The sequence below is a fragment of the Prosopis cineraria genome, unplaced genomic scaffold (assembly GCF_029017545.1).
Source record: "Prosopis cineraria cultivar Desert tree isolate PC_DT_omini unplaced genomic scaffold, ASM2901754v1 PC5, whole genome shotgun sequence".
In the NCBI taxonomy this organism is placed as follows: domain Eukaryota; kingdom Viridiplantae; phylum Streptophyta; class Magnoliopsida; order Fabales; family Fabaceae; genus Prosopis; species Prosopis cineraria.
The window spans coordinates 12,240,483-12,312,571 of record NW_026555336.1 but is presented as its reverse complement, the minus strand read 5'-3'; the positions used below and the strand labels follow the sequence as shown (position 1 = coordinate 12,312,571).

At 33.9% G+C, this 72,089-nt stretch overlaps 1 protein-coding gene across 1 annotated transcript; it reads left to right on the top strand.

Moving 5' to 3' along the window:
* Positions 1-30,296: 30,296 nt before the first annotated feature.
* On the top strand, positions 30,297-33,350 carry LOC129311512 (F-box protein PP2-A12-like). The gene is made up of 3 exons (XM_054953842.1): positions 30,297-30,857; positions 31,376-31,494; positions 32,607-33,350. Exons 1-3 carry the CDS (start codon positions 30,318-30,320, stop codon positions 33,034-33,036), a joined length of 1,089 nt encoding a protein of 362 aa, XP_054809817.1. The 5' UTR covers positions 30,297-30,317; the 3' UTR covers positions 33,037-33,350.
* The last annotated feature ends 38,739 nt before the right edge of the window (positions 33,351-72,089 follow it).

Here is a 72,089-nt window from a genome sequence, read left to right as displayed (position 1 = left end):
CTTTAGTGAATGTTAGCCCATATGTGAAATTATGATGAAATGATTAATTTGAGCTAAGATTGAGTTGTGATTATGTTATAAATGTGGATATATGTGATTTTGTGGTGAGAAAAAGGCTAAGTGGGTTAAATGATGGCAAATTGTGAAATGTTGTGAAATGTGAAAATGGGTTGTTGATTGCCATATTTTGATATATGTCTATATATGTGAGATAATGTGGTTAATTAGGTGTATTAAGTCCTTTTAGACTTAGTACAAGGCCTTATGTAGTCTAATTAGAGAAAGGGATCGATCTAAGCGCTTGGGTATGTAAAATTTTTAGAAAAAGTGACTTTTTGCACCTGGGTGTTCAAATTTTGATTGGACCATTAGATAGTGTTCACATTAGCTAGCTTATTAGATAAGCTTTGCATGGGCGATTGAATTACTCCGATCGAACATCGCATGTAAAAACAGCGTACACTAAAAGTTCATCATTTTTGTTACCAAATAACAGTAGAAAATTTAGACTGGCTTGCCACAACGCATGGTGTCTCATGCTACAGTACATGGCACAAAAACTTAGACGTATGGTTCTATGTCACATGCCATAGTGCATGCATAGCATGCCACAGGGCATGGCCTATTTTTTCAACCTAATTATGTAATTTGTGAGGTATGTAATGTTAGTTTTGAATGCATGTGATTTGCTTCTACCGTGTATTACTCAAATGTGTTGTGGTTTCAATAGTTTTGTAAAACAAGTCTTGGGCCCAAGCTTTTCAAATAAATTCTTTGATTACTAATTATTTTGGTTAGTGTGGTGATTGGGTTAACTTTCTCCTATATCAAGTGGATATAGGAGTAGGTTACACTTAGCTATTCAATCCCTTCCATTAAACCAATCTAAGTTCATTATTGCTCAATTATCACTTTTAATCACTTTAACAATCAAGTCTTTACTTACACAAAACTTCTACCCCTAATTTCTATTAAATAAGGCTAAATTGAGCTTATAGACTCAAAACTCTATCATTCAACTACAAACCAATTATAAAGCTCTAATTTAATTTCAGAGAACCTTTTTATTACTATAGGGTAGGAAACAAACCCCTTAAATTTTTTTGATTCAATTTTTCTATAATTCATACGAAGAGAAATTGTTGTAGAATTGGAGGTAAGGGTTATATGAAACTTAGCCGATAAGTTACTAGTTGAAAGTGCCTTTCAATACCCTAAAATGCTTGCCCTAGCTGATCCTTTTATCTTCTCTACTCTCTCTTGCATTTTCTTTATTTTTCTCTTTGCCATCATTAGCGATCCATGAATTTGAAGTTATTTTCTGGTCTATGAGCAGCACAGGCAGCATTAGCCGTGGTGTATGGCACAATCAAGAGAATCCTCACTGTACACACACACTTTGCCTCGAAATGTAGTTCTTTTATCCATATCTACTTATTTAACATCCCAAAGACTCAAATTATCAAGTAATCATCCAAATCTCTAATCCCTTACTAATTACTTATTCACCCTTAATCAATAACTTATTACAAGATTAGAAAATGAGGATATTACACTGGAGGCTTCTTATGAAGAGTACAGTCAACTACAACTTACTTTATGGCATAGAGTAATGTGCCTTACTCTGATGCATTAAATGTAGGATGTTGCACAAAAAAGGTTTGAAAAATGTATTTTTACCATATAAAGGACTTTAAGATACTTTAGATAATTTTAAAGCATACTCATGCAATTTTTTTCCAAATTTAGTTATGATTATTCAAATTTCAACAAAAATTCTAGACTTACAAAATGTACATCAACTTGATGATTAATTTATGAATTTTAATTTATAGGCTTCAATTTGTTTCTTGAACGATACTGCTTCGAATTGCATAAAAAAAGTGTTAAAAGTGAGGATGTAATATGTTTAGTTTGTGCTTCACTTCTATGGCTAAGAAATATTTTTCTTTCATTGTACCTATCATATTCTACCTCCTTTCTAGTTTTTCATTTATGTTCCCATTTCATGAAGCATGTTGTGTACTTTCCTGCATTATCTTTTAGTAGTATATGTCTATGTGTTAATTGTTTATGTTAGGCATGTGAAAAGCTCTCAAAATTACAATTTTAAAAGGAGAAACAAAAATTGGGTCTTTGAAAACTAGGTTTTTTGGAAAAATGGAGGCCACAAACATGTAAAGCATAAAAAATAAAGAAAACAAGACCAATAACATGCAAAATAGATGTAGGACGAAGATACAGTTCCTGAAATTTTTGAGTCTGATAAACCCAATCCATGGCTCCAACAATGATCTAGTGAGTAAAAGACATGTTATCTATTTAAACAAAGATTTTAGGCCAAAAAGAATTCAGGGCCTAGTTTAAAAAAATATTTTTTTCTTAGCCTAAAAGGAGTTATAGACCTTTTTTAATTAAAAAAGAGGGTTTGGATAAGGTCAATGGACTTAGCCACAGAGATTATCGAGTCAAGTTTGGCTAAACTTGACCCAATCAAAAAGATAAAAACAAATTAAGAAAATAAAAATATTGACACATGGCAAAACCTCTGTTCATCGCAAAAGATGTGTCTGTTCTAATGTTTATTTTCCTATTTTTAGGTCTTTTCAATTTATTTTCTATAAAAGAAATTAATTTCCATGCTTCCCAATTAATTTAAAACTCTGATTCAAAGAATATTTGTCATATGTTTGATTTGCAAATGATTTTATTTGATTTAGGATCCCAACTTTCTTAGGGTTTGTACTTATTAAAACTATATACTTTCAAAACTTTTATACCATAGTAGCCTGATAAGTCAAATTTATTACACACTTTTTTTTATTATTATTGACTAAAAATTATGTTTTATTTGTCCAAATTGCACACTTATTGCATTAATTGTGAAAAATTGCCTAAGTGTATAATTTTGTGCATAGGGGCATTTTTGGTCATAAAATTAAACTTTTGAGAAAATGTTTAAGAAAATTTTCCAAGATGAATTTTTAGTGCAGAAGAAGAATGATCTAATTAGATTTCTCAAATTTATTTTAGATTGAGAGTAATTAATTTTACAAGTTGACTATTTTGAAAAGTCAAAGTTTTAAGTGGACTTGTTGTCTTGCACTTAACTAATATTATTTTGGTGCATGTGTGGGCTTACATATTTTAAAGCAGCATGTCATGCCCCTCACCCTCTCTTGTGATGTCATAATTGGTTTTGATTATTTAATTTACATTGTACCATGTATTTGGAAATTAAATTTAATTGAAAATGCAATTATTATCTATATGTCACACTTATGTGTCACATTTATTTGTATAGAGTTGTACCCTTAGAGTTGGCATATGAAGAGCATTGAATTGGAATATTAGATGAGTCAAGGGAAAAACAGTTGAGTTTTGCGGTAAAAGTACAAGCCTTACATGGTTATGCACACATTGTATCACACTTTGATTCCACATACTCTCTCTCTTAATTTTCTATTACCTTTAGCTTTATTTAATTCAAATTTTCAAACCATAGTAACTCACATTTTCTACCATTTACCTTATTGAAGATTAAAAATTACTCGAACTCATTTTTCACCCAAACCTTTAACACTTGAATTGGACCTTTTCACCTTAGACTAGGATCAAGCAACCCTAATTGTAACCTTTCGGAGGTTAAACCACAATTAACTCCAAATCATAGTTATCCAAGGTGTTAAAGAGGATTTCATAGGAATCTCAATCTTAATAGTTCAAATCTCAAACATAATTTAGGGACACCAAATTAGAGTTTTAAAAGCAAAGCAGAAGCTTCGAAATCAATTGGGACCTAAATGATGAGTTTTAAAACTCAAAAACCATTTCTATGCAGAAAATGACACGTGCACTATGGCTTATGGCTCATGTGTTGTGGCGCATTGCACAAAATTTGACAAATCAGTACTGCCATTTGACAACACAAGGAGCAAATTTCTGATGCATCCCAAATCTCCATCTGATGTCCGATTAAGGTAGTTTCGATGTCTATACGGAGCTTTCTCCTAGCTCTAGCTAATGGCACTGGTTTCACACTCAAATCCATTTTCTATCAAAAGTTAGACATCAAAATCCATTTTGACACATTTTCGCAAAATTTTCCAAATGAGGTGTCCAACTCAACCATATATGCCAATAGCCTACACCAACCCTCTAACCACGCTCAATAGACTCTTGCAGACTCGTGTAACACACTACACACAATCAAACACACTTATTTCACAAAAATTACCACTCAATCCCAATTTTCATAAAACATACAGGGGGAGGAAAAGTTGCACAAAATCAACCATTTCATTCATATTTCTCAAAAATACATATGTTCCTACTTACACAAGTATTTTATCCCTATCCATGGGGTCACATCAAAAAATCTCTAACCCAGGGCATAAAATACAGTAGTTAAACACAAAATTATGCAAGTAGTACACCAATCATGACAATTAATCCTAGGTGGCAATTACATTAACAAATACACATGTAAATAGCAAAAGAGAGGCATATTGAGGATTTACTACACCAATCCTAAGCCTCAGTATATTTTCCCCGAGTTGGATCCGATGAGCTAGGTCCTGAAAATATTGAGAATTGAGGGGTGAGTACAACTATTTAGTAACCAAGTTTCACTTAACCCTTACAGTTATATATTAATTGTAAATAGATGCAATTAGGCACATAAACACATATATCACATAGCATTAGGCCATGGTTCACAAAACTATCAACCATGTGACCGGGGTTGCCACAAAATACCATATCATGATATTTTCTCAAGAACATAACATAGGGTTGCAAAAATAACAACCATACATGTTTTACACATGCCGGACCATAAAACTAACAACCATGTGGTCAGACTTATATGCATGATCATATGCCAACCTTATATCCTCCTGTTACCTCCGACACAAAACTGGTGGCTATCACGTGACTACGTCCTTCACGACTAACCCAGCCTTCAACTTGTGAGGAGCTACTGAGCCATGGTTAACTCACTCACTTATGTAATCTGGTTTTCTCAATACTAATAACCATAGGGTGTTGTACCCCTAATCTAGCCTCCTCGTGAACCTATGGAGACTAGTTAGGTTCGAGTCCCTCATAGAATAAGTGGGACAGTCCCGAATCAACTATGGGACAAGGGCTACCTCTCAATTCTAATGGTCACTGTAAATACCATGTGGATTTCCAAACAATCTACTCCTTTCCCTAGGCGAACTCCTGCCAATGATCATGATATCATATTTCACACATAATATGCATTTTAATAATCATTTCTCAACACATAAACTCATATAGCACATATGCTCATAAATAACTCATATTTCATCACAATTCTTCACCCATAGTAATAAATCACCAGTAATTTCACAAAACACCAAGGGTTGTAGAATTAAGGTTTTCTCTTTCCCAAAACCATTTAACAATCAAGTATTTGCCAATATGCATCATCAATTTAAACTCATAAATCATATTTCACAAACACAATTAACATTCAACTATAAAAATTAAGTTTCCCCTAGTTACCTTAAACCTTTGAGAGGTCAAAGGTTTACCCCTCACTATATCACTTCCCCAAGCTTCAACGAGCTCAAATGGTACCAAAACAAACCTCTCTACAACTATATCACAAGGATATCATCATTATCTAGCTCTTGAAACTTTATCACTATAAAACTTTTCATACACTATTTTTATCAACTCATAATCACTACCTATTCATACCCAATGGGCTCATTAGATTTCATTAATGTACATTATCATTAATAACAACTCAAACCATCATTAATGCATATTAACCTTTCTCAACTACCTCATAAATACCCATTTTCAGACATTCAATGCTCCCGTGGACCAACTACTTCTAAAATCATCAATGTTATGTTCCAATACATTGAACAACTCTCATTTAACTTATTTTAACCAATAGAATCAAATCCATACTCCTATGGACTAAAAATTTATCTTCCAACTCAAACCCTACCATAAACAATCATAAATAAGGGAAAGAAAGGAAGAAGAAGGCATTATAATCTTACCTTGGGTGTTTGGGAGCTCTAATCTATCAATAATGGGACTAAATGTTATGCCCTAACAGAGCCAAAACCAAGCTCTTCATTTTCCTCCTCTTTCTCTCTTTTATTTTCATGCAGCTCACGAGCTAATTTATCTTATTTTTAGCCATGCACCGCAGCACACGCTGCCCTCCACAACGGTGCGTGGCACAGAGGAGCCCATTACATTTGAGTTGCCTCTGTGTACCATGACGGACCAACCACGTGCCTCGACGTGTGGCACAGAAAACAATTCTTCATTGTTTCATCCTCTTTCCTTGCTCGGGTAGCTCACCATTGATCTAGACCTAATTATGCCAAGTTAAGCTCCTCTAGCCATACACTTTATTAACTCACTAACTACCGTAATTAGGTTAATAAATTAGGGTTAAAATTTTCTAGATGATATAACTCTCCCCTCCTTTTATGAATCTTGTCCCCACAATTCGGTAAATCATATAAATCTTACCTCACTAAAAAAGATGAGGATACTGTTGCTTGATTTTCTCCTCCATTTTCCAAGTGGCATTACCATGAGTCATTCCCTTCCATATCACATCACTAAACAGAGAGTCTTGTTTCTGAACTGCTTATCTTTCATATTAGCTATTCTTTCAAACTCAGTCTGGTAAGTCAAATTCTCCTGTAGTTCTGCCTCTTTTGGCTCAATAATGTGAGATGGATAGGGTTAGTACTTCTTGAGTTGCGAGACATAAAACACATCATGTACACCTGATAGATGTGGGGTTAATGCAATCTGATACACCAAAGGCCTAGTCCTCTCTAAAATCTCAAATGGACCAATGTATTTGGGAATCAACTTCTTGGCTCAAATAGACCTCCAAATACCAATCATAGCGATACCCTCAAGAATACATGGTCTCCGACCATAAACTCTAGTAGTCATCTTCTCTTATCAGCATAACTCTTCTGTCGATTCTGAGCAGTCAACAACTTCTGTTGAATTACCTCTATCTTCTTTGTGGTTTAATCCACCAAATCCAAACCCAAAACTCTTCTCTCACTTAACTCAGTCCAGGAAAGAGGTGATTGATACTTTCGACCATACAAAGCTTCATATGGAGCCATCTGAATACTTGCATGAAAGCTGTTGTTATAAGCAAACTTTACAAGTGGTAAGTGTTTATCCCAACTTCTACTAAACTCAATAGTACAAACTCACAACATATCCTTGGGAGTTTCAATTGTTCTCTCGGTTTGACCATTGGTCTGTGGGTGATAGACCATACTAAACTTTAATTTAGTACCCATAGCCTAGTGCAAAGCTCTCCAAAAGTTTGATGTGGACTGAGCGATCTGACACAATCTCTTTTGGTACCCCATGTAACCGTACTATCTCTTGAACATAAACCTCAACAAATCTCTCTAAGGTATAGTCCGGTCTAATAGCCAGGAAGTAAGCCGACTCAGTTAATCTATCTACAATCACCTATATATCATCATGACTTGCTTGAGTACGAGGCAATCTATAATGTCCACCTTGACATTACCAAAATTCACCACACAATCACAACAAACAATCATAGTTAGGAGCATGGATTGCTCCTAAGCTCGCATTATCCATATAAGGGTTAAAACTAATAATTTTTTAAAAATAATTGTGGAATAATTGGGATCCCATAAAAACCCTTTAAATTGATAGTTTGAGCTCAAACTTAATGATTTATATAGGTATTGGAAGCATGGAAAAGTTTTGGGAAGCAAACCACTTCAAAATAGGCTAAAAATGTCATTTTTGAGTGTTTTAGTCCATACACCACAGCTCGTGGTCCATGCACTGCGGTATGTAACACAGAAAGCCAAGTTTTCTCTCTGTGTTGTGTGCCATGACTTGCACGAAATGCACCGCGGTGCATGTGTCCATGACAGCAATGCTATAAACTTGTAGCTCATCCTATTAAACCTCTAGCATAGGTTCATCCTCCACTAAACACAATGATACTCGAGTACTCATTGAAGCTCGAGTACCTCTTCTTCTCATTTTTCTCCCCTCCTAAGGATGTAAGTAAAAGAAAGTTAAGCAAAAGGGAAAGAATGGTGTAATGAATAATATATAAGTTGCTATGTACTAGGGTAAATGTAATAAACAATCATAGTGACTAGAACTCAAAACTTGAGAAACTAATACCAACTATTTGTAATGCCCTTACTGGCATTACCATACGATCCTCCACTTAACCTCCTTATCAATTTCAAATCAATAATTTTGAAAACTTTCCTACCTATAGATTATAGTTTCCCTCATGTCACACACTTGTAATAGGGGCATTGTTGACTCATAACTTACCCTAACCGACACTAGGGAGTTGCTAGAGTACCCGATTATCCCATGGTAATAGTTTTAATATAATGTTGTACTGGATTATACTAGCCCGTATAATGCTACACCTGATGTCTCATAGTGCCAGCTTGACCATATAGGTTTGTTTACTCACATCTCCACACATACATTCATACATAACTTGGGTAAACTCTCACCCCCTATGATCATGCTTTGTCACTTAAATTTTACTACTCTTTCACATTTACATACTATATACTTTTATTCATGACATACAAATATATAGTTATTCATTCAAAGCTAGAAATCCTCAACTTTCTTTTCATAAATTAATTTTATGCTAACTTAATTTCAATACCAAATCATGCATAAAAACCAACAAATAGATATACAATTACTTCTAACAGTTATAATAGTTAATAAACATAATAAACTATATGGCTACCTCAACCTTTCGGTTTACAAGAAAGGGTTAACCATGTATTCAAAACTTTACTTTACTCCTTTTCACAATTCTAACATGTCACACATAAGAATTTGCACAATTGAGGTACCTAGAGTCAATTACTCTATTGACTAAAAGTGTAAATCTCAAGGGTTTAAATAGCTACATGATCCTATCTATAACTATAAGTCTATCCCCACCTATTGCACCTAATCACCACTGATCTCACGCATTATCACACTTACATCTTTCTCTCATTATTCTCACTCTAAACTAGGGCAAATTAAGCCTATTATTGCAAAGCTTTATCCTTCCAACTCAAACCAGTCACAAAGTACTAGTTTAGTCCCAAAGGACCTTTTTATTACTATAGAGTAAGAAATTAACTCTTTAAAACTTTTAAATTCAATTTCTCAATAGTTAAAACTAAGAGAAAATAGGGTAGAATCAGAGATTAAGGTAGTATGAGACTTACCTAATAAGTAACAGGTCGAAAACATTATCCTTTTTCCCAAAATCACTTGCCCTATTAGAGGTCCCTTCTCTTCTCTGCCTGACTCCTCTTTTCCTCTTTTCCTTCTATTTCATAAGCTACTATATGTCCTAATTAATCAAAATTCTACACCATGCGCCATAACACATCCATTCTTTACTGCAGTATGTGGCATGTGGCACAGTAAGGATAATCCCTACTATACTCATATTCTCTGCTTTAGAACTTTTTTCTTCTTCTCACATTTGTTCATATAACATCCTAATGAGTTAAAATAACAATTTACTATACAGAATCCTATACTCGCATTAAATCACTAATTCATTCTGTAATTAGTATTAATATAGGAGTTAGAAATTCGGGATGTTACAAACACCAATATTGACAATACTGGTGCAAAAGTAAACAACACCCACTAATGTAGAATTTAAATTTTACAGGAGACTTTTAACATTGTTTAACATGCACCTGCTGTTGAAAGTAGAGGTGGTAGCATTTTTATAATTTTAAACAACTTTCAACAGCAAGTTCCTTATACCCACTGTTGAAAATATGCATTTAAAAATAAAAAATAAAATTATTCAACTTTTAACGGTAGGTGGACACCACCCACTGTTGAAAATTTAATTTAAAAAATAAAAATAAAAAACTAAACTTTCAATAGTGGGTGAAGGGCACCGGCTGTTGAAAGGTCATTAAAAAAATTTAAAAAACAAACACTTTCAATAGCGGTTCATGCCATAACTGATGTTAAAAGTCTTATTTTTTTAAAAAAAATACTTCAACAAGAAAATTTTGAACAGTGGGCCTATGTCTATTATTGAAAGTTCATTTTTAATAGCAGTTATACAACCGTTGTTGAAAGTGACTTACATTTAACATCCCCTGAAATAGTAATGGACATAGAACTGCTGGTTAAAGTGTTTTTTATCCACTGTTAAAGCCTATCCTGTAATAGTGACCACTGCTGCTTAAAGCAACTACTGCAACACTGGTGTTATCAAAGAACACTAGTGCTAGGAATGAACATAAGAAAGGGGGAATAAGAGGAAGGAGAAAATGAAAAAGTGGTCACGACTACAACAACACTGGTGCTATAGCCAAATGAATGGTCTGATACTTCAAGTTAAGTAAGCATGGGTGAGCACAAATTTAATTTACACTACAATTGAGGTAATCATTTAGCTTCCTTTTCTTTATTTTTGAAAGTTTTTAAATGTAACACCGGTGCCATATGTGCCTATATATATTTGTTCATATTGTTAGTCAATACACTTTTCCTTAAATGCACGAGTGCTATCTCCTTTTCTTTCAACCTCAAACCTTTTCCTAAGATTTTTCTTGCCTACAAAATCACAAGATCACTAGAAAACACCACTCAATCATAACCCATTCTCTTACTCCTCCTAAAATCTTCATTTCCTTTAATCTAATCCTAAATGAAATGCACAAGAACAAAGATGACAAAAGAAGTTTTGGAAGCTTCTGGTCTCTCTCTAACATCCTGAATTCTTGATTCTAGAATTGTTACTAATTAAGGGTTGGATTAGCAATTTAATGTGAGATTAAAGTTTTGAATGGAGGAATGTTATTTTAATTCTTTGGAGTGTTACATAAATAGATTAAAGTAGAAGAATGTTGTTGTGAAGCAAAGCCTGTGATCATGGTAAATGCATCATGGCCTATGGTGCAGAAATATAATAGATAAGGAGGTGGTTAAGTCATAGAGAAAGAAAAGAAATAGAGGAAAAGAGCATGTAAAAGAGGAAAGGAGGAGGGGATCTGTTAGGGCAAGTGATCCTAGGAGTAAGGACAATGTTTTTAAACTATTACTTATCAAAAAAGTCTCATACCACCTTGACCTTCAATTCTACAATAATTTCTCATAGTTTAAACTATTGAGAAATTGAATTTGGAAGTTTTAAGGGGTTGATTTCTTACCCTATAGTAATAAAAAATCTCTTTAGAGTTAAACTAGGGCTTTACAACTAGTTTAAGCTTTAACAATAGACTTTTAAAGCCATATGCTCAAATTAGTCAAATTTAGAAAGAGAAAAAAGGTTGAATTTGGATATGACTGTGTTAATGCTTGGAATGAGGGGTATTTGGGTGTAGTAAGTATAGATGGACTTAAATAAGGGAAATGATAGCATTTAGGTATTTAATTATTGTAATTTTTACTTTTAGGCAATGTGGCAATTAACTCTAGGTGTGCTAATTTTATGTAGATTGTTGTTGGTAGCATGTTGAATAGTGAAAGGAACTTAGAGTAAGGAAGTGTAACACATGTAACCTTTCTTGAGAACAAAAGCATTGAGGTAACCATATAGTTTATTATGTTTGTTAACTATTATAACTGCATAGAAGTAAATGTGTAATTATGAACTCAACGTTTGTGGGTTTTCTATACATGATTTTGCAATATAAATGGTTTTGGCATGTTAAGTGGTTTTGAAATATTTGCTGAATGACTACTGATTTTTAAATGAAACATATATATATATATATATATATTGTGTATAATGTGGAAAAGTAGTGATCTATGCATGTTAAGAGCAAGATCATAATGGGTGGGAGTTTACCCTGTATGTGGGTATGTGCGTGGAGATATGAGTGAGAAAATCCATATCGTTGGACTGGCACCATAGGACATTCAGTGCAATATATATTGGGACTATTACCATGAAACATTCAGGCAGTCTAAAAACTTCCTAGAGCCTAAAAGGGTATGGTTAGGAGTCAATAACACCCTTATCACAAGTATGTGTGATAGGAGAAACCATAGTTTAGAAGTAGGATAGAATACCTTTGGTCAGGTGTTTTTACCACTGAAGGTGTGCTCGGGCCAATATGTGATTGATCTATTAAAGCTTATAGTTTTTAAGTTGGGGAGTTTTAGAGAATTGGTGGATAGATGATCACGCTAGTGGTTGTGATTGTGTGAAAATGGTTAGAAAAAGGAAAACTATGTTCACAATTGATATGTAAACTATCACATTGGTTTTGCTTACTTATATGTGATTATATGTTTTAGTAAGCTAATTTGGTTAATGAGATTGTCATCTCACTTTTAGTTATTTACATTTTTATAGATTTTGACATTAAAGGTGCGAAAGGGAAAGAATTAGGTCGAGATTAGATATTTCTCATTATAGCCCATTGTAAGAATTGGTGCAATGACTTTAAGATATAAAGTATATTGTATATCTAAGTTGCCATAAGAATTAGTATATGTGCATAATTTTATGAATGTGTATATGTATGTGTGACTTTTGCATTCTAGCCCTATTATGTATGTATATGTGGTGGAACTGAAAGTGACAAAATGAGCTAGGAAATTTGAGTATAAGTCTTTGTGAATAGAATAAAGTGTGATGAATGTGACAAGATTGGCTGATAGAGTGAATTTGGGTGAAATGAGCAATTATGCCCAAGTAACTCTACTTATTTTTATAGCTAGTCTTAAGCCCAGGTAAAAGAGGAGAGTTGTGTTAGGCCATCAACGTCCAACATAAAACTTTGTTGAGCCTATTATGAATATGGACAATAGATGTTTTAATGCTAATGCTAGTTTGTTACCTGTAAGTAATGCATTGCATGGCTCGAGTGCAATGATAAGTGAGTTAGAGACATTGCATCAGCACCCTAATGCAGTGTTAAATGAGCAAGGGCCACTGTATTATTCTGAACATGCACGGCTTAAGAAGTTAGTCCACAAGAGCAAGATTAGCTTTGGTACTTAGAATGTTGGGACATTAAATTGTAAATATGTATAGGTTGTAGGGGTTATGATCCAAAGGAAACTCAATATCCTATGCCTGTAAGAAACAAAATGGTGTGGAGAAGAAGTTAAGGATATTCAAAGTTTCAAACTTTGGTGTACAGGAAAAGTAAGCACACGCAATGGAGTAGGCATCATTATTGATAAGGAGTGAAAGAAGAATGTTGTAGAAGTTAATAGAATTAGAGACAAAATTATTTCCTTAAAAATGATAGTTAGATGTGAGACTATTAATATTGATAGTGCTTATGCACCTTAAGTCAGGATAGAAGCCAATCTTAAGGAATATTTTTAGGAGGACTTAGAGGGGTTGATTCAACACATATCACAAAGTGAATAGATTTTATTAGAGGAGACTTTAATGGGCATGTCAAGAGGGAGGCAGGTCAATATGCGAGGGTGCATGGTAGTTTGGTTTTGGAGAGCTAAACAATGAAGGACAAACTCTTCTTGATTTCTCATTGGCATATGATTTTAAAATTGTCAACACTTGTTTTAAGAAGTGAGATGAGCATCTCATCACTTACAAAAGTAGAGGCTCAAGGTCATAGATTAATTTTCTTTTAGTTAGGAACATAGATAGAAGACTCTGTAACTTAGATGATATAAGAGATCTAAAACAGGTAAGGTGTATAAAGGATGAAGAGGGAAGAATTTTAGTTACAAATGATGAAATTAAAAATAGATGGGAGACTTACTTTTCCAAACTTTTCAATGATGGAGAGGGTTTGTCTAGTAACTTGGAGGATTTAATAACTCATAAAGGACAACAAAATTTGTCATTCTATCAAATAATACATGAAAAGGAGGTAAAGGAATCTCTTAAGAAAATAGCAAATGGTAGAGCCAATGGACCTAATTGTATATCTATTGAAGTGTAGAAATGTTTAGGTGAAGAGGGGTGAGATGGTTAACTAAGTTATTTAATGTGATTTTATAGTCCAAGAAAATGCCTGATGACTGGAGGAGAAGTACATTAATTTCTATTTATAAAAATAAAGGGGATATTCAGAATTGTACCAACTATAGAGGGATTAAACTCATGAGCCACACAATGAAATTGTGGGAGAAAGTAATTAAGCATGGATTGAGATTGCAGACAAGTATTTTTGAGAATTAGTTTAGTTTTATGCTAGGTAGATCGACTACAGAGGTAATTTATCTACTAAGGGAATTAATAGAAATGTATCGTTGCAAAGATAAAGATTTACACATGGTTTTTATTGATTTAGAAAAAGCTTATGATCGTATACTAAGAGAAGTGCTTTAGAAAGCCTTGGAAAAGAAGGGAGTATGGATTGCTTATATTAAAGTTATACAAGATATGTATGAGGGGGTAAAAATTAGTACAAGAACGTCTAGTAGTCAAACAAAGGACTTTCCTATAAAGATTAGATTATATTAGGGATCATCTTCAAGTCCTTATCTATTTAACTTAGTCCTAAATGTTTTGACGGGACATATTCAAGGGAAAATTTTCAAATGTATGCTTTTCACATATGATATAGTTCTTATAGCAAAGACAAGAGAAGAGATTAATTGTAAACTTGAGTTATGAAAGAGGACATTGAAGTTGAAAGGTTTTCGTCTAAGTAAGGGTAAGATGAAATATTTATATTGTAAATTTGGTAAGAGACTAGTTAACAGTAATTTAGAAGTGAAATTGGGAGATAAAATTATAGCTCAAGTGGAAAAGTTTAGATTTTTAGGAGCTATTATTCAAAATGATAGTAAAATTAGTGGGGATATTTGCAATAGGATTCAAGCTAGGTGGTTCAATTGGAGAAAAGCTAAAGAAGTTATTTGCAATCGTAAGTTGCCTGATAAATTTAAAGGAATGTTTTATCCTACTATTATTAGATCGGCTATGTTATATGGTAATGAAAGCTGGGCTCTAACGGAATAGCAAGAGCATAAAGTTAGAGTAGTAGAGATGAGAATGTTATAATGGATGTACAGACATACACGTAAAGATAAAATTCAAAATGAGCATGTATGTGAAAAAGTAAAGGTAGCACCTATTGAGAAGAAAATGGTAGAAAATCATTTGAGATGGTTTGGACATGTACAAAAAAGACTGCGGGAGGCACCAGTGAGAAAAGTGAAAGATATAACTTTAAGCTCTATTAAGAGGGGTAGAGAAAGTCTTAAGAGAATACTATTGAAAGTTGTTGAACGCAATCTCTTAATTAATAATATTTCTAAAAGCTTGGTAAATGATAGAGCACAATGGCGTCTTGCAATCCATGCAGCTGACCCCACCCAATGAGATAAAGGTTTGTTTGTTGTTGTTGTTGAGAAATTATACCCAAGTTAAAAGGGTGAATTGCTAGCCAAATTTGTGTATATGTGTGATAATGTGTATATAAATGGTCAATTAGATGTAAATTGACCCATTAGATGTGGTCAAGGCCTTAGAGACTAATGATTTATGGTTTCCAAATGTGATGTTCAAGTAGAAGATTTTGACTTAAATTGATCAAAATGCACTTGTGTGTCCAACTTTTAAATGAGATATTAGATTTAAGCAAAGTTAGTGTCATTGGTTAGATTTTGAAACAAGCTTTATATGGGTACTTAAATCACCCAAATGGATGTCGGATGTGAAAACAAAGCATGTCTAAAGTTCATATTAGAAATGTTGCTTTGACAGCGAAAATGGATGTGTGGACCATGGCACATGTGTTAATATGCTATGGTGTATGGCATAAAGTGAAGGCCAATGCCTTCATGCCACATGCCATGGCACATAGTTCATGTTTTGCCCAAAATATGATACTTCAACTCAATTTTCTTTGAGATTTCTATGCATGTGATTGGAGTGCTTCTGCTATGTACTGCTTTATTATAACTTGATGTTTTAAAAATGGTTTTCAATGCTTTACGTTAGGATCCCAACCTTTTAAAAAGGATTTTTTATTTATTAGATTACGTGAAAATTGAATGGTAAGTTTGAAAGGGCATTACACTCTCTGTGTCTAATTTCTCCAAGGCAAGAGATATTATGGTAAAACGAGTAAGATCACGATGAGGGAATCCAAGTTTGAGTAGTTACAGCCAAGTTATGCATAAAGCCAAGCAAGTTGTAAATGTAAGAAAGACGAAGGAAAGAATAAAGAGGAAGATACAAATTGAAGAACTCATGGCAATAATTGAGTCTAAGCTTCCTAAATCATCTCTTAAGAAGCCAAGGATAGTTAGGAAGGTTCAAAAAGATAAAAAGAAGACTAAAATTCCTTTACGCTTTGTACAAGTGTCTAGTTCATCAGAAAGAACTCCTAAAGGTACACCTTTACTAAAACTCACTATGGTGGTATTAAAGAATAGAGAAATAAGAATAGGAAAGGGAAAGAACCTATAGTTGAAGCTTCAAATGAAAGTCATAAATTTGCTGGGTTTTATTATGACCCCTTATATACAGGATAGAATCTAAATTTGGCCTTGAAAATGGCTAGAAAAGAAGTAAGCAAGTCTTGGATCATTAATTTAACTAAACTCAAGAAAAATGGCTACAATGTGACTAAAATGATGAAGCCTTACAAAACCCTGCTAGAGCTAAATATGGCAATATGTCCAGAGGTGATAAGGGCTTTCTACAGCTCCATTCAAATTCTTCATGACAGTGAAGAACGTTTGATCTAATAGTAAGGGGATAAGTGCTCAAAGCAATAATAACGGGAAGAATGTTTGATCTAATAGAAGACTATCTGAGCAGCCTATTGAACTTCACAACCAATGAAAAACTCTTTAAGCCTTCAGAGTTACCATATGAAAAGCCTATGATGTTCAAGGCTTTAATGCCATCTTGGAAGGAAAGTGATAGGGCAATAGAGAAACCTAAGTTAATGCCAACTCTACATAGGGTAATTCATCATATCTTATCTAGATCTATCACTTACAAAAGGTTTAGGGTTAATAAATTTAGTTTAGACTATTTTAAGTTATTGACTGCCTTGATAAAGGTTTTAAGCTGGATGTGGCTTCCATCATCTTTGACAAAATGAAAAAGCTTATCTAGTTGAGCAAAAAAAGAGATATGAATTGCCTGACATATGAAAAAGTGATTTTCAAAATTCTGGAGGATCAAAATATTATGTACCTAAAAGGGAATGAAATTATGAGACATGAGGAAATTAATTAAAGATCATGTCGAGGAAGAGGAAAGTTGTGCAAATAGAAGTAGACAATGATCTACTAATCCTTTCAAAGATTGGTGACATAACACATTTGTTAGATACTTTTTTTTTATTAGTTAGAACTCTTTTATTAATGTTTTATCACCTCAAACTGCAGACATTGCATTAAAGCTGGAAATTTGCTTAAGTGTTTAAGTTCAATGCATAGGAGTATTTGGTTTAAAAAATGATCTTTTGAGAAAAATATACAAAAAAACCTAATAAAATGCATTTTATGTCCAGAAGACAAGTGGTCAAATTATATTTTTAAAATTTATTTTAGTTTGGGAGGACTTAAATAAAAAAGTCAACACTTTCTCAAGTGTTTTAGTTTAACCTAGTTTTATGTTTGCCTTTGTATGAAGATTTTTATATAATTTTATGTAGGTTGGAGTTTAGTTATTTTAATAAATTATCTCTTTTAATTGTGAATTTAATTCTGAACTTTAATTAGATTAAATTATGTCACATGTTATTTAATTGAATTATGTGATTTTTGTGATACAGGTGACATGTGACTTGTGCATCAATTAGGCAATTGAAATCAACACTCCTTAAGGTCAAAGCTGATGGTTTAGGACATGATTTCTACATTATTAAGAGGATTAAATTAAATTAGCTTAAAAATGTGGATAACATATGAGAAATTAGACGCACATTAGAATCACTTAGAAGTCAATAGGAGGATGCCACATTGTAAGTGTGACAAGGCTCCCATTTCCTTTTTATTTTTTTTCTTATTTTTTAATTGAGTATTTAGCTAAAGGGAAACACTTGAATCATGCCACACAGCCCTATTTTTTAGATTCGTTTACCCATTCATTCATCTCCCACATTCTCTCTCTCTCTCTTGTTCATAGTGTTCTTCATTTTTCCTCTTTTATTCTTCATTTTTCAGCACCATATCTCCCATTTTCAGCCACCAACCCTCCACAAAACATGCATCATTCTTCTTTTCTTCTCATTTTTGTCCCACCCCTTGCATTTTCATAAGGATCCAAGCTCTTCTTCTTCTCCATCCAAAGTGCTATGGAGTTCGGCTAACATGCTTCTATCATTAGGTTCTTGAAGATGATGAAGATTAGCTAAGTTCTTTAGTGGAATCCTAGGGAGATAAAGATGGAGGATGAATCCTAAGCTTCAAATTGTCTAAGTTCTTTTATTTCCTACTGTCTTCTCTTTTTACTAAATGGTTAGATTTCTTAATCTAGAGTTTTATCATCTTGGCTTGTAAATTCTAATCTAAATTTGATGTTGAGGTAAAGAGAAGATGATTGTTTCATTTAATATCTTCTTGGATGGCCATGGTGATTTCAGCCACTAAGTTTTTGGTACATGATTTTGTGTTTTTCATTTAGTGATTTACTTGTGTTAAAATTGCATAATTTTGTTATATTAATGCTTGACTTGTTAAGTAGTTTGACATAATCTTGTGGTTACATAATTTCTTAGTTTGGCTATGGCACTTGGGAAGAATTTTGAATGAATCACTTGACTAATTTTACACCAATTGGTTAAGTAAACTAGGGACTTTAATCTAAGACCTAGGAAAGTTAGTCAATTAGGATAATGGCTTAGGATAATTTTCTTAAGTTAAGATAGCTTTAGTCAAGGGGGAAGGAAAGCTTAATTTAGCCTAATCATGAGAAGATAATGATTCCAAAGTCAACTAACTTATAGGGTTCTACTCTTGTGAAAACAGGAAGTCCATTTTACTCACTTTAATTAGTATTTTAATTACTTTCCAATCAAGTAACTAGTTTAGATAATTAGGTAATCAAATTTTCAATTTTGGGTGACTTATTTCATTACAGAACCTTTAATTAAGCTAGAACCATTCCTTGGGAGATGACCTAAGGTTGGCACTATATTGCAGTAGGGTTAGCTTTAGTTTAACTTTAAGGATAAGCAACTAATTTCCTTATCAAAATTTTTATTATGGCTGCTGGGATCATTTATCATATAGCGAATAATGAGAGGGTGTCTCCAACCTAGGTTGTGCCTAAAAGGGAGGGATTACTGTGATAAAAAATGAGAAAGGAGAGCTTGTCCCAACTAGAGTCCAAAATGCTTGGAGATTGTGCATAGACTATAGGAAGCTCAATAATGTGACTAGGAAAGACCATTTTCCATTGCCTCTTATTAATCAAATGCTTGAGAGATTGGCTTCTAGGTCTCATTATTGCTTCCTAAATGAGTTCAGTGGGTATTTCTAGATTCTTATAGCACTTTGTGACCAAGATAAGACCACCTTTACATGCCCTTTTGGTACTTTTGCCTATAGAAGGATGTCTTTTGGTCGTTGTAATGCATTTGGGACTTTTTAAAGATGCATGATGTCCATCTTTTGTGATTTTATTAAAAATTGAATGGAATTTTTATGGACAATTTTATAGTGTATGGTGAGTCCTTTGATTCATGCTTGCATTCTTTAGATAAGTGCTTTGTAGGTTTATTAAAAAAAGCTTGTACTTAACTTTGAAAAATGCCATTTCATGGTAGATAAGTGCATTATTTTGGGCCATTTGATTTCTTCTAAGGGCATAGAGGTGGATAAGGCTAAAGTAGATGTGATTTTTTCTTTGCCATATCCTGTTAGTTTGAAATATTTGAGATCATTTTCGGGACATGCTTGATTTTATAGGAGATTTGTCAAGGTGTTTAGTGAAATTGCTTTGCCTATGTCTAAACTCTTATAAAAAGATGTTGATTTTGTTTTTAATGATGCTTGTAAAAAGAGCTTTGACATTTTGAAAAGCATGCTCATTCTCTCCCATACTTAAAGCCCAAATTGATCTTTCAAAAGTTGAAGGAGAAACTGATTACGGCACCAGTGTTGATTATTCCTAATCCACGATTGCCATATGAAGTGTATACAGATGCATCTCTAAAGGGTTTGGGATGTGTGTTGATGCAAGATGAGTAGGTAGTGGCTTATGCCTCTAGATAGCTCAGGCCATATAAAGAAAATTACCCCACTCATGACTTAGAGCTTGCTACAGTTGTGTTTGCATTAAAGATTTGGCGACATTATTTGTATAGAGCAGTGTTTAGTGTTTTCAGTGACCATAAGAGTTTGAAATATTTAGTGGATTAGAAGGAACTTCATATGAGGTAGAGACGGTGGATGGAATTGTTAAAGGACTATAACTTTGAAATTAAATACCATATGGGGAAAGCAAATATGGTTGCAGATGCCTTAAGTCGAAAGTCATTACATGTCGCTTATCTAATAGTGCAAGAGCACAAATTGCTGGAATCCTACTTGGATATTCAGCATGACTCACCAGAATTTACTTTGTGTAGCCTACATTTTACAGAGATTACCAATGAGTTTTGGAGAGAGTTAAGGATAGCACAGCTTGAGGATGAGTATCTATTGAAAATTTGAGAAGATGTGGAGGAAAGGCGAACCACAGACTTTAGTTTCAGTGATGATGGATGTGTTGTATATCGAGATCGGGATTGTGTACCAGATAAGGGTGACTTGAGAAAGAAAATTCTGAATGAGGCACATAAAAGTAGATATACAATTCACCCTGGAGCAACTAAGATGTACCAAGATATGAAGCGATATTAGTGGTGGCCTGGAATGAAAAGAGATGTCATAGATTTTGTGTCTCGGTGTTTAATTTGTCAAAAGGTTAATCGAGCATCAGAAACTAGCAGGACCTTTACAACCACTAGAGATACCAAAGTGGAAGTAGGATAGTATATATATGGATTTCATTTCAGGATTACCAGGAACCCAATCCAATCATGATTCTATCTGGATGATTATAGATAGGTTGACAAAGTCAGCCCATTTCTTGGCAGTACGAATAAGTGATTCATTAAAGAAGTTGGCAGAGATCTACATTCGGGAAGTTGTGAGATTGCATAGGGTGCCAAAGGACATTATCTCTAATCGTGACCTGAGGTTCACCTCAAACTTTTGGAAAGCATTGCAGAGAGCAATGGGTACTGAATTAAGATTCAGCACAGCGTATCATCCACAAACTGATAGACAGACAGAAAGGATTATATAGACTCTAGAGGACATGTTGAGAGCTTGTGCCTTGGAATTAAGAGACAACTGGGATAGCCACCTTCCTTTGGCTGAGTTTGCCTACAATAATAGTTTCCACTCCAGTATAGGGATGGCTCTTTATGAGGCACTATATGGAAGAAAATGTCGATCTCCTCTCTGTTAGGTTGAACTGAGTGAGAGAAGCATTATGGGTCCTGATATTATGGATCAAACGATGCAAAAGATTCAAATAATAGGTAGAAACTTCTAACGGCTCAGAGTAGGCAAAAAGTTATGCGAATAAACGGTGAAGGCCATTGGTGTTTGTGGTTGGTGACCATGTTTTTCTAAGGCCATGTTTGGTATGATGGAAGAGTTTTTAATGGAATTGAAATCGGAATTGGAATCGAAATCGGAATCGGAATTGGAATTGGAATTGGAATAGAATTGGATTTAAAAGTGTGTTTGGTATGATGATGGAATCCTGATATAATTTTAATAAAATATAAGTACTTAAAATAAGAAAAGACTAAGGTGTCCTTTTTAAAATTAAAAAAAATTATATTGGAGGAGAGAAAAGGGGCAAACTGGAGAAAGGGAACCATGGAATCGAATTCCATGATGCATGTGATGGAATTGGATTTTGCCAAATTTCCTTGAATACAGATTCAAAGAATCATAATTATTGCATACCAAACACATATGTTAACAGATTCCATGTCCAATTCCATTTCTTTCTCCATGATTTCGAGCTACCAAATGGGGCCTAAGAATTTCACCTGTGATGGGAATCGGGAGGTCAATCAAAGCAAAGAAATTATCTCCTCGATTCATGGGTCCATTTGAGATCCTCAGGAAAGTTGGGCCAGTTACCTACCAAATCGCTTTGCCACCATAATTACTTGGGATTCATGATGCTTTTCATGTTTCTCAACTAAAGAAGTATCAACCTGATCCATCTCATGCGATTGAACTCGAAGAGGTAGAGTTGCAAGAGAATATGACATATCGAGCAGAGCCAGAACGAATAGTGGATGTTAAAGATAAGTAATTGCAGAACAAGACTATTCGACTGGTTAAGGTGGTGTGGAAAGGAATGGCTCTTGGTGATGCTACCTGGGAGACAGAGGACAAAATGAAGCAGCAATATCCTTATCTGTTTCCCTAGGTATGTGTTGTGGTTGTTCTTGAATTTTGGGGGAAAATTCCTTTAAAGGAGGGGAGAACTGTAACATCCTAAAACTTCAAATCTGGAAAAATAGATTAATTAAGGGATGAATTACTTAAAAATATGATTAATTTATTTAATTATGTTTTTGGGTAGCTATTGGATTTTTAGGTCATATTTAGCTCTAAATTGAGATAGGATGAAAGTTGAATGAAGTTGGGAAGCATCGGGGGGGAGCAAAATCAAGTTATTGCTCACTACATCGTGAGTTGCAGCTTGCGTGGTGTGTGCTGCGGCACACGGCACAACAGGCAACTTAAATTTTTGGGAATCATCAAAAATTGACAGATTTTGGGGTGGAAAAACTAGAACACGAAGGGGGCAACTTTGGGCACTGCTAGAGCATCAATTTGGAAGGATTTTAAAGATCATTTGAGTCTCCAAACTCTTGGGAAAGTTTCCTATCCTTCTCCTCTACCTTTTCATCTCATCTTCCATAGGATTTGAAGAGTGAGAATTTGGTCTGATTGGATTAAGCCATGAATCAATGTTTTGAAGGTTTTTATTAATCTAAAGGTTTAATTTAGGTTTATCGATCTTGGATATGTGGTAATAGGAAGCTACTTTCTTGTTTAGTGGAAGTTGGTTCAAGCCCTCACTTGATCATAGGGTGTTGAAGTATGATAAGTTGAGATATTGAGTTTTATATTGTGATAGAGTTAGAAAGAGACTTGAAGGGATGATGTGAACAAATTCTAATCTTGACACAAGTCTATTGTTGAGAATTTGAGTGAGAAGTGGGAGAATTGGGAGGTTATTATTAGCTAATGGTGCTTGTGTTAATTGAAAGTTAACATATAGTACTTGTTGATGTAGGTTGTGGTATGGGAAGACTTACCTTGACATAAGAAGAAATTTAGTACCACGTGTAACACTTTTAGTAATAAAAGGGTTGAGGTAACTAGATAATTTGCATTGTTTATTACCTTGTATAAATTATTCTCAAGTTGCTTTTCTATAAATTGTTGAGTATATATGTATAAATTCCTTAAAGATTAACTATTTTAGAAATGAGTGGAGTATTGCTTTGTGAAATTCTATATTTTTGAAGTAAATGGTAAGGTTTTGTTACATTTGTTTAGAAAGTTGTTTATGCATGTTCAAGTAGAGATATGTAGTAAAATGTGGCATATTAGAGGGTGGGAGGTCACCCTAGTGGAGATAGTGAAGATTAAGTTCATATGGCATTGCTGGCACCTCGGGACGCCAGGTGCAGCACTTACTCTCCTTAATGCCTGAAAATGGGTGCGGTATTTGAGACTTACTCTCCTTAGTACCCAAAAGGGTGTGGAGTTAGAGACTATGCTCCTTAACATTCGTAGGATGCCGTGTTAGAGTAACGATACCGTAATTACTTGTAATAGGGGAAACAGTAGTCCAGAAGTGGTTTAGGACACCTTGGCCGGGTAGTCCTACCATGGATGGTGAGCTTGGGAACCATACATGTGGTTTGATTCTGTGAAATAGCCTACTGGTTTGGTCGGGAGTATTGGAGGACCGGATGGTTAGGGATCATGCATGCAATTTGTGGTGACCTTTTATGATGTGATTATCTTATTTTAATGCTTGTTTATAACTTGGCTTGTTAATCAATAATGTAGATTATCTTAGTTACTAAGATTTTTATCTCACCTCATGGTTAACATTTTACAGGTGCTACCAGTGAAACTGAGCCAGGCAGGGAATTGGACAGGGGCTAGCATATCTACAACACTCTTTGTAAAGCCCGATTTTAGTTTGAGTGGTGTACATTAACTTGTTATATGATATTATATGTTGCCAACTAGGATACATATCATTTTGATTAGTTGCACTTGTTTGATACTATGTTGTGGTGTATTTTAGCCCAATATTATATATGAGGTGAATATGTGGTAATTTTTATGGTGATGAGCTAAAATACTAATGCAAGTGTAAGGAGTGTTTTATCTATATGGTGACAATGTATTGGTAGTGTATTATGTGGCAATAAAGGCCAAATAGTGCTTGTAGTATTAATTAGGTATTTTGGCCATATTGGGTGAAATGGCCATTGAGTGGCCAAATTTTGTGTTTGGTGTGTTTTTGTGTATTTGATTGGTTACTCAAGTGTATTTTGGTCCATTGGACTTGGTTCAAGCCTTACAATGGGTTAATGGTATAAGTTATGAGTTTTTGGTACTTAGATTGTTGAAAATTTCTTTGAAAAACTAACTTTTACATTCGATTGTCTAAAATTCTCATACGGTGTCAGATTGTAACGAAACTTATACCATTAGTTAACTTATTGAATAAGCTTCACGTGGGTTCTTAAATCACTCCAATCGGACATCGGATGTGAAAATGGCGCGCGTTCAAATTCATTAAAAAAAGTTATCATGACAGCATTGCTGTCATGGACACGTGCGCCGTGGCACATTTCACTCAAGCTGCGGCACATGGTACTACAAGAAAACATGGCATTTTGTGCCACAAGCTGCGGCGCATAGACCATGAGCCATGGTGCATTGACCAAGACATTCAAATGACATTTTTGGCCCTGTTTTGAAGTGGTTTGCTTCCTAAGACTTTTCCATGCTTCCAATGCCTATATAAATCATTAAGTTTGAGCTCAAACTATCAATTTAAAAGAATTTTATGGGATCCCAATTATTTCTCAATTATTTTTAAAAGATTATTAGCTTTAACCCTTATATGAATAATGTGATTAGGAACAAATCCTTACTCCTAATTATGATTGTTTGTTGTGATTGTATGGTGAATTTTGGTAATGTCAAGGTAGACATTACAGGAAAACCTAAAACACGAAAGGGAAGGATTTAGGCACTGATAGGATATCAATTTGGGAGGATTTTTTAAGCTAAATTTGGCCTTTAAACTCTTTAGTAAGTTTCCCACCTTTCTCTTCTACCTCTACATCTATTTTTCATTGGATTTAGGAAGTAGATGAATTTGCTCTAAATGGATTAAGTTATGAGTCTATGTTTTAAAATTTTTTATTGACTATAAAAGTTTGATTTAATTTTTTTAACTTTAGATAAGTGGTAATATGAAGCTTAGTTATTGTTTGGTGTAAGTTGGATCAAGCTCTAGCTTGATTATGGAATTTTGAGGTGTGACAAGTTGAGATACTAAGTGTTATGTTGTGATAGATTTAGAGGAAGACTTTAGGGGATTGTATGAATAAATTAAAATCTTGACAAGCCTCTTTGTTGAGAATATGAGTAAGATGGGAGAATTGGCATGTTATTGATAGCTAATAGTACTTGTGTTAATTGAAAATTATCATATAGTACTTGTTGTTGTAGATTGTGGTGTGAGAAAACTTGCTTTAACACAAGAGGAGATTTAGTATCACGGGTAACCTTTTTAGTAATAAAAGGGTGAGGTAAGTAAATAATTTGCATTATTTATTACCTTGTATAAGTTATTCTCAAGTTGTTCTTTTATGATTTGTTATGTATATATGTATAAATATTGTAAAAATTAACTATTTAGAAAATTAGTTGAGTATTGATTTGTGAAATTTCATATTTTTGAAGTCAGTGGTAAGATTGGTTATATTTGCTTAGAAAGTGGTTTAGATGTGTAATAAAATATGGCATGTTAGAGGGTGGGAGGTCATTCTAGTAGAGGTAGTGGAGATTAAATCCATATGGCACTATTAGCACCTCGGGACACCAGGTGCAACTCATATTTCTCCTTAATGCCCAAAAAAGGGGTGTGATGTTGGGGACTTTCTCTCCTTAGTATCTAGAACAATGTGAGTTGGAGATTATGCTCGTTAACATCCGTAGGATACAGTATTAGAATAACAATATCCCAATTACTTGTAATAAGGGGAACATATAGTCCGTAAGTGGTTTATGACGCTTTGGTCAGGTAGTCCTACCATAGAAGGTGAGCTTGGGGACCATACATGTGGTTTACTTTCGTGAAATAGCCTATTGGTTTACTCAAGAGTATTGGAGGATCATATGATTAACGATCATGTATTTTATTATGGCGAATTATATATGGTGTGTTTGTTATGCATGTTTTAAAGCTTATTTATAACATGGCATGTTAATCGATAATGTAGATTATCTTAGTTATTGAAATTTTTATCTAACCCCATTGTTATCATTTTATTAGTTCTGCCGCTAAGTCTGAGCAAGGGAAGGAATCGAACAAGGGCTAGCATACTTGCTACATTATAATTGTAATGCCCAATTTTGTTTTGGGGTTGTGTGTACATAAACTTAACTATATGAGAATACGAGTTGCTAATTAGGAATGCATGTCATTTTAATTGGTTGCACTTGTATTATACTATGATATTTGTATTTTAACCCAATGTTGTATATAATGTGAATATGTGGTAATTTTTGTGGGGATAGGTTAAAATACTAATACAAGTACAATGAATATTGTATACATGTGTTGATAATGTATATGTGATGTATTGTGTGGCAATAGAGGCCAAATAGTGTATGTAGTAGTAATTTTGTGTTTTGGCCATATTGGGTGAAACCGACATTAAGTGGCTAAATTTTGTGTTTGATATGTGCATTTAAATGCTCAATTAGGTATATATTGGTCGATTGGACTTTGTTCAAGCCTCAAAATGGGTTAATGGTATAAGTTTTGAGTTTTGGATACTTGGATGCTTAAAATCATTTTAAAAACTAACTTTTGCATTTGAGTGTTTAAAATTCTCATATGGTGTCAAATTGTAATGAAACTTATATCACTAGTTAGTTTATTGAATAAGCTTCGCATGGGCACTTAAATCACTCTAATCGAAGATCGAATGTGAAAATGGTGTGCATTCGAAATTCTTCCTGAAAAGCTATCATGACAGCATCATGATAGGGACACATGTGCCGCTTGCACATTGCGCGCAAGCTGTGATGCATGGTACAACAGCCAAATTAACCTTTCTGTACCACATGCTATGGCGTAAGAAACACGAGCCGCGGCACATGCATTAGAATTCTCAAAAATAACATTTTTTGCCTTATTTTCAATTGTTTTGCTTTCAAAAACTTTTCCGCACTTCTCAAATCTTTATAAATTGTTAAGTTTGAGTTCAAACTACTTATTTAAAAGGTTTTTATGGGATCCCAAATATTCTAAAATTATTTTTAAAAGATTATTAGTTTACCCCCTCTATATTTAATATAAATTTAGGAGCAATTCTTGCTCCTAATTATCATTATTTGTTGTGAGTTTGTAGTGAATGTTGTTAATATCAAGGCGGACATTACATTATTCATTACATATAGCTTATAACAAAAGCATTACTACTTTTTAGGAAAAACAAAGAAGAATTCTTGCATGGATCTAATGCATCATATCATTTATGATTTATCCAATAAAATTACATTAGTTCAATTAAATAAAATTTTATGTATCGTTATTTTTAATGACTTAATTTTTGTAATAAAATGTCTATTTAATTTGTTGTATATTCTCTTTCTACTATAATTAATAACATAATCAATTTATATTTAATATCAAATGAATGTTATTTTTTTTTAATAAATTTGGTTTGGATGTCGTGATGCACTATGTTCATTTAAGAGTTTCTCCAAAAACAAAAGAATTACTTATTGATTGACTTGTCTTTAAAACTAGTTAGTCACAATAGTCAATTTTAATATTAATAATATTTAAATACAAATTAAGAATTAATTATCAAACTAAAATTGCTGCTTCTATTGGTCAATTTGTCATTAATGATTACAACAGCATCTCGATTTTAAAAACTTGATAAATTTTATAAAGTAATGGACATTAATTATTGAGATTTTTAAATTTGTAATTACTTGTATCAATATTATTCATTGCATGCGTTAATATTTACGTTGCTCACGAGGAACAGTTTAATATTAAATGATATATCTAATAAATTAAATCAATCATACTAGATTTTACATTCATAATATTCTTAATAATATTTCATGTAAAGATTAAAGTATATTTTTAATCCTTTGATTTTATATAAGATTTTAATTTAGTCTTTTAATTTTATAAAATATTTTTTAATCCTTTAACTCTAACACCATTAATTTTAAATGATTATTTTTGTGTATCAATCATTATTATTTTAAAAAAATTAAAATTAATATGTCAATATTTGATAATATTTTGGTTATATTTAAAATTTTAATGTAAAAATTTATTAGAATGAAACTAATGATGTTAGAATTATAAAACTAAAAACTAAAATGACACTGTATAAAGTGAAAGGATCAAAATAAAACTTTATATAAAATTAAAAGAATAAATGTATATTTTAACTTAATATAAGTAATAAAATCATATCAATCAATTTTGTTTTTTTAAACCAACAATCAATTTTGTTATAATATTAAAATCAATTCAAAGTCTTTTATTTATCATCAGTAGTTACCAAAACATCTCGGGCACAGCGTGAGTAAAATTTTAGTATGATATGAAATATATAACGAGTAACCTCATTCACAAATAATATTTTGATGTTATTTATAAATTACTTTTAATATATTTTATTAGAATTGAGAAAAATTATAAATTTATTAACTCAACTTAAAAATTTAATAAATTTTTAATTTTATCCATATTTAATATATATTTTATTATTATATATTTTCTCTCACTAATATTTAATAGAAAGTAATAATAATATGATTTATAAGTAAAGTAAAAAATATTATTTTCTTTTTGTCTTATAGATAAGAACAAAGAAAGTAATGAATAGTGAGAGTAGTATCCTTCCTTTTGTTAATAAAAATTGTTGTTTTTGAGCTTGTTATTATTTTATCTAAAATTATTGTTGCATTCCAATAATGTACTTCATATTTCATATTATTTTAACCTTCAGGAGAATATTTAAGTCAATGATAATTTAGTAAACATTATTAAATTATAATACAATATAAATTGTTTAATAATTTTTTAAGTCTATATAAGAAATTTTTAAATTTTAAAATAACAACTTTCACCAACCGAGTGCAACCATTTGGCAATGAAACTATTAACCAAGGATGCATGAAATGAAGAGAAATATGTAGGCAGATGAGGTGCACCACATCATTTATAATTTATTGAATTAAAATATTTCAAGTAATCTAAATAAAATATTGTGTGATATTTTTTAAATTGATCATATGTTTGATTTCTTGTATTTTTCTTCTCTACTATTATTAATAGCAAAATTAATTTATATTTAATATTATTTAAATGTTATATTTTTATTGAATAAATCATAAATAACATGGTGTATTCAATTTATGTAAGTATTTCTCCTAAAATGAATTATGGATACACGTACTTTAGGGGTTCATAGTCATTATCCAAATCCAACTGGAATACATAAACACACTTACTAATTAATTATTATTGATTAATTAATAATGATGACATGCCAAAAAACAGATATCAATGTTTAACTGACTGTTTATTTTGGGCCATCCAACTCACTCAACTCCTATTTCCATTTACATTCCCATATTTTTATGTAAATTTTGTATAGTGATTGGAATCAATTTACTCATCTGATTTAATAAACTGTTAAATTAATATTTTAATAAAATTAATAAAATATTTTATTTATGATCAAATTGATCATAATTTAACTACGTTTTTCCCAGTAGTTGATCAGTTTAGTTTTTAGTAAACCATTTTCAGATAAAAAATTATTTAATTTAAATTTTATAAAACAAATCTAGTCCAATCTAAATATAAATAAAAAATATCTCAAATATTTTATGTAAACAATTTTTTTTAAAAAAAAAAAAAGCACGCCTATATAAATATACACGCGTAAGCATCTTCCTCCACCTCATGAATAATAGGCGTCCATGCCTGCCCACGGCGTCGTATGCTTTCCGTCCAAGTCAATATCCACTGTCGAATTCGCTTTCCTTGGAAACAAACAAATGGATGCCACCTACATCTGAACGCTTGCCTCCACTTTTTCTTCTCTTCATTCTTTCTCTTTCTCTTTCGTTTTATTTTGATTTGTATGAAAGCTTATTTGCTCGGAATCTTCGAACCTTCTAGTGTTCTCTCCTCCTTCTCTGTGTTTCCTCGCTTGATGATGGGAATCAGCTTTTCCTCCTTGCTTCCGGACCTGAATGGATCTCCGATTGTGCCCTCGAAACCCTCTTTGGGTGATTTGCCTGAGAGCTGCGTGGCTTTGATTCTCGAATATATGAATCCCCCGCAGATTTGTGAATTGGCTAGGTTGAATCGGACTTTCCGTGGGGCGTCCTGGGCCGATTTTGTGTGGCAATCGAAGTTGCCTCCCAATTGTGATCTTCTTGTTAAGAAAATTTTCGATGATTTTCAGAGCGATTCGGGCAAGAGAGGGATTTACGCTCGGTTGTGCCGAAAGAATACTCTTGATGGAGGCTCTAAGGTAAATGATCGATTCGCTATTCAGTTGGTTCCGAGACATTTTGAAGAAAGAATTTATATTTGGAGATTTGCTGAATCGAGCCTTTTAGACAATTCCTGTTCTTATTATATTGATTTTTCCTCCTAAAACAATGAAGAAGTCTCTAATCCTGACGAAAATTCTCCATCCCTTTTACGGTTGGTTTGGGTTTTTATTGCGTTTTGTTGACGAAAATTTGTGTCAGGTTGAAGGGATTGATAATTGGAAATATTTGTTGAAATTTCTTGATTTTAGGACAGGGGTGGCTTCTCTGATTTCTTCCTTCTTTCATCTATTTAGTGTTTTTTATCCGATGTGCAACTTCAGATTTTTTATTTTATTTTCTTTTTACGGTTATCATATGATTGTCACCCTCAGAATAGTACAGTCCCATCCTTATTTTTCTGTTGTGAAAGGAATTGATTTTTTTTTTTTTAACAAAAATTTAGTTCTAGAATCGCTTTTCCCCCTGACGAGTTTGAATGTGTGGAATTTTGCAGAAAGTATGGCTGGATAGAAGCACCGGTAAGCTTTGTTTGTCCATATCATCTAAGGGACTTTCAATAACAGGGATTGATGATCGAAGATATTGGAATCATATCCCGACTGAAGAATCTCGGTGAGATTCTTCAGCTGTCGTTATCTTAGCGTATAAAATTTTTGTAGCTACGGGAACAATTCTATTTCTTATCACGTCGGAGTACTTTTTAGATTGCTTTTGAAATTTCAAGTATTATGGAGCTTCCCTGGAACTCGCCAGTGTAGTGTATGTCGTTATCTTATGTAGTAATTCCATGATTCTCTTCTTTTAGTATCAATTAGTGAATGTATATGCCGCTACACAAGGAATACTAAATCTATTGCAATTTTTTGGTCTGTTGATGAGTTTGCACTTGCTGATCCTTTTCATTAACACCTCGACATCTTTTCCTAGTAATTTAAAAGTAACTCGAAAGATTGTATCTTCTTTTTAGTATTTAAATTTTCAATCCTATGTGTAGTTCTAGATTGAAAGAATAAAGAAATTGAAAAGAGTCTGCAAGGAGCTATGCTGTTAATGACTTATGAATAGTGTGGCTCTTTTTTATGATGATATATTGATGGTTCTTCTATTATTTATCCCTTAAGACGCTGGATCCTTATGTATTTTGAGAGCTTGGGCTTTACTGAATTCTGGATTTTCTCAACAGTTGTTACTATATGGTCTGTAACTCTTGGACTGAATTTGTATTGCGTTCGTTGTGCATTATAAATCTCTTTATGGTCTTTCAAATACGGCCATCCAGATGAGCCACTCCTTTCAGTCATGAGGAGTCTAGTACACTGATAAATTTCAAGAAACTTGTTTTGTTCAGGAAGTTAGAAGGGGCTTATTAGTAAAGTGACAGCAAGTTTTCTTGTCAATCCATTTCCACTTGTATAAGCATGTGGTATTGCAAAAGGAAATGCCTGCAATTCTTTGATTCGATTAAAACATAGCAAGCCAATAGTCTTATTATGTTATGCACATACAAATGATGACATACTCATGCGAAGAAATACATGTAGATGTAGATAGATGAACATTGAAACTCATAAGCTGTTGAATGAACCTTCCTTTGTTACTCTAATTGATGAAGCAAGTCTTGAACCTTATATTCATTGAGTTTATTTTATTTTATTTTTTTAAAATATCAAGTCTAGTATATTTGTGCATTGGAATCAAACCTGCGTTATTTCCATCGTATGCAGGTTCCACACTGTTGCATATCTTCGGCAAATCTGGTGGTTTGAAGTTGATGGTGAGGTAGAGTTTCCATTTCCAGCAGGAACATACAGCCTATTCTTCAGACTACGTTTGGGACGAGCCTCGAAGCGACTTGGCCGAACAGTTTGCAACACTGAGCATGTGCATGGCTGGGACATAAAGCCTGTACGATTCCAGCTATGGACTTCATATGGACAGTACGGTTCATCTCAGTGTTTCCTGAAAGAGCCTGGGAAATGGGTTTTTTACCATGCAGGCGATTTTGTGGTTAAGAATGGGAATGCATCGACAAGAGTTAAGTTCTCTATGACTCAGATTGATTGCACCCACACCAAAGGTGGTCTGTGTTTAGATTCTGCGCTGATATATCCAAGTGAGCTTAGAAAGGTTAAAGCATTTTTAAACTGTTCTTAACCGTCTGAGTAGGAATTCGAATGTAAGTGTATGATAGATGTGTCAAATAGGAGATTAGGGCGGCTTAAGGAGAGATAGAGAATCGAGTTTTAGAATGGTTCTTACTAGGTGTTTACAGGAGGTGATGTAAAATCTACCAGTTTAGTGAAGTAATGGTGCCTGATGTTTATGGTTCTGGTCTCGAGCTGTTATTATTTTATCAGTTCATCTTCATGAATCTTCATTGATATTTTGCGTTATCTTAATATTCAGGCGTCATTATCTACTTTAAATTCATATATTTGAATCGTTCACCTCTGTCCCTTTCTTAATAATGTTCTTAAACTTGATAAATTAAAGTTAACCAACATTAAATATGATTGATTGAATAACTTCGATAAATTTGATTCCAATTAGAATGGGCTATTGATGTTTGTATGGGAACTAAGATGAGGTCATGAATATTATTACTTTCTTTTTGGGCATGTTGATAGAGATTGTGTGTTTGTAACTTAGTTTTTTATATCACTGTCTATATGCAAATTTGTGTGTTTCTAACTTAGTTTTTTATATCACTGTCTATAAGCAAATTTTAAAATTTTCCTGAGTTTCCTGTGTATTAAAGCTGAACAATAGCCTCTTGTTATTTGTAAACTGAAAACAAACATAATTTAGGCGTATTGATCATTTAGTTCCAAAAGTTTGAGCTCAGTTTCTGGCCCAAAAAAAAAAAAAAAAACTTGTAGTTCAGTTCTTAACTTTTAATTTGGTCTAACTCAATTTTATAATTTCAATCTATTTGAAACTTAATCTTTATAATTTTACCTTTTAAAATTTTAGTTATTAAATTTCAAAAAATGCTTGTAAGGGTTAACATCTAGTTATATATCCATGTCAAGTTGTCAAATAATTTAAGAAAATATGAGGGGATAAATCAATGAAAATTAAACTTGCAAAATCAAATCAATAGTTGAAATAAATTTACAGTACTAAAAGTTTTATTATCCAAGAAATTTTCCCTAAGCACTTCATGAAAGTATATTAAAAAAAAATAACAGTGGAATTGGTGGATAATTATAATTATTGGGACTAAGTTATACTAAATATAAAGTTTAGAAACAAAGTTTTAAATAAAATTATAGAACTGAATGTTTAATTTTTCTTCTAAGGGAATCGAATGAATAACTTCTCTCTTTATCACGCAATTATTTGCCAGAGTTTGCCGTGATTGAAATGGGAAAAGATGGACGCAATTTTTTCCGCTTCATTTCGTTGGAATGGTCAGTATCATAAGGGTCGTTTGGGTATAAAATAAGTAGGTTGTGCAAAAGTTTTTTTTCAATCTAATTCAAATAAAAATTATTCTTTTAAGACAAAAAAGATCATACTCGTTTTTTAGGCTAAATTGAATAAGAGATTGAACATCTAGACCACTTAGTTTGGTCTAGTCATATAAATTTATTTAATATAATTATAATTATTTTATTAATTATTATAATAATAAGTTAATTTATAATAATAATTAGTAATTTTTTGTGTTTTATATTTGTGAAGTCATCAATATTGAGCAAAATTTTAGCATTGAATAACTTTATTCTTCTCCTTTTACTGATGAAATTTATTGTTAACTTAGTGTAATGAATTTTAGACATGTTAAATGTTATTTACTTTAAATCTTATGTATTGTAATTGAAATATGTTTGTTGTTGTTGGAGATTAAGATGAATTTATAATTATTGTTATTGTGATAAATTTTATATGAATATAAGTAATTTTATTATGTTAATTTAGTTATTTTAAAAAAAAATTGATATTATAAAACATAAGATACTTTGAAAAAAATAATTACTAATAATAGTTTTTTAATATTACCCTTCTCATATATTTTCTCTCCTTAATATTATTTAACAAATAATTTTTAATAAGCCACCTTCAGATTTTTTTCGAAATATAGAAACTCAACGAGAGATCTTAAACCCTAAACGTTCAACATGGCCCTCCCTCCTCATCTGAATTTTCTGAAGCTGTTGAGGATATTTAAGTTGGCGAGATTATCACTAAATAAAAAAAAATGAAATTATTTAAGGTTTGTTTGATTTCATTATATTTTTATTTTAAAAACTACTTTATGAGATTACCACTAAATAAAAATTATTTTTGATTATGTTAATTTTAAAAACTGGAGTTAAAAAGTTGACCAATAGTAGTATTTGCTAGTAATTAATAGTGGTAGCTTATACCAATGATGGTTTGATTTAATAGAAGGGAGAATTACAGTTATGTCCCACACAAGGGAATTAATTACTGCAGGGTCCATTGACAACTGGACTAACCCTGCAATAATTAATTCTCTTGTGTGAGACTTTAACATCATTCTCCCTTAATAGAAGGAATTATTCCTTTACAACATAACAGATTAATGTTTAAATTTATATTAGGAGGTGTATTTATATTTAGTGTCTGATTTTATCTCAATAATATTTTTTTTATAGTCAAATATAGTGTTATTGTTTGTGTGATTGTATCCTCCTATTGAAAAAATAATAATTCTATCCAAGGTACGATTGAATAGTAAATATGAGTGTTTCTTTTAATAAAAAGTTAAACTTTAGTTTATCATATTATAATGAGCTTAGTTCCTTTTGCTAAATCTAACGCTCATTGGTAAAATGTATGTCTTTAAAAAATAGAGAAAACAAAAAAAAATGACTCTAAAACGTTTTATTTTTTGATTTTAAAATCAAAAGATAAAAATAAATTTAAAAAAATTTAAATCAAAAACATTTTTCTAAACAATATTTTTTATTTTTATTTTATTTTTTAAAAAAAAGAAAAACAGTTTCTTAGAAAACAGAAATCTTTTTTCGTTTGTTGAAAGGCCAATTTAGAAAACAGAAATCGAACACCCATTTCACACCTGTTTCACTTGGACCACGTACACAAATTATCATGCGTATCTTGTAGCCTACCCTCATTGCCTACAAATTCACCGTAAACTTTGTCGTTTTCTTTTCTCTATATGATACCCAGCAACCTCAACATCCATGCTTTACACCGGTTTGATTGCAAAAGAGAATTATCGGAAATATTTTAAAACAACGCCACTATAATGTCCGCTGTAACATCCAGATTTAGGGTGTTACATCCACCGTCATTATAAAATATTGGTCCTGTAGGACCAAAAAGACTCAAAAGACAGGATTGATTTTTCAGGTAAAATCAGACTAAAGACCAAGCATTTGGACTAAGTGATTTGGTTCGGTCTTATATAATTAATTTAATATAATTAAAATTAATTTATAAATCATTAATTAAAGTCAGTCTTACACAAGACACAGCACCAGCACACTGCATGGTGCACGCCACGCACTCAAGGCTCAAGCAAGCTATAGGCGGTCATTCTCACTTCTTAGTTTCTCTTTCTCCAGTGCGCCAAAACCCTAGCCCTTGCCTCCTCCAGTTCGCAGTTGTCAATCACATCAGTGAGCTCTGGTTCATTGCTCTCCATTCGTGTCGGTGACCTCCAGGCCTTAGTCCCTTGCTCCCCAGTCTCCATCAACCCTAACCTTTGATTCGTTGCTCTCTAGTCTCCATTCTCGCTCGAGCCATTATCTTGCAGTTAATCACATTGGTGAGCTTTAGTTCATTGCTACTCCACCAGTGTGCCACCACCGTCGGTCACATTTATCATCGCCTCCCGCATCTGATTCATCGTCGAGCACATCACACCATCGCTCCACCCCTGGTCCCCATCACCCCTAACCTTTGATTCACTGCCATTCTCGTACCTTTGAGCACATAGTCTTTACTCACCAGGTATGTCTTGTTACCCATTGCCCCACCCCTGCTCTCATCTTCTTAGAGGTTTCTTGTAAAGGTATGTCCTGTTACCTATTGCCCCACCCCTGTTCGTTTTACACTTGTAGCCTTATAGTTCAAAAATCAACTCAGAATGAAATTTCTTGCGATCAAGCATTAGAAAAAATGTGACCAAATATAAAGGTTTCAGTTGAAAAGTAGTTGTAGAAGTTTCCCCTAACTCTCCTTGATCACTCTGCGTGATTGAAGTGGATGTGGATGTGTTTTTTTCCCATGACTTTGCGTGATCACTTTGAACGATCCTTAATATGGATTGAAATTTGTTACACAGTTTTTCCCTATGTCTATGTTAATATGTTCAAAGGACATTTCTGTAGGCTAATTTTTATTAGTAATCACCTTATCAATTATATGCTCTCATTTTCTAGCTTTTGTGTTCCCTGCCATGATTTTGTGCTGTTATAAATTTTTTATTTTGCTTCCTTTTTATCACTATGCTGTTATAATTGGTCAATTATATGCTCTGAATTATATTTTATCATTATGAAGTGATGGATATTGAGCAAACAACCAGCATTGACCAACCTCAATCATCTTCTTTTACTGGTGAAAATATGAGTTCAACTCCTTCTGGACCATCTTTGACACCTACTCCTCCTCCTCAACCCCCAACTACTATGGAATGTCCTCCTCCTCTTACAACTGTAACTGAAAATGAAGCTACAGAAGGTAGTAGAAAGAGAAAAAATTCTGCAAGAGGTATCAAAAGTCTAGGAACACTTTACTAAGTTACCATTGGTGGAGACAAATGGAGAAGTTAGAGCTGCATGCAAGTACTGTAATTTAGGTTATGCTTATGACCCAGGCAAGAATGGTTTAACATCCTTAAAGAGGTATGTACTAAAGTGTCCCAAGAATTCATATAAAGCTACACAAATGACAAAGCAATCTATGTTGAATTATGTGATACCAAGTGGGCAAGAGGGAAGCTTAGTACCTCACATGTTCAATCAGAAACGATATCGCAGGGCTCTAGTTGAGTTCATCATATGTGATAAGATGCCATTTAGGCTTGTTGAGAAGGAAGGCTTTAAAAAGTTTGTGAAGGAGTTAGAACCACGATTTCAAATCCCTTCAAGAACAACAGTGGCTAGAGATGCTTGGCAATTGTATCTTGGTGAAATTAGAATCTTGAAAAATTTATTGAAGAAGTGTATTAATTGTCTTTGCCTCACTATAGATTGTTGGACAGTAGTTCAAAACTTCAATTCCCTATGTTTGATAGCCCATTTCATTGATAATGATTGGAACTTGCATAAGAGGATTCTTAGTTTATGCATGGTTGAGAATCATAAGGGTGATACGATAGGCAAGACAATTGAAAGGTGCTTATTAGAATGGGGCATACAAAATATGTTTACCATAACCATGGATAATACAATTTCTAATGACACATCCTTGTCTTACTTAAAAAGGCACCTAAAGAATTGGAGGGGTCTTGTTTGTGGTAATGATTATCTTCAACTACGATGTTCTGCACATATTCTTAAGCTAGTTGTTAATGACGGTTTGAAGGAGTTGAAAGATACTTTTGAGTCCATTCGAAATGCTATTAGATATGTTCGTTCATCTCCTTCTTGCTTGTAATGATTTAAAGATATTTGTGAATTGGAAATGTTGGACACAAAAAGTATTGTTTGCCTCGATGTCAGTACTAGATGGAATTCCACATGTTTAATGTTGGATGTGGTTTTGAAATTCCAAAAGGCATTTGAAAGATTATAGGATGAGGATGAAGATTTTGTTAGCTACTTCAATAAAGGTTCAAAGCATCATGCTCAGAGTGACTTTTCTTGCTTAGATGGTAGCATGGATGCCTATGTTTATAGGCAAGGTGCTAGACTCGATGATAATATGGATGCTTTTGCTTACTCTAGGAAAGCTCCTCCTAAGCGTAATGGCCCTCCAAACAAACAAGCTTGGAATAAAGCATGATTCTTTCTTAAGTTCTTGAAGGTATTTTATGATGTCACTTTGCAATTTTATAGCACACTAAAAGTTACCACACATACATGCTTCCATCAAATCACTTTAATTCAAGAGTTGTTAGATGAGAATATTAAAAGTGATGACATTCTTCTTAGAAAAATGTCTTTGAGCACAAAGAGTAAGTATGATAAGTATTGGGGGGTAACAGATAATTTGAACCCTTTGTTGATTATTGTTGTGATTCTCAATCCTCGATACAATCTTGCCTATATCAATCATGTATTTGATCAACTTTTTCCTGACCTTAACCTTTGCATATCCATGATGAACAAGGCAAGAGACACTTTGTATTGTCTATTTGAGGAATACTTTGCAGCAATTGGTCTTGATACAAGTAGTTTTAGTAGTGCCAACTCTCCAAGTGCTCTTGATGCCAATACTTCAAATGCAAGTAAAGGTAAAAAAGACCCTGGTCGTAGATGGTTAGCATCCTATAAGCAAAAAGGCTCATCAATTCATACCCAATTAGAGTTGGATAGATACCTTTTTGCTAGTACATCTGAGGATACCCCTATTGATGATGATGATGATTTTGATATCTTGACATGGTGGAAGGTTAATTCCACCAAGTATAGAGTACTTTTCTTGATAGCACGAGATGTATTGGCTATACCAGTATCTACAGTTGCTTTTGAATTAGCTTTTAGCACTGGAGAACGTGTTGTTGATGATTATAACAGTTCTTTATCTCCTAAGATGACTGAAGCACTCATTTGTGCCTAGAATTGGCTAGTTGCAGGGCAATCTCTCTCAGAGTTTGTCTCTATATTTCATGAGGTTGATAATTTTCAAGAGACTGACGATGTGGTTAATGTTGCAAGTAATATATTTAATTTTATATCTCTTAATTTAATTTATATATTGCATTTTTACACTTACCAATTACTTTATATATGTGTATATAATCTATTTTTGACATATGCTTCAAGTTTTATTGATGCTAAGAAGATAATTATTTGAAGATTTGTTGAGTTTGTTTCTATTGAAGCTAAAGAGATAATTACATGACAAATGTAACGTAGTGTTGAACTTTGTTGAGTGTTTTTGTTGAAGTTATATGTTTAAATCATTTAGAGTTTGGACTGTAACTGAAATATTTTTTTCTTGATGTTAAAAATCATTATGGATTTATTATGATTATAAGTGTTTTTATTATCTTAATTAAATTTATTAGGTAATGGATTATTGCTTATCATAGAGAAAAAAAAATGAAAAAAGGCTGGTTGAGTACTAGACTAATAGAACTAGTCTCTGTAACATCCTAAAACTTCAAATCTAAAAAAATGGATTAATTAAGGGATAAATTAATTAAAATATGATTAATTTATTTAATTATATTTTAGATGGCTAATTGAATTTTTGGGTCATATTTGTCTCTAAATTGAGATAGGATGAAAGTCAGATCAAGTCGGGAGACATCGGGGGGAGCAAAATCAAGTTGTTGCTTGCTGTGTCGTGAGCCGTGGATTGTGTGGCATGCGCTGTGACGCACGGCACAACAAGCAACTTAAATTTTCAAGAATCATAAAAAATGGATAGTTTTTGGGGTGGAAAACCTATAAAATGAGCAACTTTGGGAACTACTAAGGCATGAATTTAGGAGGATTTTGAAGATGATTTGAGCCTTCAAACTCTTGGGTAAGTTTTCCACCCTTCTCTTCTACCTTTTCATCTCATTTTTCATGGGATTTGGAAGAGTGAGAATTTAGTCTGATGGGATTAAGCCATGAGTCAATGTTTTGAAGGTTTCTATTAACTCTAAAGGTTTAATTTAGGTTTATTAATCTTGGATATGTGGTAATATGAAGCTACTTTATTGTTTAGTAGAAGTTGGATCAAGCTTTATCTTGATCATGGGGTTTTAAAGTGTGATAAGTTGAGATATTGAGTTTTATGTTGTCATAGAGTAGAAGGAGGCTTAAAGGGATTGTGTGAGTAAATTGTAATCTTAACAAGCCTCTTTGTTGAGAATATGAGTGAGAAGTGGGAGAATTGGGAGGTTATTGATAGCTAATAGTGCTTGTGTTAACTGAAAATTAACATATAGTACTTATTATTATAGATTATGGTGTGAGAAGACTTACCTTGACACAAGAAGAAATTTAGTACCACGGGTAACCCTTTAGCAACAAAAGGGTTGAGGTAACTAGATAATTTGCATTATTTATTACCTTGTATAAGTTATTCTCAAATGCTTTTCTATGATTTGTTGAGTATATATGTATAATTCTTTAAAGGTTAACTATTTTAGAAAAAGTCGAGTATTGGTTTGTAAAATTCTATATTTTTAAAGTAAATAGAAAGATTTTGTTATACTTATTTGAAAAGTTGTTTATGCATGGTCATGTGGAGATATGTAGTGAAATGTGGCATATTAGAGGGTGGGAGGTCACCCTAGTGGAGATAGTGAAGATTCAGTCCATATGGCATTGCTAGCACCTCGGGACGTCAGGTGTAGCATTTACTCTCCTTAGTGCCCAAAAATGGGTGCGGTGCTGGAGACTTACTCTCCTTAGTACCCAAAAGGGTGCGGAGTTAGAGACTATACTCCTTAGCATCCGTAGGATGTGGTGTTGGAGTAACGACACCCCAATTACTTGTAATAGGGGGAAACAATAGTCCGAAAGTAGTTTAGGACACCTTGGCTGGGTAGTCCTACCATGGATGGTGAGCTTGGGGACCATACATGTGGTTTGGTTCTGTAAAATAGCTAACTGGTTCGGTTGGGAGTATTGGAGGACCGGATGGTTAGGGATAATGCATGCAAATTTGTGGTGATATTATATAATGTGATTATGTTACTCATTTTAATACTTGTTTATAACTTGACTTGTTAATCAATAATGTAGGTTATCTTAGTTACTGAGATTTTTACCCCACCCCATGGATTATCATTTTACAGGTGCTACTAGTGAGACTGAGCCAGGGAGGGAATCAGGTAGGGGCTAGCATATCTGATACACTCTTTGTAAAGCCCGATTTTGGTTTGAGTGGTGTACATAAACTTGTTATATGATATTATATGTTGCCAACTAGGGATGCATATCATTTTCATTGGTTGCACTTGTTTTATACTATGTTGTTGTGTATTTTAGCCTAATATTGTATATGAGGTGAATATGTGGTAATTTTTGTGGTGATGGGCTAAAATACTAATACAAGTGCAAGGAGTGTTTTATCTAAGTGGTGATAATGTATTGGTAGTGTATTATGTGGTAATAGAGGCCAAATAGTGCCTGTAATGCTCATTGTGCATTTTGGCTATATTGGGCAAAATGGCCATTAAGTGGCCAAATTTTGTGTTTGGTATGTTTTTGTGTGTTTGATTGGTCACTCAAGTATATTTTGGTCCATTGGACTTAGTTTAACCCTTATAATGGGTTAATGGTATTAGTTATGAGTTTTGGGTACTTGGATGGCTGAAAATTCCTTTGAAAAACTACTTTTGCATCCAAGTGTCTAAAATTCTCATATGGTGTCAGATTGTAAAGAAGCTTGTACCATTAGTTAGCTTATTGAATAAGCTTCGTGTGGGCTCTGGAATCACTCCAATCGGACATCGTATGTGAAAATGGCGCGCGTTCGAAGTTTGTCCAGAAAAGCTATCATGACAGCATTGTTGTCATGGATAGGTGCGCCACGGTGCATTTCACGCAAGCTGCAGTGCATGGTACAGTGAGAAAACATGGCATTCTATGCCATAAGTTGCGGCGCACGGACCACGAGCCGCGGCGCATGGACCAAAACACTCAAAAATGACATATTTAGCCCTGTTTTGAAGTGGTTTACTTCCTAAAACTTTTTCATGCTTCCAATACCTTTATAAATCATTAAGTTTGAGCTCAAACTATCAATTTAAAGGGTTTTTATGGGATCCCAAATATTCCTCAATTATTTTTAAAATATTATTAGTTTTAACCCTTATATATATAATGTGAGATTAGGAGCAAATCCTTGCTCCTAATTATGATTAGTTGTTGTGATTGTGTGGTGAATTTGGGTAATGTCAAGGTGGACATTACCGTCTCCTAGTCCTATAGACCAAGTTCAATCTTGTTAATCTCCGAGTTAACACAAGACCAGACCGAACTGCGGGTTGCCTAACCTAGTCTGTAACATCCTGAATTTCTTAATCCTAAGTTTATAGGTTAATCAAGGGTGAAGTAGAAATTAAAGTGGGATTAGAGATTCGGATGATTAATTGGCATTTTGACTTATTTGTGTGTTGTATGAACAGATATGGGTGATAAGAGTGCAATTTGGGTCGAAGCAAGTACGTGTGGTGAGAATGAATCTCTCTGTGCCACGTGCTGCAGCTTTTGCTATATGTGCCACAGCATATGGACTAGAAATTCACTTCATAAGTTGTGAATTTTAGAAAATTTTAGAAGAAAGAAATTGAGAAACACACAAAACAGAGAGAGAATAAGGGCTGAGAAGATAGGTTAAGTCATTTTGGAGCGGTAGAAGATGATTTAGATCAGTAACTTGCCAGATAAGCTACGTATAACTCTTACCTTCCATTCTACACAAATTTCTCTGAAAATGAGTTATAGAGAAATTGAATCGATGGAATTTAAGGGGTTTGACTCTTGGCCAATAATAATAAAAGGCTCTTGGAAGTTAAATTAGAGCTTTGTAACTAGTTTAGAGCTGAACGGTAGAGCTTTAAACTCGAAGGCTCAATTTTAGCCTTTAGAGAGAGAAAATTAGGGCAAAATTTGATCTGAGTGAAATAAGACCAGTTAAGGTGATGTAAAGTAGTAATTGGGTAGTTATAGAGTTAGAATGGATAAATGGAAAAGAGTTTATGGATGAATATAGCCCTAAATAGTCAAAATGAGTTTTTGGTTAAAATGGGTCAAATAACTAAAATGTGCCAAATGTGTTCAGATTAGCATATTGGAGACGTGAGTAGAGAAAGGAAGCTTGAGATAAGCTTGTGTGATAGTAAAATCCGCGGGTAACATTTCTAGTGATAGAAGGGTTGAGGTAACTAAATAACTTTCTTTGTTTGACTGTTTATTGTAACTATCTGTTAGTATACTATGTAATGCATGAACTAGTTTTGAATTGAGCATGTTTTGTGACATTGAGTGATTGTGTGTGTAAAATGACTTTTGATCGAAATGAGCATTGAAATTGTATTTTGTAATGCAAAGTGATATATATATGTTATGTATAAGAAAAAGTAAATTGTGAAAAGGGAACCATAAACGGTTCTAGAAAGCATGATCTGAGTAGTGGGAGTTCACCTGAGTATAGGGGATGATAAAGATCATATGGCAAGGTTTCCTTAGTACCCTGTTAAGACGCAGTATTGGAAACAATTCTTCTTAGTGCCTTGAAAGGTGCTATATTAGAGAAGATCTCCTGAGTGCCTATTAAGGTACTATGTTGGAAATGAGAGATTCCTTAGTATCTTTATGATACGGGTAGGAGTTAATGATGCCTCATTATATGTATTAGGGGGAAACTATAGTCCATATTGTGCGTTAGAACATCTTTGGTTGGGTGATTCTACCATCGCAAGTGAGCTCAAGACTAATGAGAATGTACATTAGTCTGAGATGAGCTTATGGTTTCATGTCTGGATGATTTGGAGGTTTGGTTGGTATAGATCATGCTAGTATTTTATGATATGATGAAATATCTTGAGATAGCATGGAATCCTTTAGGATTGATGAAAAGTGAAATATGAAATGTGATATGATGTAAATACTACTTTATGAGGTTTTAATGGTATACTATGTTTACTTTCATATTGTTACATGTGATAGTCAATAGGAATGAGTTATTCTATTACTGAGATTTTTATCTCACTCCTGTGGTTACATGTTTATAGGATTAGAAAGTGATCAGGCTAAGGGAAGAGAGTCTGTATTGGCTTGAGTTGAGAAGCCGTGTACTTTGAGGTTGTGTAATGAATTGAATTGAAATATTATATATATAAGTGATATGAGTTGCCATAGGTTGCATGCATGTATTGAATTGAGTTTTTATGAAATCAAGCCTGAATTATGTGTATATATGTTGTTTGAGATAAAAGGGGCTTTGATTTGAGTATATTTAGGATGAAATTGTTATGTGTTGGTGAATCTTAAGCTAAAGGACAAATTATGAGGAAATGAGTAATTTGGGGGCTAAGATTGTATTTCGATTATGATGGGTGAATTTTAAGCCAAAAGCTAAAATTATGATGAAATGAGTAATTTAAGGGCTAAGATTATATTATGAATAGGATTGCATATGTATGAGTTGAGAAGTAGCCAGGTGGGCTACATTATGCCAAGAAATGGCATAGTTTGTGAAATTAGTAAATTGTGAAAATTGGCCATAAAAGGGTCAAATTTTGATATATGAGTGTGATTGTGATTAATTGAGGTCAATTAGGTGTATTAGATTCTTTTGGACTTAATTCAAGGTCTAGTGTGGTCTAATGAGAGAAAGGGATTGAATTGAGAGCTTGGGTGCGCAAATTTTTTTAAAAACGTGACTTTTTGCACCAAGGTGTCCAAATTTTGATCGGACTGTTAGATCATGTATTAGTTAGTATATGAGCTAAGCTTCGTGTGGGCGCTTGAATCACTCCAATCGGATGTCGTATGCGAAAATGGTGCACACTAGAAGTTCATCATTTTGCTGTCAAAATGACAGTAGAAAAATGAACAGGTGCACAATGGTGCATGGATGCACATGCCGCGGTGCACGACACAGACAGGGTGAGCATGTGGCTCTGTGCCACATGCCACAGTGCACTGACAGTTCGTTGTGGTGCACATACTAAAATTCAGTTTTATTTTGTGTGCTAAAATGCATGCATTTGGGTTAGGAATGCTAGTGGGTTACATCCACTATGTATCTGGAAAGTGTATGATTTATTTCTACTGTGTTTTCTCTGATTGAATTGAGATTTAATTGATTTTATAAAGTAAGTCTTCAGCCAAAGCTTTTAAAATGGAATTTGATTATTGTGATATGAGTTGAGGTAGTAGTAACACTGTAATCTTCTCTTATATTAAGTAGATATACGAGAGGAGGTTACGCAATCCTTTTCATGAAAAGGACCAAACTTTGGGTTAGGCTAAAGTCTAATCTAGTCTACTCCTTTGTGCAGCCCTAGTCCTTTCCACTCCTTTGTTTGAATAGCCGACCTAGAAAGCCTTTTGAAATTAAAAAAAACCCTTCTGCAAACTTCATTAGTTCATCATCCTCCTTCTCCCTCGCACTTGAACATGTTCTAAACAGCTACCTCAAATGAGAGCTTTAATCCAAATGAGAGCTTTGCTTGCCCTCCCTTTAATGTTCTTCATCTTCTTCCACTTGTTCTCCTACTTGTGCCCTAATCCAAAAGCCTCGTCAGTCTTCATGTATGTGCAAACCCAAAATCTAAACTTTCAAACTCCAAACCATAAGCTTCAAACCTAAAATCCCATAATTTTAAATCCAAAAACTCGTGCTTGTTCCCTAAACCCAGAGCTTCAAACCCTCATGCTTCTATGATTCATGTGCACACGCAATGTTCGTCACAGCACACATGACAAAAAATTTAAAGTACAAAAACATGATCCAGAAAAAGAGTGATAAGAAAATTAAGAGGGTTGGTGTGTGTTTGTTGTGATCAACAAATTGTGTAAATTGATATGAAAATGCTAGGTGTGCACATACATGATTTAATTAGGATTAAGAAATTCAAGATGTTTTAGTTCTCCCCTCATTTTAAGAATATTGCCCCCAAAATTCATAAAACACTTATATACATACCTATGAAAATAGATGAGGATACTGTTGCCTTATTTTATCCTCTATCTTTTAGGTAGCATCACCAAGAGTCATGCCTCACTAAAAAACCTTAACCAATCATATGTTCTTGTTTCTCAATTATTTATCTTTCATATCTATAATTTGCTTTAGCTCACCCAAATTCTCTTGGAGCTTAATCTCTTTTAGTTCTATCACATGAGAAGGATTTGGGTGATACTTTTTAAGTTGTGATATGTGAAACACATGATCCACACCCGACAACTACAGCGGCAAAGCAATTCTATAAGCCACTGGTTCAATTCTCTCCAAAATCTCAAAAGGATCAATGAATCAAGGAGTCAACTTCTTGGCTCTAATCAACCTCTCAATTTCTATCACTGGTGTAACCCATAGAAATACATGGTATCCCACCAGGAACTCCATCGGACTTCTACACATATTAGCATAACTCTTCTACCTACTTTGAGACGTCAACAACTTTTGCCTAATCAATTCAATCTTTTGAGTCATTTGATCTACAACATCTGGTCCTAACATACTCCTCTCACTCAACTCTATCCAACAAAAAGGTGATCTACATTTTCTTCTATACAATGACTCATATGATGCCACTTGAATACTGTAGTGGTAACTATTATTGTAAGCATATTCAGCCAAAGGAAGATGGCTATCCTAGCTTCTAGGGTTTGTATAGTCTATTTGTCTACCTATTTGTCTGTGGATAATATGCCATATTGAATCTCAACTCAGTACCTATGGCTCGTTGTAAAGCTCCCTAGAATTTAGATGTAAACCTTAGATCTCTGTTTAAAATTATATTCTTCAGCACACCATGTAACTTCACAACTTCTCAGATATAGATCTTTGCCAACTTGTTTAGAGAATCACTAATCCTAATAGCTAAGAAATGAGCCAATTTTGTGAGTCTATCGACAACAATCCAAATGGCATCATGCCCTAACTAAGTTCTTAGCAACCTAGTTATAAAATTTATTAAAATGCTGTCCCATTTTCACTCAGGGATATCCAATGGTTGTAACATTCTAACTGGTCTTTGTTGCTCTATTTTAACCTTCTATCAGGTCAAACAACTAGTTACAAACTCAATCACATCTCTCTTCATACCAGGCCACCACCAATATCACCTCATGTCCTAGTACTTTAAATTTAGATTTGACATCTACTTGTAATGGTAGTACTCCCAAAACCTTAGAGACAGTCCCTGTGAATCCTACCATGGACACCTCTATTGGCCTTAAACCCTATTCCTCTTATCCTATTTTAAGTATTATTTAAGTTGGTAGTATGTTCATGCTTAACCATTGTCCATTAATACTCTTATCATGGGCTTTCCATCAAAATGAGCCTTGATATATAAAGGCTTTAAATGTTGAGTCATCTTAGGACTATTTTTTTTTTTTCAAAATAGCCCGTTTGGGATTCCCTTCTACAGCCTGTAATGTAACTTGGCATATGGGTTTTGACACTGTTTTTTTTCTTAACTTAGAGGGAAAACTTATGGTTCGATTAGTAAGAGGAAGGTTGCAAGTTTGTCAGAACTCTATGCCTTGCATGATAAGATGCCTACCAAAAAGGACCTAGATAAATATTCTATCTCATGAGCATTATGGTAAGTTTCCTCAAGGGTTTCAAGAAAGTTGATATTGAGCTCTCATAGAATGTTTAATGAGTCCGTTTATAACCCTAGTGAGTGTTTTCACAAGGTCTTCCTTTAGGTTACATCTAATTATGAGATCATCAAAATAGGATATGTAGTTAGAAACCAAGGATATTTATCTTAAATTAAGAATTTGACCTAATATTTAGATTTTATAATGGGTTGGCACATATTTTTCCTTCAAGTTCATCTTTATTTTGGCTCATGTAGTTATTGATGGTTAACCTTAGTGGTCCAAGTCTCTTTGAATAATCTGCTAGTATTTTCATGCAGCTCTAACGAGATTCATTTTAGTAAAATGTATTCATTGAATATCATTCATATCATACCACTCAAAGGAGCCCTTTATGTTGGCTAACCAATCTAAGAAAGTAGTTGGATCTAATATACTATCAAATTCAAGAGCATTTACCTTTACTTTCTTAGTGATATCCTTTATTTGACCATGTTTAGGGATATCTTAACCATACCTAGGTGTTGACTTGTCATTCCTAAAATGGTCTCTTATGACTTCTTCTCCATTCCAAAGATGCTCTATATCTTTGAATTGGTAGGTATTAGTTTTACATAGGGATGCCTTATGGTGACTCTTACTAGCATGCATAAAGAAAGTGGTGTTTACCTATGTAAGGTACTCTCTATTTATTAGAGGTAGGGATAAGTTGTTTGGATGTCTTATTGCCATTAAGGTTTGGTAGCAATCCCTCTCTAAGGTTTGGATGTGAGTCCTCTTTATATTTACTTGTATTGCAGTGGCATAAAAGGCAAACTATATCTAAGGTTTCTCTAACCAAGGCTCTAAGGTCATCAATCTTACCATCATTCCTAAGAGTTGACTCTTAAATTGAATGGTCCACGTACTCTTTAATAGCCCTTACAAGGTTTTAAAAGTTATTAAGGGTGCTTTTGTTGTTTTAGGTCATGATGGATTTTAAGGTTGTAAGTTCTTGGTCAAACAAGCTTGTTTATCAAGAATGTCTTGAATGGTCATGCAAAGTCAATAGGCGTTATACCGATACCCCTAGTATGTTTATGAGGGTTATGACCTACATCTTTTAACCTTATTTGGACCAATTTTTAGTTGTCTACTTTGATGATGTTCTAATCTTTAGCAGGTCTATGGATGAGTACTAATCTAATCTCCACAAAGGATTCCTTACCCTTAGGGAAGAAAAGTTTAATGCCATTTTCTCAAGTGCTATTTTCTACAGAAACAAGTTAATTTCTTAGGGTTTATAGTTTTCAAAAAGGGGTTAGCTATTGACTGTGAAAAATTTAAGGCCATCCATGAGTGGCTTGAATTTAGGTCTCTTCAGGAAGTGAGTTGTTTTTATGGCTTAGCATCTTTTTATGGGCACTTTATTAAGGACTTTAGTACTATCATGAGCCCTATTATAGATTGCCTTAAGAAGGATAAATTCAATTGAAGTCTTACTACATCATGAGCATTTCTAACTATTAAAGATAAAATTATTTGAAGCCTTTCTTCTAGCCCTACCTTCTTTCTTTAAGTGCTTTAAAGTGACTTGTAATGCTTCTGGGGTAGGAATTTAAGGCATCCTCAGTCAAGACGGTCAACTTATAGCTTTCTTTAGTTAAAATCTTAATGAAGCCAAGTAGAAGTATTCCATGTATGACAAAGAATTTTATGCCATAGTTAGATCCTTTGAGTATTGGAAATACTATCTCCTTCCTCGATACCAAATAGGTTAAATTCCTTAAAGAGTTTACTTTGTTATTAAGCACTATGCAGGTATTGAGAATAAGGTTGCAGATGCTTTAAGCCATAAGATTAATCTTTTGCATACTATAAGTGTTAGTGTTATAGGCTGTAAGAGGCTAAAGGATGAATATACTTCATGCCTTGACTTTAGCATTATTTATCGAGAAATTGGTAATGGAGCTCGTCATGACTACACATATTTCCTTATTAAGGATGGCTTCCTCTTTTGTGATACTAAGTTGTGCATTCATTAAACATCTATGAGAGACTTCCTCATTTTGGGAACTCTATGCATCAGGGTTGGTTGGCCATTTTGATAGAGATAAAAGTATCACTTTAGTTGAGGATAGATTTTATTGGCCTTCTATTAGATGTGACGTTGCTTGAATTTTGTCACAATATTGTACTTGTCACACTTCCAAGGCTAGGAAATAAAATACTAGTTAGTACACTCCTTCACCTATCCTTGATATACCCTGGAAGGATCTTAGCATGGACTTTATTCGAGGATTACTTTGCACTACTTAACAACATGACTTTATTTTAGTTTTCATCCTAGGATTACTTTGTATTGCTTGACAACATGAATTTGTTCTAGTTTTCATGGATAGGTTTCCAAAGATGGCCCACTTTATACCTTGCAATAAAACCACTGGCGCTTCCTACTTAGCCAAGCTCTTCTTTAGAGAAGTTGTATGCTTGCATGGATGACCTACTTGTATTGTCTTTAATAGAGATGCCAAATTTGTTGCCTATTTTTGGAAAACACTTTGGAAACTCTTTGAAACACAATTGAAATTCTCTTTTGCCTTCTATCTCCAAACTAATAGCCAAACTGAGGCAACCAATTGATAAACCATAATAATTACATCATTTTATTCCCTTTATTCTTATATTTTAATACTATTTTGAGGTCATTTAGAGCATATTTAAGCCTTCGAGCATTTTGGGCAATTTCTATAATTTTTCATTAGTTTAGGGTAGAATTACAATTTTTACAGTTTTAGGCCAAAATTTGTAATTTCCAAAAATATAAAATCTAAAAAAATGAAAATTTTAATAAGTTGTTAATTTTTAATTCTTCTTTAATCTTATTAGTCTAATTTGAGTTCATTCAACTTAGTTTGTGATTAATTCACAAAAACATCTTTTATCTAGTACCTTAATGTACTTTCTAGCAACTTTAGAAGTTGATTAGGTTTGGATTTCTTAATAAAAAAATTTCAAGTAAGCTAATTACAACTCCCCTAAATTAATCTTTTTCCATAATTTAACTTGTAATCATATTTCCATTTTTCCTACATTTTTACATCTAAGTTGACTTAATTTGAATTAACACATGGAAAAAATGTACATGACTTGAGCTAATGGGATCATTTGATCATGTAGCCATGGAAGGGTTCCTTGTTGACTTGTTGACCAATTTGGATGAAAATCTAGCCATTGATAAAAAATGTAGCTCATTTGATAGTGGATTTTTGTAACATCCTAAATTTCTAATTATGAAACAAATTGGTAATTAAGGGTAAATTAGTAAATTAGTGTATGATTAGGGTTTTGGATGACTGTTTGATATTTTGACTCTTGGGAATGTTGAATGAGCATATTCAAATGGAAGGATCACACTGCAGAGTGAAGCCTATGAGTACTGTAAGGATTTTCATAATTATGGCACCGTGTTATGGTAGAAGCTGCATACGTTAAAGTGCATAGCACAAAAACTTGCTTTATATGACGTGGTTAGCTTGTGGTTCTCAGAAGAGAGGGAGTTGAAAAACACAAGAGGGAGAGAAGAAGAAAGGCAGTCTGTTAGGACAAGAATTTATAGAAGGCTGGGAGATATTTCTGACTAATAGCTTGTTTGTAAATTTTATACCGCCTTTAGCTTTGATTCTATACTAATTTCTCTTAGTTTAAGTAATAGAGAAATTAAATCAGGGAGTTTTAAGGGGTTCATTTCTTACCCTTTCGTAATAAAAAGATTCTTGGGAATCTAATTAAGGTTTTGTGATTAGTTTGGAGTTAAATGATAAAGCTTTAAGACTGTAAGCTTAAATTGATTCTAAACTATAAGAAATTGGGAATGGAATTGGGAAGAAGATGTGCTAGAATTGGTAAAAGTGATAGAAAGGGATGAATGGGATGTAAGGAACCTAAATTGACTGAGTAAAAGGAAATAAATAGTTAAATGTAGTCTTAAAGTGATAATTAGTACTCATGGTCAATTAGATTGATTAATTAATAGTACAAATTGTGCATAGATTTGCTGCATTGTACGCATACCTTAAGAAAGAGAAAGTGTGTGGGGACGTTTAATTATTGAGGAAATCCACGAGTGATTTTTTGTGATAGAAGGGTTGAGGTAACTGAATAACTTTCTCTATTTGATTATCTAGTGTAACTGTTTGTGAGTATTGTAGCTATTGCATGAAATGGTCTTAGATTATGCATGTTTTAAGAAACACATGATTGCTGCATGGAAACAGTTTCAAAGAAATAAGTTTGTGAATATATACAATAATATAATTATGTATATATGAATTTTAAAACAAATAAGTGGTTTACATATGAGCATGGTCATGATAGGATGTAGTAGTTTATAACATCCCAAATTTATAATCGTGTGTTAATGACTAATTAGTGAATGAGTTAGTGATTTAATGTGGGATTAGGGTTCTGAATGTTGAAGTGTTATATTACCTCATTGGGATATTATATAAGTAGAAGAGCGAAATCTTAAAGTAGAGTGTGTGAGCATAGTGAGAATTTCCCTCATTGTGCCACATGCCACTACGGGGGATAGATGCATTGCGGCATATGGAGAAAAAATTTAATTAATAAAGACATGCTAGCTCATGGAAAATAGAAGAGAGAACTTGAGAGAAGAGATCAGATGTGGATAAGTATAAAGGATTTGCTAGGGCAAGCAAAATTAGGCGCAAGGATGGTGTTTCCAATCTTTTATTTATCGAGTAAGTCACATACTGCCTTAACCTTTGACTCTACCTTGTTTTCACTTAGTTCTAACTAGTGAAAAATTGAATTTAGGAGTTTCAAGGAATTGATTTCTTACCCTATAATAATAAAAAGGTTCTTTGGAATAAAACTAGTGCTTTGTGACTGGTTAAAGTCAAAACGATAAAGCTTTAGAGCTATAGGCAAGATTTTCCCTAACTTAGAGAGAGAGCAATGAGAGAAAATTGCTAGAAAAGGTTAAAAATTAAAATGAGGGCTAATTAGTGGTAAAGCATGTGAACGTGATAGCGATTTGGTAATTAAATGTGACAATTGGCACTTTTATCAATAGTAAAAATTGACTTTGGGTTGTCAATTTTGTGTAGATTTTAGAGTGTGATGCACGAATTATAAGAAAGGAGCTTGAATAAGATTGTTTGGAACATGGGTAACCCTTTCTAATAAACAGAAGGGTTAAGGTAACCATATAGTTTATTGTGTTTATTAACTATTATAACTATATGGAAGTAAATATAAATTGATGAATTTGTTGTTTTAAGAGTTTTGTGCATGATTTTGTTATTGAAATAGTTTAGCATGTACGATAGTTTGTGAAATGAGATTTGCAAGGTTAATTATTTTTAAATGGTATATGTGTGTGTTATGCCATTACATGTTGTGGCAATGTGAAAGAAAATAGTAGAAATTGTAAAAGAGCATGATCATAGGGGGTAGGAGTTCACCCAAAATATATGGGGATATGTGAGCGAAAAATTCATATGGTTGTGCTAACACCATAGGACATCTGGTGCAGTAATATATGGGTTATTATCATGAGTAATTCGGTACAGCATATTATAAGACTGTTACCATAAGACATTCGAGCAGTCTAGCAACTTCCTGGTGCCTGATAGAGTGCAGTTAGGAGTCAATGATGCCTCTATCACAACTGTGTGAAGAGGGAAGCTATAGTCTATAGATGGGTTAGATTACCTTTAACTGGGTGTTTCTATCACCAAAAGTATGCTTGGGTCAACAAGTGGTTGATCCAGGAGAGCTTATGGTTTTATGTTGAGGAGCATTGGAGGTTTGGTGGCTAGATAATCATGCTAGTTGTAACGTCCAAAAATTTTTAACCCTGATTTATTAATTTAATTAGGGTAGTTAGTGAGTTAATGAGATGTGTGGCCAGAGGGGCTTAACTCAACATAATTGTTGTGATTTTAGCCCTAGAAGTAGGTCTGGATCGATGACGGGCTACCTGGGCAAGGAAAGAGGACAAAAAAAAGTAAAGGGTTGTGTTTTATGCCACACGCCATTGCGCATGGTTGGTTCGCCACGGTGCACGGATAAAATTTGAACGTAACAGGCTCCTTTGTGCCATGCGTCGTGATGCACAGCTAAAAATCTGATAAATTTGATTCATGAGTTGTGTGAAAATAGAAGAGAAAGAGAGGAGAAAAATAAAGAGCTTGGTTTTGGCTTTGCTAGGGCACGATATTTGGCCCTATTGAGGATAGATTGAAGCTCCCAAACATTTATGGTAAGATTATGGTGTTTTCTTCTTCCCTTCCCTCTCTCATTTATGATTATTTATGGTAGGGTTTGAGTTGGGAGATGGATTTTCGGTCCATAAGAGTATGGGTTTGATTCCATTGGTTTACATGAGATTAATGGGAGTGATTTAATGTATTGGAACATCACATTGATGATTTTAGAAGTAGTTGGTCTATAAGAGCATTTAATATCTGGAAATTGGTATTTGTGAGATAGTTAGGAGAGGTTAATGTGCATTAATGATGGTTTGACGTGTTATTAATAATAATGTGCATTAATGGAATCTAATAAGCCATTTGGGTATGAATGGGCAGTGGTTATGAGTTGGTGAAATAGTGCATATGGAGTTTATGTTGATAAAGTTTTAAAGCTAGTTAGTGCTGATGTTGTTGTGGATTTAATGAATAGAGGTTTGTTTTGGCACCATTTAAGCTTGTTGAAGCTTTGGAAAGTTGCTATAGTGAGGGGTAAACCTTTAACCTCTCAAAGGTTTGAGGTAACTGGGAGAAACTTAATTTTTATAGTTAAATGTTAATTGTGTTGTAAAATGTGATTTGTGAGTTAATTTGATGATGCATATTAGCAAATGCTTGAGTATGAAATGGTTTTGAGAAAGAAAACCTTGATTCTGCCACCCTTGATGTTTTGTGAAATTAATTGTGATTTATTACTATGGGTGGGGAATTATGACAAATTATGTGTTAAAATGTGGAGTATACGTGTTACGTGAGTTCATGTGTTGAGTAATAAATGTTGAAATGCATAAAATGTGTGCAATGTACATGGCATGATCATTGGAGGCAGTTCACCTAAGGAGAAGAGTAGTTTGATTGAAATTTATGTGGTATTGGCAGTGATCGTTGGAATCGGGAACTAGCCTTGGCACCAACCGTTGGAATCGAGAGGTAGTCCTTATCTCATGGTTGATTCGAGATTGTCCTACTTGTTCTATAAAGGACTCAAACCTAACGAATCTCAACCAGTTCATGAGGAGGCTAGATTAGGGGTACGACATCCCATGGTTATTAATATTAGGGGAAACCAGATTACGTAAGTGAGTGAGTTAACCCTAGCCTAGCGGCTCCTCACAAGTAGAAGGCTGGATTAGTCTGTGAAGGACTTAGCCACGTGATAGCTATCGGTTTCATGTTAGAGGTAACAAGAGGATATAAGGTTAGCACAAGATCATGCATATAAGTATGGCCACATGGTTGTTATTATTGTGGTCCGTGTTAAGGGCGCATGATTATTATTTTTGCAACCCTGAGTTATGTTTTTGAAAAAAACATGATATAGTATTTTGTGGCAAGCCCAGTCACATAGTTGTTAGTTTTTGTGAACCGTGGCCCAATACTATGTGATATGTGTGTTATGTACCTATTTGCATCTATTTACAATTAATATGTAACTGTAAGGTTTAAGTGAAACTTGGTTACTGAGTGGTTGTACTCACCTCTCAATTCTCAATATTTTCAGGGACTAGCTCATCAGGTCCAAGTCAGGAAAAACACACAGAGACTTAGGATTTGTGGAGTAAATCCTCTTTATGTCTCTCTTTATTCGTTTTCATGTGTATTTGTTAATGTAATTGTCAACTAGGAATTAATTGTCATGATTGGTGTACTACTTGCATGATTTTGTATTTAACTAGTGTATTTTGTGCCCTGGCTCAGTGAGTTTTTGTTATGAACTCGAGGATAGGGCCAAAATACTTGTGCAAGTAGAAACATATGTATTTTTGAGAAATATGAATGAAGTGGTTTATTTTGTGCAATTTTTCCTCCCCCTATATATTTTGTGAAAATTTAGGGTTGAGAGGTGAATTTGTGAAACTAGCGTTTCTGGTTGTGTGTGGTGTGTTGCACGAGTCCATTGAGTGTGGTTGGAGGGTTGGTGTAGGCTATTGGCATGCATGGTTGAATTGGGATACCCCATTTGGGAAATTTTATAAAAATGTATCACAATGGGTTTTAGTGTCCAACTTTTGATAGAAAATGAATTTGAGTGTGAAACTGGTGCCATTAGCTAGAGCTAGGAGAAAGCTTCGTGAAAACACTGAAACCACCTCAATCGGACGTCAGATGAAGATTTGGGACGCTTCGAAAGTTTACTCCTTGTGCTGTCAAATTGACAGCACTGATCTGTCAAATTTCGTGCAATGTACCGCGACGCACGACGCCTCACACTGCGGCACATGGTACAGAGGAGACACGTTGCGGTGCACGAACTGTAACCCACAGCATACGCAATAAATTTTGTGTAAAAATCTATTTTGAGTTTTAAAACTCATTATTTGGGTCCCAATTGTTTTCCAAACTTCTGCTTTGTTTTCAAAACTCTAATTTGGAGTCCATAAAACATGTTTGAGATTTGAACAGTTAATAATTGGGATTCCTTGAATTAAATTTTGAGAAATTCATTTAGAAACCCTACAATTTGATAATTCTTGTGAGTTAAGCCTTAGATTACTATAATTTGGAGTTAAGTGTGATTTAACCTTAGGAGGGTTATAGTCTGAGAATTTGTTTTGTGAATGGTGCATTTGCATATAGAAAGTTGGCAATTGACATTATACACATGTTTTCCCCTTTGAGCTAGTGTTAACTATTCTCTTTTTGTGGGATAAATTCTATCCTTAGGAGGGGAGAATGGTGCAAACAAGAAATACTGCTGACAACATTCCGATGAATGTATCAAGACAAGTATGGGAAGTCTTGGTACAAGAGGAGAACATTGTGCCTAGTAAGCATGTTAAGATAGGACAAGGCTCGGGTCAAGTTAGAGAGCAACTAAAGCCTACAACGAGCAATGAGAATATATTATTTTAGTTGAAGAGCATGATGGAAAGAATTGAACAGAGAATAGATGAACATGATGAGATTCTAAAGAAAAGACTGGAAGAGTCAAGCAAGATTGTAGAGAGAGTTGGCAGTTATGGTGGGGAAAGACTTGAAAGGGGACGAGAAGAGGATTATTATGAAGAGAGTATATCGAGGAGGCCTGAACCAATGAAGCCTAGAGGAAGAGAGCAAGAGAGCTCTATCAATTTCGCCTTAAAGAAGTTTATAAGGTTGAATCCTCCATCATTTGAGGGGTTCATAGAGAATAGAGCGGCTGAAAGGTAGATAGATTGGTTGGAGACGATCTTTTCTGTTATGACCTGCACATCTGATTAGTGAGTACTACTTGCTACATTCTTGCTTAAGGATGTTGCTAAGTAGTGGTAGGAGAGTGTGAGACCGACGGATGGGTCTCCATTATCATAGAGCGAGTTTAAGAGGAGATTCTTCTCCTACTATTTTCCTGCCTCCTTTAGAGCTGAGAAAGAGGCTGAATTCTATCGATTACAGTAAGGGAACATGAACGAACAAGAGTTCATAGCTAAGTTCAACGAGTTGTCCAAATACTTGACCTACTTGAGGAATCATGATGATGAGTATTGGAAGGTTGAGCAGTTACTTGAGAAGATGCGGCCTGATTACAAACAGCAGCTGGCACCTTTCAATATTGTCTCATACAGCGACATGTGCAGTAAGTTGAGGGTAATGGCCAGATGAGGTTGTAAGGCTGAGAATAGCTAGAGGATATAGTAGGGGCTGTTTCTCTACATATACGAGTTCTACTAGTGGTGTTGGCAAGAGAGCTGGATATAGCTCTGAACCATCTAGACTGGATAGCAGTGGTAGTAAGAAAAGAAGTTTCTAGAGGGGTTCACATTCTAGAGGTCCCCTGATGAGGAGTAATGCCCCTAGGAGTATAGGTGGTTGAAGTCAAGCTTCAAGACAGGATTCTGGTCTTACAGTAGCTAGACCAATTAGAGCCCCACAGTGCAATAAGTGTGGAAGACACTATATTGGGGAGTGTTGGACATGTTTCAAGTACCACAAGGCTAGGCACATTGCTCAGTATTTCCCCAAGAATGCTTCTTATACTGATCAGAGGTCTGCTATTTCTAGTTGTGTGTTTGCTATGACAAAGGAAGAGGTTGAAGCTTCCCCGAAGCTTATCAGAGGTACCATTTCTTTAAGCAATCAACAAATTTATGCTTTGTTTGATTCTAGTGTCACTCATTCATTTATCTTTGATGAGTGTGCATAAAGACTAAAATTGCATGTAGTTGAAATGCTTTTTGTGATGAATGTTTCTACACCAACTGATGCTTTAGTGAGAACCAGTTGGGCTTGTTTAAAAGTAGAGTTGAAATTTGGTAAAATATTCACAAGTATTGATTTGATATTTTAATATACTCGATTGATAAGTTAAAACACATCCAAGATCCTTAAGTGAAGTATCCGCATAAACCACAAGTGGCAATTTTAGATCTGGAATGGTCAACATAGGTGCAGTCGTCAATCTCTGCTTTAACTCTTGGAAAGCCTCTTCACACTTGTCAGTCTATATGAAGGGATGACCTTTCTTTGTCAATTTGGTCAAAGCAGATGCAATCTAAGAGAATCCCTGAATAAACCTCTTATAATATCCTGCTAGACCTAAGAAACTTTGAATCTCAATCACAAAAGTCAGTCTTTCCCATTGTAGCACCACATCCACCTTATGAGGATCAATTGCAATGCCACTGGCCAATACTACATGGCCTAAAGACTTCACTTCTTGCAACTAGAACTCAGATTTGCTCAACTTTGCATAAAGCTTCTTCTCTTTCAGAATTTGCAACACAATCTACAAATGCTTAGCATGTTATGGCTTATGCTTCGAGATAGTTAAGATTGTGCGAGGAGAACTATCTTTCCCATGATCTTGAGCTTGCAGTAGTGGCATTTGTGCTTAAAATTTGAAGACATTACCTTTATGGTGCGTAGTTTGAGGTTTACAGTGACCACAAAAAGCCTCAAATATCTAGTTGATCAACAAGAGTTGAATGTGCAGCAGTAAAGATGGATGGAGTTCTTGAAAGATTACAATTTTGAGTTAAAGTACCAACCTAGTAAGGCTAATGTAGTAGCTGATGCATTGAGATAGAAGATGTTACGTAGCAATCTTGATGATGCAAGAGCAGAAGATGCTAGAGGATTTCTCTAATGAGCACAAGAATGTTCCCAATTTCGCATCATACAACTTGAATGTCACGATGATTACAAGTGATTTCTGGAAAGAATTGAGAAAAGCACAATTAAAAGACGAGTATTTGTTAGAAATTCAGGAGGACATTAAGGAAAACTGAACGACAACTTTTGATTTTAGTGATGATGGCTTTGTGTTGTATCACGACTGTATGTGTGTTCTTGATGATAAGGAGATTAGAGAGACAATATGTGAACACCGTATTTTGTCTGGATATTTTTTAAATTTAATAATAAATAACCAAAAAAATATAAAAATGCAAAAATGAAATTTAATCCTTCTTAGGATTATATTTAAAAAAATTAATTTAATTTAATTTTAGATAATCTTTTATTAGTTAGGATTTTAGTTCTTTTAATTTAAAAAAATTTATATAAAAATATGAAAATAAATTTAATCCTTTCTAGGATTATATTTTCAAAAAATATTTGTCCCTTAATCTAGTTTCAGAAATTAATAAACATGATAAAAAAAGAATTATAGTTTTTTTTTAAAAAATCTCTCCACTATTATAGATAGGAGAAGGAAAAGCAAGAAGCAGTGCAACACCTATGCAAAAGAAGAAAAGAGCATAAACAAAAACACGAAACACCAGTAAAGGAACACGTGCAGCAGGAAAAGACAGAGCCAGGGAACACAACACCAACACACATGAAACTCATGTAAAGAAAACTAGAATGCACATATGAGTAGAAGCATGCAAAAACAAAAACATAGAAATGCAGAAAGTAAATACAGAACAAAAGAAAAAGAGCCAGACACATGTAGATGAAACAGAAACACGCAGCAATACACATGCAGAAGCACAGAAGGTAGAAGAAACACAAAAAAAAAAAAGAAGAGACGATGTACACAGAAAATGCACAGAAAGAAAATAGGAAAGGCACACACGAGCAGAAACATAAAAGAAGCAAAAACACGAAAACACAGATTACAGAAAAGGCTTCACAAAAAAAAAAAACGCAACAAGCAACCAGAATACATATACATATACTTTTCTACCAGCAGAAGGAAAAAATAGAGCCAGAGACTCAAAACCGGATATGCACATTACAGCATAAAAAAAGAAAATAGAAAAAGTGCATGCAAACACAAAAGGAGATAGAGCAGCGAGCACACACGAAAACACAGTAGCAGAAAAAAGCAAAACATATTAATACACATGCTAGACATTTTCACTTGACTCAGAGATCTCCATAGGGTCCACGCACCCACTCTCTTTATCCAAAGTATTTGTTTGCCCATAACACACCATTTGCAATGCAACTACTTTGCATTTTCTTATAGAATCACATATATACCAAAATAAACATTTTCTTATAGTGAAAACTTGGCCTGCTTAATAAATCCATCAAAACCGCACACCATAACCAAGTTTCATAGCCATAAGTCTACAAGCAGACAACAATTCATGCACAAGCCATACAATCCACGCATATTCACACACACATATATATAATCACATCCTACTAGCACCCTAATCCTAAATATATTACAATAGATTTTCTCAAAAGAAAGGGGTTGCAGTTCTTTACAATCTACAAACAACCCCTAGCTTTGCTCCTTTCCCCGTTCACTACTGGTTCCTTCGCTTAGATCTGAAAATATTGAAAAGAATGGGTGAGACAACCATAGTCTCAGTAACAGAGAAATCTACATTAATTATTACCAAGTAAGTCATAATCGAATAAACAAATAAGAGATTCAATATAGTGTATAATTTAATAATTTCAAATGCATGAATGCATGACATAGGCTAGTATGGCCTTTCCTGACCAACAAATGCCCCCTGGCACTCTTTAGCTCACAAAACCTTATACCCATTTGTACCTCTATAGGAACAAAACATAATCTAAGGCATGATTAAATCTACCTAACCTCCCGTACTCCTTCAACGTGAATCCTGAGCAGCCGAAGCTAACTCCTTCCTAGAGCTAGCCCAACTTACTCTTCATGTGAGAGTTACCTTAGCTTAGTCACTCAACCTCACACTTCCTATATCAGATTTCCTCCCCCACTAAGAGGTGTCAAACACTTAATCTACTAGCTACTTTAGTGCATTGAGCCTACAATATGAAAGGCAATACTGAGTACTAGCAGTGTGCCATAAAATATCACAAGTTCACATCTCCCCATTAGTGAACTCCCACTGAGATCATGCCTTTCACTCTTGTCCACCTTTCCTGAGTATTAACCACTTCAACACTCTAAAGTAGTATACAAATATCACTCTTCCCTTAAGCGGTTCCTTAGCCTCTCTAGGTACCTAACCCAATTATACTTCCTTAAGTGCAACTTCTATTCTCTATAATTACAATAATGCATGCATGCAAATTACCTCATTTCTATAAAAACATTATCGTTAAATGAATAGAAAACATGTATGTACTATTATTCAAGTAATACCCTATAAGTTTTTATAAAACACAATTAATTGCATTTAATAATTTAAAAACATGTAATGCATGATAGCTAGTAATATTTATTCAAAAATAGCTAAACAAAGCAATAAGAAATATAAATTCCCTTATTACCTCAACCTTTTTACACCAAAAGGATTTCCCCTTATACAAAAATGAAACTTGACTTGTTCTTTATCCTCCAATTAAATTCCACCAATAATTCTCTACAACATATAAGTGATCAAAATCACTTTTCATGATAAATAGCATTAATGGAGACTACAACTCATACCATACAACTTAGGTCAAGGAGTCATAATCCATCCTAATGGTCTATATATTAAACCAACCATTCACATAGTATCACTTAACTACCAAAACCATTTATTAGCCACCATTAGGCTAATTTCCAATTCATAAAATTTTTAATCAATTAAAAACCTTCACTTAGTGTCACCAACTTTCACCATTAGCCCTTATAATGAAAACCAAACCTTAATTTAAATCTTATTATATTCAAATAGCACAATTATAACTAAATCAATAGGCTTAAATCTTAGAGGAGCAAAACCCAACCACTTAAGGTTTGACTTTTGCCCTAAAACTCCATTTTTCATCCAATTGCCTACTCAAAACATCAAGGCATCATATAGAAACTCAAAACTACTTCCCAAGAACCTAAGGAAACTAAAGCTTATAAGAATAAAGCCTTTGAGATAAAATTTTAAAAATTTTCTCTTCCAAAAAATGAAGTAAACTAAAAGGGAAGGAAGAGGATTGAAGTAGGGAATTTACCTATCATGTAGGCAAGCTCACATTATCGCAAAACCTCTCAAATGCCCTCTTTTCCTCCTCTCTTCTTCTTCTCTCACTCTCTCATTCTCCTGTTCCTTTCTTTCCTTTTAGTTTCTTGTTTTATTTTCATTTTTATGTGTTTTTTTCTCTTAAAACTGATCTTAAAATATTTTGGTGAAAATTACAAGAAAGGGCCTAACATTTTTTATTATAGCACAAAATCTCAGGTTAACTTTAGTAACTTTTCCATAGTTAAAAATAAAATAAAACTAAACTTTTGCTGAGTAAAATTCAAACTTTAAACCTCTATCAAATTATTCTTATTTTAATTTAATTATAGATATTTTATTTTTTAAAATAAATTTGAGTCTTAAAATTTTCAAGATGTTACAGCTCATGTCGATGAAAGATTTAAAATTAGTGGGCCTCAAGTCTCATGATTGTCATGTTTTAATGCAACAACTACTACCAGTGGCCATTCGAGTCTTTTGGAAAGAAGAATTGAGAGACGTCATAACCAGGATTTGCTTTTTCTTCAATGCTATATCCTATAAAGTCCATGAGCCTGAAGAGTTGGATGAATTAGAAAATAAAGCATATCTTACATTATGCTAACTTGAAAAGCTCTTTCTTCCATCATTTTTTGACATTATGATACATTTAATTGTTCATCTAGTGAGGGAGACAAAGTTATGTGGCCTTAGGCATTTACGATGGATGTACCCAATTAAAAGAACAATGAATGTTTAAAAGGATATGCGAAGACTCCACACCATCCTAAAGCATCCATTGTTCAAAAATATGTTTATGAAGAAGTAGCATAATTTTGCCAATATCACTTGAATAATATACGAACTATTGGGTTAGGACAATATGACATGAAAGATCATAGACATGGCATTTTTATGAAGACTGTTGATCCTTGTGAATTACAACAAGCACACTTACAAATCTTTAATAATGTTGATCAAGTTCAAGACTACATAGATGTGTATAAAGAACTTGTGAGGAAGCAAAATAGTTTGAATTAGGATGACTAAGCAAAGACTAATTAGAGAGCAAAATAATACTTTTGCAAAGTGGTTCAAGCAGAAGGTTGAGAAGGAAGATTATGCTTTTAATATTATTAAAGGGCCAGCATAAGGTCCTAAGTGTGATGTTATATGCTAGACTATATTTGATATTAATGGATATTTATTCTACATGAGGTCTCTAGATAACAGAAGTAATGTGTGAAATAGTGGTGTTACGCTAATAGCCTCAGGCATGCACTTCTCTAGCTCGAAAGACCCTAAATCCTTTATTTGCATCCATGCCTTATTATGGGTTATTAAAGATATTTGGGAGGTTGACTATGTTAAATTTAAAATCCCTATTTTCAAATGCAAGTGGGTTGATGTTAAAAATGATTTTTATTAAGTTACGATGGGATTTACATTAGTCAACTTGAATTCTCTAACTTTTAGCAATAAATCTTTTATTATGGTGGACCAAGCGAAATAGGTGTTTCATGGATTCGAGAAGTGAAACATGGTCAGTGGTTCTTGAAGGAAAAAGGAAAGTTAATATTGACAAAAAGGATTGTTCAAATTTCAATATTTCAGAGACTCCTTCTTTCTTGATAGGCTTGCCTTTTGAATGTAGAAGATGAAATGGATAACGAACATGGCACAAGAGATGATCACCATGAAGGATATGGGAGAATATTACTATTTAAAAATATGTTAAAAGTTAATTATTTATTTTATTTAGAACATGTATGATTTATTAAATAGGAATATCGAGGATCGAAGCATTAATTAGGACTAGTCTAACCCTTCTACTCTGATCGTGTCTACCAGTGGTGATCATAGTGTGCCTATTAATCCCCAAACTATAGGTAACAGCACAAATCTACATGATCCAGGAGACCTAAAAGTGGCACGTGATTAAGAGAATTAGCTTTGAGTCAGACTAGAAGTAAGATTTCGATCCGGTTTGATGACAATTTGGAAGCTAATTGGGCCTTATGGGGCCAAGTTTATTAGTTTTTTAGGCTTCCAAGCTCACAGCAGCTAAGTATATTAACACTTTATATAGGATGATATCCTAGAATGAGTGAAGGAACAGATCTGGGAAGACATCAATGTATGAAAAACGTACTTTTATCACTTTTTATCATTTGTTGTTGCTAATTATTATCACTATATCACTAACTAATTCAAGAACATGTATTGCATGTCAAATATGATGTCCCCACTAGTATAGACTTTAAGCATAGGTTGATGACCTAGGCTTGTGATCATTGGAAGGGTTTCAAGACATCACTAGCAAAGAGATTTATGCATATTAAGGTGCCAAAAAGATAGTCATGGCCTAATCCTTGTACCCACTACATGTTTCTCATTGCAACTACTTTTGAAGAATTCATTAGGCTTCAAACTATGCCAAATGCTCTAGTAAGTTAGTTTAATTTAATTTTTTTTGTCTATTTTTGTTATATATCATTGTATTTAGTAGATAAAAAATATTTTGTAATTCTAATTCACATGAAAGGAGGAGAAAGGCACAAGAAGTTGGAAGGAAGAATAATTACCCACAAATAAGGTTTCGTAGTGGTTACATATTAGCTGATAAGGAATTGATGAATGCCAAGAGGTGGAAGAGGGAGAAAAAGCTCAATCAGATTCTACTATCTCTACCATCTCCAATACGTCATAATGAGAGATAAATTTTCACTCATAAGAAGAAGGATGAGTCCTTTTCAAGCAAGAATGCTCAGGAGGTTACTCAAAAATTGTAAGTATAATTGTCATTTGTAATCTTATTTTAAATATGAAATATTACTAATTAATTATTATTTGTGTATGTTACAGGATGAGCTTAAACAAAAGCAATCTAAGGGATCATTTGTCCCAAAGGGGAGAAATGATATGCGGACTATTGCTATAGGGAAAGGAGAGCATCCTTGACGTGTTCGGGGATGTAGATCAAGGGTGACCATAAGAGATGTTATTTGGACCACCTCATCAATGCCATTTTTTTAAGACTTCTGACTACGGAGAAGTTAGATGTTATGTTAGCTTAATCAAAGGCTGGGGTAAGGGCTAAGGCTAAGGCTACTCTTGAAGCCAGGCTATAAAAATAAAGGAAGAAATGTTGATGATGATGGAGCTCAATTAAGGAGCAAGTGGCCCACAGACCCACTCCCCTACTTGTTATCTGAGTACTAAAGGGATTAATATCGTTCCACTTCCTTTAGAGGATGACCTTGCTTCCGAGAGTAAACTATATTACTTGTATATAGAGGATCCAAAAAAATGCTTAGTAGCACATAGTCGCATCCTTAAGGGGTCAAAATACCACTTTTAGGAAGTTCAAGAAGAAGTTGTTAAGGTCACTATTGAAAAGGTAAAAATTGATGATGCTTTTGTCTCGCTCCCTACTGATGAGATCAAGATAGTGAAAGATGCCAAGGGAACTTTTTGCTTATGGCCAAAGAGACTTGTTAGGAAGCCTCAAGATCCGTAACACATTTTATTAATTAATTTGATGAATTCATTATAAGAATGTGTTACTAATTGTGTTTATTTAATAGGAAACCCCATCGTCCTATAAAGGGGGTTGGAAGCCATAATTGTTCAATTAAGTCGGGGGACTGATTTCTATTGATGGCAATATGGTGGATCATTTCCCATCTCAGTATTTTAAAAGTGATTTCTGATCTTATTGGCTTAAAAAACTATGAAATCTTTATTGAGAATGAGGACCATATGGATTCTTATTAATGCTGACCTAACCATGGTGAATATTCAAATTAGGATGATGTAAGTGTCTTTTTTGTAAATTTAAATGAAATTAAACAATTCAGCTTTCCAAACAATCTTGTTTTTTGAATTTTGTAAGTTTTTGCATCAAATGCTAGTTTTTCTTAGGTAAGACAAACAATACAAATTTCTTTTCCTAAGTTACACTAATAATGAAGAGACCACCAAAGAGGCAAAGGAGGCATATATGAACCAGAGCATCAGTGAAGGCAGAAAGGAGTGTTACTTTTCCATGCTTTTCAATTTGTAAGGAAATAGGTTTGAATTATTCATAATGGTATTGAATATTTTCTTAAATCACTTTATTTTTGTGGTACACACTAGCAATTGATAGTTTTTTTGATAAAGAGCAATTCTATAATCTTTTTATGCTCTTTGCACTGTAAACTTAATACAAGAATGAAGAAATCTTGTGAGCAGTAAGTGTGCTTAAGGAGTCTTATAATACAATTTTTTCAGTGATTAAGTTACCACCCCTATTTATGTAATGATAGAGCTATGAGGATTGGGCTAACATGTTCAGTTGGGCAAGGCCCCATATATGTCAAGATCTTCATTAATAATGTAATATCTAGGAAAAAAAATTAATTAAGATTTATTATTAACCTAATGAGTAAGGTTATTGAGTTAATGCGGTGTGTGGCCAGAAGGGCCTAACTTATGTAAATTGTTATGATTTCAGTCCCCATAAGTGGGTCCAGATTGATGGTAGGCCACTCGGCAAGGAAAGAGGAAAAAAATAAAGGAATGCCCTCTGTGACACATGCTCCGGCATGTGATCAATTTTCCGTGATGTATAAGGACAAATTTGAATACAACGGCACCTCTAATGCCATGCCCAGTGGTGGAGGGCTGCATGCGGCAACGATGCATGATCAAAAATCTACTTTATCACATATATATTTTACATGAAAAATTAGCGAAGGAGAGAGGAAAGAAAATAGCTCGACCAAAGCTCTGCTAGGCATGAACATTAGAACCCTTGAGGATAGATTAAAGCTCTTAAACAAACACCCAATGTAAGTAAACAAGCTCTTATCTTCCTTCTTTTTTTCCCTCATTTATAGAGATTCAAGATAGGGTTAAGTTGGAAAGTTGATTTTGGTCCGTAGGAGTTATGGTTCCGATCCCGTTAATCAAAAATAGGTATAATGGGAGTTGTTTTAAGGTATTAGAACACAATATTAATGATTTTTTGAAATGGTGTTGGTGTATGAGAGTAAGAATATCTAAAATAAATATAAATATGTTGTTGAAAGTATTAGTGGACTATTAATGGTGGTTTAGTGACTCGTTTATGGAATGTGAGTTAATAGAACCTAATAAATCCATTAGGTAGTGATTTATAAGATTGATAGGATAGATATGTGGAGTTTAGTATTGGTAAATCCTCAATAAATGGGATAATGATGGGTATCCTTGTTTTATGAATGTAGTAGTGGTTTAATTTGGCACCATTCAAGCTTGGAAAACTAGGAAAACCTAATTGATATATTTGAATATTAATTGTTTGTTTATTGAAATGGTTAATTTGAAATGTGATTTATATTTCTACATAATAATGCAATTGGCAATGTGATGATTTTTGGGGAAAATGGTTTTGGATGGGAAAATCTTATGCTTGCATCTATTTGTGTTTGATGGTGTTTGATGGTGTTTGATTTGATAGCATGTTGTGAGAATTTGCTAAATATGTTTTTGACATGTAGAGTATGTGAAGTTTGTGAATTGGGAGGTATGATTTCACGTGAGATGTATTGTGGATTATAATGCATAAATATGTAAAAATTTATAGCATGATCGATCATTGGCGGCGAGAGTTTGTCTAGAAAGAGGAGTAGATGAATGAATCTACGTTCGTGGGATGTGTGCAGTGACCATTATAGACATTAGAATTACCTTGGCATGACCGTTGGAATTAAGAGGTAGTGGTAGCTTATCCTATAGTTGATTCGAGATTATTCCACTTGTTCTATGAAGGACTTGAACCTAACTAGTCTTTACTATTCATGAGGTGGGTAGACTAGGGGTATGACACCTTATAGTTGTTAGTATTAGGGGTAACTGAATTACATAATGAGGAGTTAACCCTGGCCCTAGTAACTCCTTATAGGTGGAAGGCTAGGTTAGTCCATGAAGGATGTAGCTACATGATAACCACTTGTTTTATGTCAAAGGTAACAAGAGAGTATAAGGTTAGCATTTGATTATACATATAAATTGGACCACATTGTTGTTAGTGTTGTGGTCTGATATGAGTTAGGGGCACATGGTTTGTATTACTGTGACCCTGTGTCTTTTTTTATGATGACTTGTACATTAGAGCAAAGAGTATTACTTGTTATGTTCCTGCTTGAGGATGCTACCAAGCAGTGGTGAGAGACTGTGAGCCAGCAGATGGGTTACTGAGTGAGTTCAAGAGGAGATTCTTCTCCTACTATTTCCTGCCTTGTAAAAAGGTTGAGTTTCATTGACTCAACTGGGAAACATAAATGAAGAAGAATTCATTGCAAAGTTTATGAGTTGTCTAAGTACTCGACCTATTTTAGGAATCATGATGATGAGTATTGAAAGGTTGAGCAGCTTGAGAAGATGCGGCTTGATTATAGATAGCAGTTAGCACATTTCGATATCATCTCTTATAGTGACATGTGTATTAAGCTGAAGACAGTGGCTAAACATAGTCGTGAGGCTAAGGACAACTAGAGGAGAGATAGTATCGGCCGTTTCTCTACTATACCAGTCCTATAGGAGGTATTGTAAAGAGAGCAGATATAGCTCTTGACCATCTAGATTCAGTAGTAACGGCAGTAAGAAGAAGAGCTTTTAGAAGGGTTTTCAGTCTAGCGTTTCCAGGTAAGGAGTATTTCCCTTAGGAGTATGGGTGGGGGAGTAAGCCTGGAGACAAGATTTTGCTCCTACTATATCTAGACCGATTAGAGCCCTACAATGCGCAAGTATGGGAGACACCATAATGGGAGTATTGGACTGTTTTAATTGCCACGGTTGGGCACAGCTTGATATTTCTTGAAGAACACTCTTAACACTAATCAAAGGTAAGCTATTCCTGGTTGTGTGTTGTTATGATGAGAAAGGAGGCTGAAGCTTCCCCACAAGCTTATCCGAGTTATGATTTCTTTAAGCAATCAATAAATGTCTGCTTTGTTTGATTTTGGTGCTAAGCTTCCCCAAAGCTCATCCGAGGTATGATTTCTTTAAGCAATCAATAAATGTCTGCTTTGTTTGATTTTGGTGCTACTCACTCACTCGTTTATTTCTAATGAGTGTGCTAAAAGGTTGAGTTTGCATGTGGTTGAAATGCCTTTCATAATAAATGTATCTACGTTGGCTGGTGTTTTTATGAAACTAGAGTTGGGCATGCTTGAATAGAGTTGAAATTTGGTGAAATAATCACAAGTGTTTGATTTCATGTATTTATCCATATTAGAAATTGATGTGATAATTGGCATGGATTGGTTGTTCTACCAATAGAGTGACTTTAGATTGTAACAAGAAGACGGTTTCATTACCGATGTATATGACAACTAGTGAGTGATGAAAATATACAACTTATATCAGTAACTACTCCGGAGACTTCCCAGTTCCTATCAGTGTACAGTAGAGAAATTAGTAAAAGAAGGATGTCAAGCCTTCATAGTGTTCTATTCAATACACTGAGTGTATGTGATGGAGTAGACAAGATTGGTGCAACCTTCCCTCATATCCAATCAATATAAGAGAAGATTACAATGCAACCACATCATTCACAATAATTAGTAAATAATTGTTCTATTAGAAAAGCTTAGGTCCAAGATTCATTTCACAAAATCATAAGTCGTCAAAGAAAAAACATAGCGGAAGCAATTTTCACATTACTCTATATGTAGTGGACATAACGGCCCGCATTCCTATCTTAATTGCATGCATTTTCATCACAAAAATAAATTGGGATTTGATAGATACGTGTGGCGTGATGTGCAGTACATGCGCCGTAGCATGTGGCACAAATCCACATGCTTAGCTTGTTTTGTGTCATGCGCCACGGCATGTGACACCATGTGCTGTGGTACTTACTCTGTCCAATTGTTTGCTATCATTTGGATAGAAAATTGACAAACTTCTATCATACATTGTTTTCACATACGACATCTAATTGGAGTGATTTAAGTGTTCACACAAAGCTTAGCTCATAAACTAACTAATGAGATAAGTTTTAGATACAATCTAATAATTCAATCAAAATTTAGACACTTGAGTGTAAAAAGTCAATTTTTCTAAAACATGTGCTCACCCAAGCACTCAAATTGATCCCTTTCTCTATTTATTAGACCACACAAGGCCTTGAATCAAGTTCAAAATGACTTAATACACCTAATTGACCACAATCTATCTCAATCATACTCACATATCAAAATTTGACCATTCTATGATCAATTCTCTACATTATCACAATATAACAAACTTTTTCGTTTCTTGATATAACTTAGCTTACTTGGCTATTTCTAATCACATTCACATACATTCATGTTCACATACAATCTTAGCCCTAATACTCATTTCATCTTTAATTTCTCACTTGAGCTTATGATTCACTAACAATCAAATCATTTCAACTTAAACATACTCAATCATAGCCCCTTGATTCATTTCATTACAAATACACATAATTGGGCTATGATTCCATAAAAATCATTACTCAAGTTATGCATGCAATATTATGGCAACTCATTTACACATATATATACAAGTTAACTAATTCATTACACAAACTTTAAGTCCATACGGCTTCCAATATAACTCAAGGCAGTCCTAACTCTCTTCCTTTATCTTGATCCTGCCCCTCCTATAAACATATAACCACGGGGGTGAGATTAAAAATCTCAGTAATAGAATAACTCACTCTTATTGACTATCACATGCAATAATATGAAAGTAAAGCATATTAAACCATTCAAATCTCTTAAAGAACATTTATATCACATATCTCATTTCCATTTCTTTTCACATCATACATAGAATTCCATGTCATCTCATAACACACACATCATCATATAGCATGATATAGCATGATCATTACCAACCAAACCTCTAAATCAACCCAAAACAAAACTATAGGCTTACCTTAAACTAATGTACACGCTTATTAGCCTTGAGCTCAACTATAGTGGTAGAATTATCAAAGAAAGTTTCTACCATATATATGGACTATGGTCTCCCCCCCAATACACATAATGGGGTGTTCTTGACTCCAACATTGTATCATAAAGATACTAAGGAGTCTTACATCTCCAACACCACACCTTAGCAAGCACTAAAAAGATTGTTTCCAACACTGCACCCTATCGGGTACTAAGGAAACTTTGCTATATAGTCTTTATCATCAGGTTCCCATTTACCATTTTACTCATTTCTCAAACATAGCATATATATATAATACATTCTAT

Bases quoted from the DNA above. Each gene is read 5' to 3' on its own strand.
- LOC129311512 (XM_054953842.1), top strand. From the start codon at position 30,318: ATGCTTTCCGTCCAAGTCAATATCCACTGTCGAATTCGCTTTCCTTGG. The intron at 30,858-31,375 runs GTAAATGATCGA...GGAATTTTGCAG, and splicing joins CTCTTGATGGAGGCTCTAAG to AAAGTATGGCTGGATAGAAG. The intron at 31,495-32,606 runs GTGAGATTCTTC...CATCGTATGCAG, and splicing joins ATCCCGACTGAAGAATCTCG to GTTCCACACTGTTGCATATC.